Raw genomic sequence first — 70,276 nt, 5'->3', positions numbered from 1 at the left:
GGCAAGAGGTCTCTGATCTGTGTGCAGGTGCATGAACCAGAGTGTGAGGTCTCTGACCTATTTGAGGGTGTATGTCCCAAAATTTGTGGTCTCTGGGATGTTTGTTGGTGTACGTCCCAGAATGTGAGGTCTCTGATCTGTTTGTGTGTGCGTGAAGTCTCTGAGCTGATTTGGGGTGTACGTCCAGTATGTGAGGTCTTTATGATATTTGTGGGTTGCATCCTAAGTTATTAGGTCTCTGATGTGTTTCAGATATATTTCTGATGGTGATGAACTTTCTGCTTTCAATGGTGGTATGTATGCCAGAATCTGAGGTCTTTATTTTCTTAAATATTGTGTTTTTTTAATGTTTATTTATTTCTAAGAGAGAACATGAGCAGGGGAGGGGAAGAGAGAGAAGGAGACAGAGGATATGAAGTGGGCTCTGTGCTGACAGCAGATAGCCTGATGCGGGGCTCGAACTCACAAACTGCAAGATCATGACCTGAGCTGAAGTCAGACGTTTCACCCACAGAGCCACCCAGGCGCCTCCAGAATCTGAGGTCTTTAATGTGTTTAGTTATGAATGTCCAGGGTATGAAGTTTGAAAGAGCTTGTTGTGAGTGTATGTCCCTTGGCCTGAATCCTTTGATCTCTTGTGAGTATATGTCTCTGTATATGAACTCTCTTATCTCTTCATGGATATATGTCAGAAGAGATTAGTCCTGTGATCTGTTTCTGGCTCTTTTTTCTTTGCTTTGCTTTGCTTTGCTTTCTTTTTCTTTTTTTCTGGCTCTTTTTTTCATAACGTGTCTTGTCTCTGATGTACCTTGCAAGCTTATGTTGCAGGATTTGAGATCGCTGATCTGTTTGTGGGCATCTGTTTGTATATAGTCTGTGATGTGTTTTGGAGTCTATCCCAAGATGTGAACCCCCCGATCTGTTTGTTGGCATATTTCTCAGAGCGTGAAGTGTCTGATCTCTCTGTGGGTATATGTTGTGGGGTTTGAGGTCTGTGGTCTCTGGGTTACATGTTTGAGGTCTGTGGTCTCCTGGTTACATGTCCAGGTTGTGAGGTCTCTAATATGTTTGTTGAAGTGTATCCCAGGATGTGAACCCTCTGATCATTTGTGTGGGGGAGGGCATATAATGCAAGACGCTGATCTGTTCTTCTGGTAAGTGAACCAGGCTGAAAGGACTCTGGCATGTTTGTGGATGTCTTCCAAGATGTGAATTCTCTGCTCTGTTTCTGAATCCACGTCTGAGGATGTGAGGTTTTTAGAGCTATTTGTGGATGTATATTAGGCATGAGTTCCCTGAGCCGTTTGAGGGTCTCTATCTCAGCTTGTGAGGCCTCTGATGCTTTTGGCTTTATTTGCGAGTATATGAGATTTCTGATTGTATCCTTGAACATGTAACGGGATGCAATATTATTTGTTAAAGTTTGTGTATCCAGGGTATGAGGTTTCTGAGCTCTTTGTGGGTACCCATCTCAGGGGTGAGGCTTCTGATCTGTTTGCAAGTATGTGCCTCAGGATTTGAGCTCTCTCATCTCCTTGTGGCTGTGTGCCCCAAGATGTCAAGCATCTTTAATTACCCTGGGTCTATTTCCCAGGATATGAGGTTGTCTCTAATGTATTGTGGGTTACTGTTGCAGGGTTTGGGGTCTCCAAGCCATTAAAAAAATTTTTTTTAATTAATTTTTTACATTTATTTATTTTTGAGAGACAGAGCACAAGTGGGGGAGGGGCAGAGAGAGAAGGAGACACAGAATCCAAAGCAGTCTCCAGGCTCCTAGCTGTCAGTACAGAGCCTGATGCGGGGCTTGAACCCACAAACCGTGAGATCGTGACGTGAGCCAAAGTCAGACGCCCAACTGACTGAACCACCCGGGCGCCCCTAATTTATTTATTTTTGAGAGAGAGAGAGAGAGAGAGAGCAGGGGGGAGGGAGAGAGAGAGAATCCCAAGCAGGCTCCATGCTGTCAGCACAGAACCGAACGTGGGGCTGGAACTCACGAGCTGTGAAATCATGACCTGAGCCAAAACCAAGAGTCGGACGCTTAACTGACTGAGCCACTCAGGAGCCCCTCTGAGCCATTTTTGCTTGTATTTCTCAGATAAGGTCTCTGATCCGTTTGCGTGTGTATATCACAATATACAAGTGGGTTTTTTTTTTGGTGTGGGGGGGACTTTTGCTTGTTGGTCAATGGTATGAGGTCTGTTCTGTTTGTGTGTATGTGTCCCAATTTTTGAGGTCTCAGACCTGTTTATGGGCATATGTCCCAGAATGTGTGTCTCTCTATTCTCCTTAGACTCACGTCTGAGAGAAGGAGGTCTCTGGTCACTTTCTAGATGTATGACTCCAGCTGAGGGGTGTGAACTATTTCTAGTGCATGGCCTAGGATTTTGGGTCCCTGAGCTCTTTTGGAGGTGTGTGTTTTGTGATTGGAGGCCTCTTACTATTTGTGCATGTGTGTGTCTCTCCTCTGCTGACTTAAGGCCTCCTAAAGATGCCCATGTCCTAATCCTTGGACCCTGTGAAGATGAGACCTTACATGTTAAAAGTTTCTTTGAAGCTGTGATTAAATTAGGCATTTTGCGATGGGAAGGTGTTCTTAGATTTTCTGGGTGGGCCCACTGTAGTCACAAGGGTCCCGAAATGAGGGGGACAGGACGGTTATTGTCACTGAGTGCAAAGTAATGACACAAGCCAGGTTAGACACGGTGATCTGATGATGGAGAATTTGTGGGTGTGCATCCCGGCTTGTGAGATCCTTGAGATGTTCATGGGGGTATATTCTGGGATGTGTAATTTGGTACAGTGTGTATATGTCTGTACTCGGCCAAATAATAGGACTCCAGAGATGTCCAGTAAAGGACATGTGACCAGGAAGCCCTAGTTAGGGAGGAGATTGATGATGGGGGCAGAAATCAGAGAGATTTGAAGATGAGCACTGAGGGCTTTGCAGGTAGAGGAAGGGGCCAGGGGCCAAGAATACAGGCAGCTCTGGAAACTAGAAAAGGCAAGGAAGTGAATTCTCCCCTAGAGTCTCCAGAAGGAACACAGCTCTGTTCACACTTGAGTTTAATACTCTGAGACCCATTTTCGGGTTTCTAACCTCCACAAATATAATATAATAAATAAATTTGTGTTTTTCCCCGACACTAAATTGTGGTGATCTCTCACAACAGCAATAAGAAGCAAATACAGTGTCCTGGGTTGTGAATTTTCTGTCTGGTTGTCTGGACACATCCTAGAAATGGGTGTGTGAGGGTGTCTGCTGGTGGAGGCCTCTGATCTCTATGTGGGTGTATGAACCAGGGCAAGAGGTCTCTGGCCTGTTTGTGAGTATGTGTCCTCAGATGTGAGGTCTCTGTGCTGATTTTGTGTTTATATGTTAGGTCTCTGGAGGTGTTTGTGAGTTATGTCTAGGCTGTTAGGTCTCTGATATTTTATGGATATTTCCAAGATTTCTGCTTTGTTTGGTTATATATGTCCCAGGATGAGAGGTCTCTGATCTACTCAAATGTATATATCTAGGTGTGAGACTTGCAGCTCGTTGTGAGTATCTTTCATTTGGCTCGAGTCTCTGATCTTTTCGTGGGTTTGTGTCCCCACAATATGAACTCTCTGAACTCCTTGTGGGCATTTTCTGGTGTCCAGTACATAATCAGACTCGAGGTATTTGTCCTAGACTGTGAGGTCTCATACTTGATCGTAGGTATACATTGCAAGACTGTGGGTATGTGTCTCGGGCTGTGAGGTCTCTCATCTGTTTGTGGGAACATTTCTCAGATGAGGTCTCCATTCAGTTTTTGCCTTTCTATCACAGTATTTGAGTTTCTGATCTCTTTGCCTGTGTAAAGGTGTGAGGTGTCTTCTGTTTGTGGTTACATGTCCCAGGGTGAGAGGTCCCCACCCTGTGTGTGGGTATATGACACAGAATGTGTGCCTCACTCTTTTTCTGGATGTATGTCCAAGGGTGGGAGGTCTCTGATCTCTTTGGAATCATGTGATATGGGTGTGTATATCTCAGGATGGGATGCTTTTTTTTTTAAATTTTTTAAGTAAATTCTATGCCCACTGTGGGGCTCGAACTCACGACCCTGAGATCAAGAGTCGCATGCTCCAACAACTGAGCCAGCCAGGCACCCCAGGATGGGATGTTTTTAATTGCTTGTGTATGTACATCTAAGGTTGGTAGAGTAAAGGTCACTGAAAGATGTCCATGTTCTAATCTTTGGAACATGTGATTATGTGACCTTACATGTCAAAAAGGTCTTTTGCAGGGACACCTGGGTGGCTCAGTCGGTTAAGCATCCGACTTTGGCTCAGGCCATCATCTCGCGATTTTGTGAGTTCGAGCCCCGCGTTGGGCTCTGTGCTGACAGCTCAGAGCCTGGAGCCTGCTTCCGATTCTGTGTCTCCCTCTCTCTCTGCCCTTCCCCCACTCACACACACATATTCTCTCTTTCAAAAATAAATAGACGTTTTAAAAAATTTAAAGAAAAGGTCCTTTGCAAATGTGATAAAACAATTATCTTGAGATGGGGGATAGTAGCCTGGATTTTCCAGGCGAGTCTAATATAATCACAAGGGTCCTTACAGGAGAGAGGCAGGACATTCAGCCTGAGAAGCAGATGTGGCGACAGAAATAGAAATCAGGGGCGCCTGGCTGGCTCAGTTGGCTAAGCGTCTTGCTCTTGCTTTTGGCTTGGGTCATGCCTAATCTCTTGGTTCATGAGTTCGAGCCCCACGTTGGGCTCCACGCTGACAGTGTGGAGCCTGCTTGGGATGCTCTCTCTCCCTCTCTCTCTGCCCTGTACCTCTCTCTCTGTCTCTCACAGTAAATAAGTAAACTTTAAAAAAAAGAAATAGAAATCAAAGAGGATGAGAGAGAGAGAGAGAGAGAGAGAGAGAGAGCATTCTGAGAATAAAACACTGCTTTGAAGTTTGAGGATGGGGCCATGAGCCAAAAAATGCAGGCAGCTCGAGAAACTAGAAAAGGCAAGGAAATGGATTCTGTCCCTAGAGCCTCCAGGAGCAATGAAATTCTGTCAACAACTTGATTTTAGCCCTTTGAAACCCGTTGTCGGGTTCTGACCTGTGGAAAGGTAAGATAGTAAATTTGTGTTGTTTCATGACACTAAAATTGTAACGTGTTACAGCAGCGGTAGAAAATGACTACAGTGTCCCAGGTTTTGAGGTCTCTATCTGGTTGTCAGTGCACATCCCAGGATGTGAACTCCACCATCCGTTCGTGAGTGTGCATTTGGTGGTAGGAGGTCTCTGATCTGTGTGTGGGCGTATGAACCACAATGAGAGGTTTCAGAATGGTTGAGGGGGTGTGTCCCAGACCTCGTGGTCTCATAGCTGTTTGTGGGAATATGTCTTACAATGTGAGGTTTCCAATCAGGTTGTGTGCACATGTCCTAGGATGTCAGGTGTCTGAGCTGATTTGGGGAATGTGTTCTATTATGTGAGGGTTCTCAGATGTTTGTGGGGTATGTTCCAGTTGTTAGGTCTCCGTTCTGTTTGGGGGGTATTTCCAGTGGTAGGAGGTTTCTGATTTGATCACGTGTATATACCAGCATGTTAGATCTCTGCTTTATTTAGATTCCTATGTCCAGAGCACACGAGGTCTCTGAACTCTGTGGGTATCTATCCCTTGACTTGAGGCCTCTGATTTGTTTGCTGATAAATGTCCCAGCACATGAGCTCTCTGATATGTTTGTGGATCTGTGTTATAAGATTTCAGGTCTATAATCTGTTTCTGGTGTTTCCTTAGCCTGTGAGGTCTCTGACTTGATTATGGTTGTGTGTTACAGGATTTAAGGTCTCTGATCCGTCTGTGGGTCTGTGCCTCGGGTACAGATGGCCTCTGCGTTGTTGGGGGATTATATCCCGGAATGTGAACTTTATGATCTATTTTTTATGTATGACTCAAGGCTTAAGGTTTCTGATCTGTCTGTGGGTACATGTTGCAGATTCTGAACTCTGTGGTTTCTTTGTGGTTACATGTCCAGGTTGTAAGGTCTCTAATCTGTTTGTGGGTACATATCTCAGGATTTCAGCTCCCCGATCTGTTTGATGGTACATGTCACATGGTGTGAGGGCTTTGGGCTCTTTGTGGCATTTGAAGTCTCTGATCTGTTTGCGGCTCTGTGTCCAAGTTGTGAGGTCTGGAATCTCTTTGTTGGTGTATGTCCAAGATGTGCATTCCCTGATGTGTTTGTGGGTAGTCTGATGGTCCGAAATGTCTCATGTGTTCACTGGTCAGTGAACCAGAATGTGAATCTCCTGACCTGTTTGAGGGTGCTCTCCTAGGATCTGAGTTCTCTTATCTGTTTGCTTTCAGCATGCCCTAGGAAATGTTTGGTCTCTGAGCTCTTTTTTTCTTAGTTTATTTATTTATTTTGACAGGGACAGAGAGAGAGTGCAAGCAGCGTAGGGGCAGAGAGAGTGGGAGACAGAAGATCCAGAGCAAGCTCCGTGCTCACAGCAGAAAGCACCATGCGGGGCTCAAAATCACAAACCTCAGATCACGACCTGAGCTGAAGTCGGACGCTTAACCGACTAAGTCACCCAGGCGCCCCTATATGTTGATATACATGTATCTGATCTGAAGGTGTATGTCCAGGCTGTGAGGGTATTGAGCTCTTAGTGGGTCATTTTCCTTGGTTTGAAACCTCTGACCTATTTGAGAGCATGTCCCAGAATACAACCCCTCCGATCCTTTTATGGGCATATGTTGCAAAATCTCAGGTCTGTGATGGGTTTCTGGCTCTTTTTCTTAACATTGAGGCCTCCAACTTGATTGTGGGTGTATGCTGTAGGATTTGAGACCTCTGGTTTGTCTGTGGGCAGCTATCTCGGGTTGTGAGGCTTCTCGTCTTTTGGTGCGTGTACATCTCCAGGTCTCTGCACTTATTCTGGCTGTATGCCCTGCATGTAAGGCCTCTAACCTGTTTGTAGTTTCAGGTGGCAAGATTTGTGGGCTGTGATCTCTTTTTAGTAGTATTTCTCACATGAGGTCTTCTGATCTGTTTGTGAGTGTATATCACAGTATGTGAGTGTCTAGTCTCTGTGCGGGTTTATCAAGGGTGTGAGGCCTATTCAGTTTGCTGTTACATGTCCAAATTTGTGAGGTATGACCTGTTTGTGGGTTTATGTCTAAGAATCTGTTTCTCTTTGCAGTTTGTGTGCGTATGACCTGGGTGGCAGGTTCTCTTATGTTTGTGAGTTTCATTCCAAGTGCTTAAGGACTCTGAGCATTTTTTTTTGTATTCGCCCCCAAATGTGTGTGTGTCTGTTCTTTTTGGGTGTGTGTTAGAGGGAGGAAAGCGTCTCCCTTATGTGGAAGTGTATGGCTCCAGATGCGAGGTCTGTGAGCTGTTTGTGCATACATGTCTCTTGTCTGAAAAGCAATACCCCAAAGATGTCCACTTCCTAATCCCTGGAACCTCTAATTATGTTAATCTACATGGAAAAGGGGACTTTGCTGATATGATTAAGTTAAGCATCCTGAGATGGGGAAATTATTCTAGATTATCTGGGTATGCCCAGTGTAATCACATGTGTCCTTATATGAGGGACACATGAAGGCAAGAGTCTGAGAACACAATGTAGGAAGAGAAGCAGAATCAGAAAAAGTGACATGAGGGGTGCCTAGGTGGCTCAGTCAGTGAAGCGTCCGACTTCGGCTCAGGTCATGATCTCACGGTTCCTGGGTTCAAGCCCTGCATCGGGCTCTGTGCTGACAACTCAGAGCCTGGAGCCTGCTTTGGATTCTGTGTCTCCCTCTCTCTCTGCCCCTCCCCTGCTCACACTCTGTCTCTCTCAAAAATAAATAAACATTAAAAAAATAAACAAAAAAAGAAAAAGTGGCATGATGAGGGGTGCCTGGATGGTTCAGTCGGTTGAGCATCTGACTCTTGGTTTTGGCTCAGGTCATGATCTTGTAGTTCATGGGTTCAAGCTGAAAGCGTGGAGCCTGCTTGGGATTTCTCTCTCCCTTTCTCTCTGCCCCTCCCTGGCTTGCGCTCGCTCTCGCTCTCTCTCTCTCTCTCTCAATAAATAAATAAATAAACATTAAAATATAAAAAAAGAAAAGAAAAAGTGATATGATGACATAAGCGGAGATCAAGAGAAATAAAGGTGGAGATAGATGGATACAGAGAGAGAGAGAGATTTAAAGATGAAATACTGCTGACTTTGAAGGTGGAGGAAAGAGCCACGAGCTCAGGAAGGCAAGTGTCCTGTAGGAACTGGATTCTCCCCTAGAACTCCAGAAGGAAGTCAGCTCTACTGACACCTTGGCTTTTACCCTGTAAGACCCCTTGTCAGTCTTCTGAGCTGCAGAAATAGAAGATAATAAATTTGTGTTGTTTTACAACAATAAGATTTGGTGATTTGTTATAGCAGCAAGTCCAGAGCCCTGACGAGATTAAGACCTGCACCTTCAAGAAACAGCAGGGGGAGGGGCACCTGGGTGGCTTGGTTGGCTAAGCGTTTGACTCGATCTAGGCTCAGGTTGTGATCTCACTGTTCCTGGGATCAAGCCCTGCATCCAGCTCTCCGCTGATGGTGAGGAGCCTGCTTGGGATTCTCTCTCTCCCTCTCTCTCTGCCCCTCCTCAGCTGGCACTGTGTCTCTCTCTCCCAAAAAATAAATAAACTTACAAAAAAAGAAATGGGGTAAATGTGGCCTTCTTTTCTTTTTTTTTCTTTAGTAGGCTCCAGCCCAACATGGGGTTCAAACTTATGACCCCAAGATCAAGAGTTGCATGCTCTACCAACTAAACCAGCCAGGTGCCCTGTGGCACCTTTTCTTAAAAACAATAAGAACAAAAAAAGCCAAACCAAAACAACAACAACAACAAAACCAGGCTGAGAGAGAAACAACTATAGTGTCCCAGGTTATGAGGTCTCTATCTGGCTGTCAGTGCACATCCCAGGATGTGAACACCTCTGTTTGTGAGTGTGTGTCTGATGGCAGGGAGTCTCTGATCCATGTGTGCACTTATGAACCAGGGTGTGAGGTCTCTGATCTCTGTAATGGTGTGTGTCCCAGAATTTATGGGTCCAGCTGTTTTGGGGTGTATGTCCTAGGAGGGGAGAATCTGATTTTGCATACAGTTCCCAGTATGTGAATTCTCTGAATTGTTGAGATATGTGTGTTCACGGTGTAAGGATTCTGACCTCTTGGTCTTTTTGCTCAAAATGCCTGATCTGTTTCTGGGTTTATGTCCCAGCATGTGAGACTTCCTGATCTGTTTGTCTCTGTCTCGTGGTGGGAAGCCTCTTGTATGTTTGCTGGTGACTGAAGCAGGAATGAAACAGAGTGTGTAGCCCATAACAGAAATTCCCTCATCTTTTTGTAGGTATTTGTCTGATAGCGTGAAGTGGCTGATCTTTTCACTGGTGAATGAACAAGGGTATGAGGTCTCTGACTTGTTTAATGTTTTAGCTGTGTTTTTCCAGGTGAGTTCTTTGATCTGTTTCTCAATGCATGTCCTAGGATGTGAGATCTGTGATATTTTGTGAATGCACATCCCAGAGTGTTAGGTCTCTGAACTGTTTGTGGGGGTTATGTTCCAGGTCATCAGATGATGTTTTATGGGGGTATTTGCAAGCATTTCTGATTTGTTTGTTGGTTTATATACCATGAAGTGAAATTCTTATGTTAAGGTCTACATATCCAAGGTGTGAGATTTCTGAGCTCATCCTGGGTGTATGTTTCAGATGTGAGACCTCTGATCTGTTGCTGGGTACATGTCCCCCGTTGCCAGCTCCCTGAAATGATGTTTCTGGGTGTATTTCTATGCATGGGAGGACTTTCACCTCTTTATGGGAGGATCTGTTTGTGGGCATGTATCCCAGGATCTGAGCTCCCTGATATCCTTGAGACAGTATGCTCCAAGATTTCTGGTGTCCAAATTTATCTGGATGCACTTATCAGCACGTGAGGTCTGCAACCTGTTTGTTGGTTCATCCCGCAGGATTGAAGGTGCCTGGTGTGGTTTTGGTTGTATTTCTGGGATCAGGTCTTTGATCTGATTGTGCATGTATGTCACATATGCGAGAGTGTAATCTCCTTGGGTGTGTTGGTAAAGGGCATGAGGTCTGATATGCATGTGTTTCTGTGTCCCAGTTTGTGAGGTCCCTGGTGTGTGTGTGTGTGTGTGTGTGTGTGTGTGTGTGTGAGTGTCAGAGAATGTGGGCCACTTTTCTGTTCTTTTTGTGTATTTGTCTCAGAGTCAGAGGTCTGGTCTGTTTGGAGGTCCTAGAATGTGTAGCCCCTGATCTTTGTGTTGGTGTATATCCCACAGTATCAGGTTCCTGTTCTCTCTGGGTGTGTATGTCCCAAAGAGTGGGTTCTCTTATATCTTTGTAGGTTTAATTCCCAGAGTGTGAGGGATTTAGAGCCCTTTTGGAGCATTAGCTAGTAAATGTCTCAGAATGTGGCTCTCTCATCTTCTGCATGCCTGTCCCAGGGTGGAAGGTCTCTGATCTCTTTGGAAGTATGTAACTCCGGGTATGAAGTCTTCCAGTACATTATGTCCGAGGATGTGAGGTTTCTCTTTGTTTGTGCATGTATGTTCTGTTTGATCAAATGATGGCTGACCAAATATGTGCCCACCCCATTCCTGGAACTTATAAATATGTTGTTTTACCTGGAGAAAGGGACTTTGCAGATATGTATTAAGTAAGCACTGTGAGATGGAGCAGTTATCCTGGGTTACCCAGGAGGACTGATTCTAATCACGAGGGTCTTTACGTGAGGGAGGTAGGACCTTTGGGGTCACAGAAAACTAAGTGACAATGTACACTGAGACAGGGGGCCATGTGACGATGGAAGTAGAGTCACAGAAAGCAATGATATGGCAGGAGCAGAGGTCAGAGGGAGAGAGAAAGAGATTTGAAGCTAAAACAGTGAACCCTCTGATCTCTTTGTGGGTCTTGCCCCAAGATGTCACGTCTACCATCTGGGGTATTTTCCGGGTGTATTTTTCAGCACATGGAGTGTCTGACTTGATCGTGGGTTTGAGGTCTCTGGTCTGCCTTTTTGTTTTGTATGCTCCAGCACGTGGGCTTTCTGAGCTGTTTGTCCATGTATGTTACTGGATTGGAGGTCTCTGACCCATGTGTGGGTGCGTGTTCAGGCTGTGAAGTCTCTCTAGAATCTTTCGTCCGTGGACATCCCAGGACATGAGCCCTTTGATGTTTTTGGGTGTATTCCCTGATGTGTGAGGACTGATCTGCTTCCAGGTGTGATTGGTAGGTTTTGAGGTATCTGCTCTGTTGGTATATGTCCAAAGATGTGAAGTCTCCAAGGTGTTCATGGCTGTATTTCCCAATGTGTGATTTTTCTGAGCTGTTTGTGGGCGTGTGTTTCAGAATGTGTGTCTCTCTCCACTTTATGTGTGTATTTTGCTGGTGGGAGGTCTCTGATCTGCTTGTGGCTGTCTTCCCAGGATTTCATGTCACTGATATGTTTCTTTCTTTTAATGTTTATTTGTTTATCTTTGAGAGAGTGAGAGAGAGAGAGCATAAGCAGGGCAGGGGCAGAGAGAGAGGGAAACACAGAATCCAAAGCAGGCTCCAGGCTCTGAGCTGTCAGCACAGAGCCCCCGACATGATGCTCAAATCTACAAACCGCAAGATCATGACCTGAGCTGAAGTTGGACACTTAACTGACTGAGCCACCCAGGCATGCCCCCACTGATATGTTTCTGAGTGTGTGTCTCAGGATCTGTTATCTGTATTCTCTTGGTAGGTATAGTCCTGGATGTGAGGTCTCTGATTTGTTGCGTGTGTTGCAGGATATAAGGTTTGTGAATGGTCTGTGAGTGAATTTTGCAGGACTTTATGTCTGTGAACTATTTGAGGGTGTGTGTCCTAGGATGTGAGGTTTCTAATCTGTTTTTGTGCCGATTTCCCACCATATGAGGTCTGTGAACATTTTATCACTCTATGTCCTGGGATGTGGTATCTCTGATCTCTTTAGGTGTACTGTCAAACATTTGAGGTCTCTAGTCTTTTTGTGGATGCATTTCCCAGGATATCTTAGTGTATTTCCTAGAATGTACACCTCTCTGCTCTTTTTCCATGCATGCCCCAGCGGGTAGTATTTGGTCTGTTTGTGGGTGTACATCCCACGGTGTATGCTCTCTGATGTTTTGCGGGCACGTCTTAGGATCTGAAGTCTCTGTTATGACGGAGTATATGTCCTAAGACATGATTTCTCTGACCACTTTTTGGATTTAAGTCACAGGATGAGCAGTCTTTCGTCTAGTTCTGTGTGTATGTCCAACTTGCAAAGTTTATTACCTATCTGTGGGTATCTGTCCGAGGGTGTGAAGACCCTGAGGGTCCGTGTCACAAGATGTCAGATTTGTTTGTGGGTGTACATCAAGATAAGAGTTGTCTGATCCCAGGGCGCCTGGATGGCTCAGTCAGTTAAGCGTCCAACTTTGGCTCAGGTCATGATCTCACGGTTCGTGAGTTTGAGCCTCGTGTCAGGCCCTATGGTGACAGCTCAGAGGCTGGAGCCTACTTCCGATTCTGTGTCTCCCTCTCTCTCTACTCCTCCCCTGCTCATGCTCTGTCTCTCTCTCTCTCAAAAATAAAATAAACATTAAAAAAAAAGAGTTGTCTGATCCCTTTATGGTTCTATGTCTCAGGATGTGAGGGTCTGTTCTTGGTATGTGTGTCAAAAGTGTGTGGTCTCTGTTTGGGGCTCTGTGTCCCAGATCGTAGGTTTTGACTTTTCTTTGTCCCAGCATGTAAGGCCTCTGAGGTGTTTTGGGTTTATGTCCCAGGATTTGAGTCTCTGGTCTCTATGTGGGTGTAGGTCCCAATATGTGAGGTCCCTGATCAATTCTTTGGTTTATTTCTCAGGATACAAGTGCTCCGAACTGTTTGTGGGTGTATATCCTGGCATGTGAGGTATCTGATATTTTTATGTGCATATGTCACATAGATTGAAGTCTATGTGGGTCCCTGGACATGGCCCTGAAATAATCATGGGTATCTATCTCCACTTCTGTGGTTTTTATCTTCCTGTATGTCACAGGATGTGAGGTCTGTTCTTTTGAGGTGTGTATTTCCTAGAATTTAAATTTTCTGAGCTGTTTTGTGTGTACATCCAGGGTGTGAGGTCCTTGATCTGTCTACATGTATGTGTCCCACAATTTGAGGTCTCTGAATGCTTTGATGCTCTGCATCTAGCATATTCTCTGAATTCTATTTTGGTGTCTATATCCTAAGTCTTGGAAGGATTTCTGAATCCTAGATCCAAGGGTTCTGAGCTTTTTCTGGTCTACATTCCAGGGGTGAGTTCACTGAGACGTTTGGGTGACTATGTCTACACTGTATGATCTCTGAGATGTCTGGCCCCTGTGTTCTAGAGTATGTGGTCTCTGAGCTTTTTCTGCTTGAGAGTTTGACATGTTTGGGGGATATTTTCAGGTGTAAAGTCTCCTCCTTTTGGGACATCTCAGTCCCAGAGTGTGATACATCTGACTCATTAAGCATTTGTTCCAGGGTCACGGTCTCTGAGCTTTCAACTGGAGGGAGAGGGGTGCCAGTTAGTTTTCTGCGCTGTTTGGAGGTCTTTATTCGGTGTGTGAAATCTCTCAACTCTGACGGTCTGTGCAGAGTATGGTGTCTCTGAGCTACTTAGAAGTCCCTCCTTTCAGGTATGAGGTGGCTGAGCTGTTTGGGGTCTGTGACCCTCATATGAGGACTCGGGTGTGTTTGAGTGTCTTGGCTCAGGGTGTTTCTCCCCCCTCCTGTCTTGAGCCCATGTCCCAGGGGATTAGTTCTTTATGATGCGGGTTTGTCCCCGGATTATGATTTTTTTTTAGAGCAGTTTCAGGGTCTGTGTCAAGTTTCAGGTCTTTCTACTAATGTCTTTATACTTTCTTGGGCCTCAGAGGTGCTTTACCCTCTGTGCCCCAGAGTGTGAGATCTCTGATCTCTGCATTCCTGGGTGTTGAGTTCCCTGTTCCCAGGGGTGAGGTTGCTCCTGTTGGGAGAGTCTCAGTCCCAGGGTATGAGGTCTCTGACTTACCAGGGGTCTGTTTCCAGGGTTTGAGGTCTCTTGAGTGGTTTGGGGTTCTGTTACTAATGACATCTCTTGGGTGGTTTTTTTTTTTTTTTTTTGGTGGGGAGGGTCTTTGTCCAGGATGTTATACTTCTGAGCTGGGTGTGGGGGTGCATTCGTGTCCTAGAGTGTAATGTTTGTTAACTCTGAGCATTTTGGCATTGTATGTCTGATAGGTGAGGTCTCTGGCCTGTTTGTGGGTCTGCTTTCCAGATTGTGAGGTTAATGAACTCTTTGAGGGTTTCTGTCCCATTATGGGAGGTGTCAAGCTGTGTGGGCATACATCGCCAGGATGTGCTGTCTCTGAGCTCTTTTTGTGTCTGCCTTCTGGGTTAGAAGTTCACTGGGTTGAGAGCCTGTGTCCACAATGTGACATCCCTAAGCTGTTGTGGGTCTGTGCCCCAGTCTCCTCTGTTTGTGGCAGACTTTGAATAGAATGTGAGGTTTCTTGGCTCTTTGGTGATGTGTCCATTGAGCGTCAGGTATCTGAAATCTTTCTGGATAGGAGTACAAAATGGGAGTTCCATAAATGGTTTAGGGGTCTGAGTTCAGGGTATATTTCTGAATCATTTGGAGGTCTGTTGAGAGTGTGAAGATTCTGAGCTGCTCGGGGATGTAACCCTAGGATAGGTTTCTAAGCCGTTTCGTGTCTGCGTCCAGGATATGTGATCCCAGAGCCGTTGGGGGTCTGTATTACACGGTGTGAAGTCTCTGAGCTATGTAGAGGATTTGTATCCCCATTTTCAGGTCTCTGAGCTTTTCTGGGAACCACAATGGAAGGCCTCTGAGTGGTTTGGGGATTGGTCTCTGTGTATGAAGGCTCTGAGCTATTTTGGGGAAATCTGCGTCCAGTACGACAGGACATCTGTGAACAGGAATCTGTATCAAAGGTGCGAGAACTCTGAGCTGGTTTAGGGCCTGTGTTTCAGTGTGTATGATTTCGGGGCTCTCTTGTGTTCAGAGTAGGTCTAAGCGGTCTGGTGGTCTGAGAAGAGGGTGTAAGGTCTCTGAACTATCTGTCCATCCTTATCCCAGTTTGGAAGTTCTTTTGAGAAATTGGTGGGTCTTTCTTGATCCCTAATTGTGAAGCTTTGTGGAGGTCTGTAATCAGATTTTCAGGTCTTTGAGCTCTTGGGGAATGTGGGTTACAAAGTGTGAGGTCTCTGGGGTTTGGTAGTCTTTCCTAGGATGTCCTTAGTGAACCGTCTAGGGGGTCTGTGTCAGAAGGTGTGGGGTCACTGAGCTGTATGTATATAGAGGTTTCCCAGGGCTGGAATTCTTTTTTTTTTTTTAATGTTTATTTTTGAGAGAGAGAGAGAGAGAGAGAGAGCACGAGCAGGGGAGGGGCAGAAAGAGAGAAGACACAGAATATGAAGCAGCCTCCAGGTACTGAGCTGTCAGCACAGAGCCCTGACAGGGGGCTCGAACTCACAAACCATGAGATCATGACCTAAGCCAAAGTCAAATGCTTAACCAACGTAGCCACCCAGGCATCCCAGGATTGAAATTAACAAGGATCTGTTTCTGGGCTGTGAGACCTCTGTGCTCCTTGGGGTCTGTGTCTAAGGCTTGAGCCTCTGAGTTATTTGTGGTGCTCTGTTCTAGGTAGAGGTCTCTGGGATATTTAGTGCTCTCTTTTCCAGGGTGTCCCTGAGCAATTTGGGGGGGGGTCTGTGTCCAAGGTTTCAGAATCATTTAGGGATCTGTGCTCTGAGCATGAGGTGTTTGGGCCATCTATGTCCAGGGTGTCACATCTCCACTTTGGGAGCACTGCCCCAGGATGTGAGGTCTCCAACAAAACAGTTTGGGAATTGATCAGGGTGTGAAGTTTCCGAGTGGCTTGGACAGCAGTATCCCAAGTTGTGAGGTCTGGGAAATGTTTGTGCATCTCTATCCCAGAAAGTTGTTCTCTGACGTGTATGGGGTCTGAATCCTAGTGTGCAAGGTGGCATTCGAGGTCCTGGAGCTCTGTGGGAGTCAGTGTCCCAGTTTCAGTGCAGTCTGAGTTACCTGGGGTGTCTAGATGCGAGCTCTCTGAGCTATTTGGAGATAGATAATCCAGGGTGTGAGGTCTCAGAGGTCTAGGGTCAATATCTGGGTATAAGGTCTATGAGCTGTTTGGAGGCGTTGTGTCCTAGTTGCCCTGTGAGGTCTTGGACCCATTTAGGATTCTGTCACCTGTGTGCACAGTCTTCAAAATAGGTATCTGTGTCACAGCATGTGAGGTCTGTGAACAAACCAAAGGGCACTGGCTCACATTCCCGACTGAGGGGTGATGAAAAGTTTATCAGGAATGTCATCTCTGTTCTCGGTTTTCTACCCTGGCACCTATAGGTACTCAATAAGTATTTGCAGAAAGTTTCCCCCGGCATGCGTAGACTTTTCTCTTTGAATGCAGTAGGTAGGCTCTGGGTTCAAAGCCTGTAAGAGCAAGGGAGGGTCCAGCTCAAATTATATCCTATTTCTGTATTTCCACTGTCTTTATTTCTCTTAGTGATTTTTGTTTATGGTAAATGATAATAGTCCATTTAAACAACAGTGGATTTACTTCACTTTCACAGTATATTTGAAAAATTAAAAGGCAAGCTTATTTTAGGTCACACATTACATGGGTGATGGTGCAAGTGGTACCCTGTAGGGAGCATTGTACCAAATGGCTGCAGTCTGAGGAAAATGTTCCCAGGCACCCCAGCACCCAGCCTCTTGTGCCCCCCACCCCCACCTACACAAGGCCTTCAATCCCCACACCTTGCTTTGTTCAGTCAACGATTTGTTTTATTGATGCCCACCCCAGGCTGGGTAGGGCCAAGGGATATACAACAGGAGAATCAGATTCAGTCCATGCCTGAAGGTCAGTCTGGGGGGCAGGAAGCACGGACACAGACAGACACACAGACACACAGACCTGGCATCTGGTGGCAGGGCACACAGTCTCACGTAGGGGCACTCTGAGCACAGGTAGTCAGGGAAGGCTTCCTAGAGAAGACCTCATGGGGGAAGCAAGGGGGCAAGGCAGCCATCAGAGCCTTTGCCTTCTGTACGTTTGCGGGCAGGTCACTTTTGAGGCCAGCGGACCGAAGGGGAGTGCAGAGGGCTGGGGCTGGCAGAGGCTTCCCTCTCACCTCATCGTACCCTCATGGGTAAACCATGCCCGCCCCACCCCCATTCTTGGCCTGCACTTTGCCTTCTGCCACATGCACCCTTTCCTGGGGTCCACCTCCATAGTTTCCAAGGCTTCCCTGAGACAATCCATGTGGAGCAGGTGCTCTGCTCAGTGCCTGGCACCTCATCAACACCCCATCAATGCACATTTTTGTCCTAAGTGCTATCTACAGCCTAGCTAGGTCTTGGTTCCAGCTCTAAGTAGTCCCAGCAGTCATCACGCCCCAGGTCAGGGCTCCCATTACCCTCCACACTTTCAAGAGCCCCGGGTGCCTTTCTATATGCACTCCCAAGGCGAGTTCAGACCCAGCCCACCTTAAGCACTGGCAAAATCTGGACTGCCTTCCTCTTACTGGTCAGTGGGCCGTGAGCACCCACTTCTCTTCCAGTGGCATAAGAACGTCCATTTCTCAGCTGTGCAACCCTGAAAAAGACCCTAGGACTCTTGGGCACGACACGACCCGGTACAGGAGCATAAGCAGAAACCAGCCGCAGCCCCAGCCCTGGAGATCCCCTTTCTTTCACTAGTACAAAGTTTCTGTGGTAGGGGAAACATCTGGGCTGGGAACTCCAGGCTCCGATGTCCGCCTGCCCTGGGACTGCTTCCCCACACCCTTGGGGCAGTAGGGAGAGAGCCTGCAACAGACCCAAGTTCCAGGCAGAAGCAGGTGCAAAAACAGTTCTATTCTGGGGCTGGGCTGGGGCTCATCCCTTGGACTTCCTGGATAGGCCATGATTCTCAGCTGCAAAAAGTCCTGGTGTTCTGAAATTACTTCTGAAGGTGGGTGGGGGTTTGTAAGTGCAACCCACAGATGGGGCTGGGACAGGGAAAAGGGGCTCCTAGAGTCAGTCAGTCCTCACCGCAAGCCCACAGGCCCAAGCACGGGGCAGGTGGGGGCAGGTAGAGGCAGGCAGGAGGCCCAGGCAGTCATTCCTCAACAGGAGGGCAGCGGTGGGTAGGTGGGGCAGGCGGCTTTAGGCCCCCACTGTCAGTCTGGTCTCAGACTTCAAAGGGCTAGAAGAGGTATTTGCGGCAGGATTCAGTCCCACACTTGCATTCAATACGGACCCGCTTCTTGGGGGAGCCGGGGAGCCCGGCCAGGCCAAAGTTGGAGTCCATGCGGGTGCTCTCCATGTCCACGGGGTCCACTGTGGAGTCACAGCCAGGGAAGGCAGGGGGGAGGGGACTTGTTAGAAGGCCAAGGTGAAGTGTCCCGCTGCCCTTTTCACCATAAGACCCAGGAATCTTGGGTGCTGGGAGCACATCTGGGATTTGGGTCAGGTGGGGGTTGTGGGGTTGGTGGTCTGGGCTCAGCACTGGTGGTGGATGGGGTGTTCAGGTGTTAGGAAGATGGCTGGAGGTAGGGGTTTTGGAGGGAGGCAGGGGGCTGTCAGGGGGAGGGCCATGTCAGACAGAAGTCAGGAATGGTCACCTAGACGTCCAGAGGGACATCTGAACTCTCCTGTCAAAGATCTCCCCCCACCCCTTGAGTGTCTCCGAGGTGGCTAGCTTGTCAAGAAGGGGACTGGTTGGAGACCCCAAGAGTGTCCAGATGCTTGGAATGAGCAAGGCCAAGGGGGTTAGGAGTGGGGAGGGTTGGGTGACTGGGGAAATTCAGATGAGTCAGGAGGAATATCTGAACTCTCAAGCCAAACATCCTCCCCAGGAGTCTTTAGGAAAAGTCTGTATGAGTGTCTCAGGGTTGGGGTCCAGGGATTGGAAATGAGGGGACCCCCGAAAGGTAGGCAGAGGTCCAGGAATCCAGATGGGAGGCTGGGAGTCAGGAAGAGCATCTTAAAGCTCCTTGGGGAAGGGTCCTTGTGTCCCATGTCATTGTATGCCCCTGCCCCCAGTCCCTTGCCACCCCCACCTTGCATGTTGTAATCAAAGGTGAGCTCCTCGCCTGCCCGGATGGTTCTTGTGGCAAAGAAAGCGATGCGGGGCAGTCGCTCATCAAGGTTGTCTATGAAGACGTTGTACACCTGGAGGTTGGGGTCACACTAGGCGAAAAAGAACAGCGGGAGGGTGAGGAGGGGCCCCAGCCTGCTCCTCCCGACCCCCGCCCGCCTGCGGGGTACCCACACTGTGGTTGACAAAGTGGGAGATGTTGCCATAATAGGCTGCATCCACGGTGTACACATCCTCCACGTAGTCCAGGTCGAAGAGGTAGGTGGCGCCCTGGCGGTCGTAGATCTGGCCCCGCCGCTCCGCCTCCTCTGAGGTAATGATCTGGGGAGAGGGCCGTGGGGGAGGGGAGAATGGCCAAGAAGGCTCAGGAAAACCAGCACAGCTCCTGACCCCCAGCCTGGCCCCCCCTGGGCCAGGAGAACAAGTGAGCAGAGCTGTGGCTGGCTCAGCAGGGGTAGCAGGTATGGACACATGGGGGGGGGGGGCTGTGATGCAGAGGGTCTGTGAGCCCCCCTGAGAAGGGAGCTGGGCCTCAGCTGCCCACCACCCATCCCTCCTCAGGCCTCTGGATGGCATGGTGTCTCTCAATGGTGGACAGAGGCTGGCCACAAGGTCCAGGAGTGAGACAAAGAGACCCATAGTGAGATACGCTAAGCAGATAAAAGGCAAGAAAAGGACCCAGGGCTCACAGAGAGGTGTGGGCGAGTGGGAGAGAAAGAGAGAGGCTGCAAGAGAAGAGAGCCTGAGGTGCTGTGAGACCCAGCACAAGAGAAGGCACCAGCACTGGGCTGCGAACAAGGAGGAGCGGAGGACACGGAAAGGAAAAAGTGGCCTGGACCAGTGGGAAAGGGAGATGGAATGAATGGAAAGGAGACTCAGACAAGAGAGCTCAAGGCAGAGACTTAGACAGAATCTTAACACTAAAGACCCTGGTCCAGAGAGAAGATCAAGACCCCTGTTGAGAGTCTAAGATAAGATCGCAAGAAAGAAGCAGAGGCCAGAATCTCAGAGGCAGAAGGTGTAAGAAAGGAGGCAAGAACACGGGAAAGAGACCCTCCTTCAGCCCTGATGCTGCACAGTGCCAGCAGCCAGGATCTAAGACAGCAGTGGGCATTTCCTCCTCCCCAGATGGGTCCCTGGATGTCCTGGAAAGCCCCCGCCTCTCTGCCCCTCGTGTTCCCTCCTCCACCCCCAGCCAACCACAGCCTTGCCTTCTGGTAATTCCCAGGCACAGTCAACCATGCCTGACTCTGGGTGAGGGTCTTGTGGACCCCAAGACTTCCTTCTCCTCAGCCTAGGTTGCCTCCAGACTGGGGCAGATCTCATTCTCCACCCCTGGGCTTCCAGCTACCTCTGCGAACCCCTCAGAGACAAGTGCCCACACAGCACAAAGCAGAAACACCATGAGTACCCTTTATTTTTACTCTGCTTTCTAGCCCAGTACCCTATCTTCAGTTCTGCGGAGGTCCTAAAAGCAACTCTAACACTCTCTTCCCCCCACACCCTTTCTTCCCCCCTCCCTTCATCAGAGACCCACTAGCCACCACCACCCCTGCCACTCGACACAAACCCAAAGCTGCCCTGGCTTCCTTCCTTGCTCGCCCTCATGCCAGCCGTGACCATCCCCTTCCTACTTCCAGTCCTCACCACCCTCCACTTTTGCCAGCCAGGATGGCTGCACTGGTGTCCAGTCTCCTCCCTGCCTCTTACACCAGCACCTCCAGCCTCTGCTCTGATCCAATTCCTAATCAACACCTTGAGAAGACCAGGGTCTACCCCTCGGGCCACAGTGCTCACTGCCCTGCACTCAAGCTCCATTCTGAGGAACCTGCCTCCCTGACACTCCCAATTTGTGCTGGTTTGTTCGCTCATTCATTCGGTGCATTTTTTTATGAGGCCTATCCCATGCCTGGTCCCAGTGCTCAGGGGCCAGTGTCTGCAGGGAGAGAGACAGGGACCAGGCTGGGCCCCTGTTGGGAGTCACAGTTGGGTCAGGGGAGACACAGGAACCAGGCTTGGTCCTGGCCCTCAGGGGTCACAGTCTGGTAAAAGAGAAATGGATTTGGATACCTGCAGTGCATGATGCTGATCGGAAAACACGGTGCTTAGGATTCCCAGGGCAGTAAAAAAGCAATACACCATCTAAAGCAAGCTACAGGTCAGAAAAGGGCTTTGACACCAGGTTGAAGAGCGGGGACTCTCTCCTAAGGGATGCAGTAGGAGCCACAGAAGTGTTCTGAGGAGGAGTTCATCAGGGTCAGTCTCCCTTCACCTCCTGAGAACACATACTCTTTCCTTGTGGAGTCAGCACAACAGACGTGACTTCTCTGCAGTATTCTTGAACCTCCTGATCCCCAGTCGCTGTGAGGAAGCTGCTGCCTCCCCGAAGCTCTCTGAAGCCCTGGGACTGAAGGGCAGCCTCTGCTGGCTCACAAGCATGCTGGGTGGTGTCCGAGCCAGCTATTTCCATTCCACATCCTCCCTGGTCTCCATCTTCCCGCCTGTTCTGCCTCTACCTGCTCCCCGAGTCTCACCAAGAGTGAGTCACAGGGTGAGCCCTCCAGGGCACAAACGGCTCCTTCTTGGTCTTCTTTCTTTCCAATCCCACTCTGTAAGGGCGGGTGTGCCCTGAAAATTCGGAAACAGAGCAGGCCATGTCCCTGCTCCCTAGCAGCTCTCCAGAATGACTGGGGAAGACAGATGGGCTATAAGCTAGCAGCCTGGAAAGGGTGTTGACGGTGAACAGTAACCAGAAGACTTAGAGTCTGGTCACTGCTCTGCCCCCATCTGGATATGGGATCCTGAATGTTCTCTCCTTCTGCCTGTTTCCTCAGCCAAAACAAACAAGCAACAACAACATCAACAAACCCACAACCCTTCACCAGGTCTGGCAGCACACCAACTTTAGACACTTGGACTTTCTTTTTTACCTATTAGCCTGATGACTCTGAGCACGTTACTATACCTCTCTGGGCCTCAGTTCTCATCTGTAGAATGGGGGTGACAATGACAATAATCCCAACTGGCAGGAGCTATTACTGTAAATATCCAACGCAATCAGGGTCGTGAAAGAGGTTTCACTTTTTGCTTTAGTTAGGACACGGAGCAATGTTAGGAATGGCTAAGTAGTGATTTTGTCCGAATCTAACATGCTCCCTTATTTTATGTGCCCTTTCCCAAGAAAGGAAAAACAGCTAATTAAATGATGCGCCATCATTTAATTAAAATAATTGAGACTCATCTTCATTTCAGCGTCGTTAAAATATGAAGAGAATTCAGGTTTCAGAATGGATAAAACGGGCTGTTGTTCTCTTCTGGGTGAGGGTGGGGATGTTCGGACAGAATGTGGAAGGGTGTGAAGGCAAGGAAGGGCAGCTCACGTATGTGGAGGGGCTGTTGGTGCAGAGACAGGAGACTGAATGTTATGTCCAGAGCGTAGAAGGATAGCGTGGTGAACAGGTATGGGGTGCGTGCCCTCCATTAAAGGACATCAGGTAGGGTCTGGGACAGCACCATGGAACAGAGTAAGTTAATAGGTCTACAATGAAATTCACGAATATTCACCCCAAGTGGGATAAATAAACTACAAATAGGCCCCTATCAGGTCTGGTTGGGTTTTATAGCCAGATGGGTTACAAAAAACTTTGGGGTTTCTGAGCATTTGGGATTTTCTGGATTTTGGACTGTAATGGCTAACACATTGAAGGCTTACTGTTAGAGGGCTTCCTCCAAGCGCTGCACACATCATAACTCATTTCAATCTTATAACAAGTGAATGATGTGGCTGCTACTATCACCCCCATTCTACAGACTGGGAAACAAACACAAAGAGGGTAAGTGACTGCTGCTGAGTGGTGGAGCTAGGCTCCAACCTCAGGCAGTCGGGCTCCAGGGCCCTGCCCCCCACCTCCCAACCATTTGGCTGTGCTGCCTCCTTACAGGGGACGCACAAAGAGGAGTTTGGCAGTGTTTGGGGGCCTATAGTGCCATCAGGAAGCCCCACAGCTCTGAGAGGTCAGAAGGGGGCCTGGAAGTCACAGAATGTGGCAGGAAGGAGGCCAAGAAATAGCTTGAGGAGAGTGTGTGGAGTGGGAAGAGTGGGGACTGAGGTGAGAAGCCCCGGAAGCCCCAGTGTTTATAGCATGGAACAGTAGACATGAAGAAAGAGCAGCCAGAACAGCATCCTGACCAGGGGACTCTGGGGTGCCTGGGGACTGTGGACTCTCCCTCCTCTTCACTTGTCAGGATCCTCTGTTATAAAGAACTTTTCCTCAAGATTGTCAGTACAGCGAGGCTGGAGACACTCCCTTCTCTGAACTGTCAGGTTCCTGTGGGGGCTGGATACCTCCTCCTCCAGACTGTCAGGGGCTCTGGAGTGTACACACATATTTCTTCAGACTGGTGACATCCCTCTAGGCTGTTAACATCTCCTCTACACTGTAGCATCCCTCTGAGGTCTGGACATCTCCTCCAGAGTGTAAGGACACTGAGGATGTGGACATTTCTTCCAGGCTGCCAGAGTTCTCTTACGTATAAACCTGACCTCCTTTAGGCTGTCCTGATCCCTCTGGGGTGAGGACACTTCTTTTTCCTGACTGTCAGGACAGTATGGGTGTGGACACTTCCTAAGTTGGACCACCAGGGTTCTCGGGAGTGTGGAGAGCTTGCTCTCTTCCTCCTGGTCACTCTGGGACATAGACCTCTCTTCCTGCAAATTGTCAGGACCTCCACCCCAGACTGTCAGGAACTCTCTAGGGTGTGGCCACCTCCTCCTCCCCCAAGACTGTTAGGTCCTTTGATGTGTGGACATTTCTTTCACCAGACCATCAGGATTATCTGGGTGTGGACTTCCTGTCTAGACTATCAGGGTCCTCTCTGCAGTGTAGACTGCTCTGCCTCTAGGTCATCTCTGCCCCCTGGAGCTATGACTCTATAGTTCATCATTGGAAGCCTCTCCCCTCCACCAGTGTCATTACTATAGTGTGGACACCCTTAGGTGTGTGTCCCTTCCCAACCATATCACACCCCTAAGAGACCTGTGTAAACAAGAAGATATTTGGGTTGTCACCATGACAGCACACACATGGATTTAAATGGTCAAAACCCAGGGATGTTAAATGTTCCCCAATGCAGGAGATGGTCCTACATAAAAAGAACGGCTCCACCCCCAAATGCCCACCACATTTCACCTTAGAACATGACACCTGCTGTTATAGACCCTTGCCGGTTACTGGAACTCCTTTTGTTTTCCACCTGGGTACATAGCTAAATCACACTTCCCAGCCTCCCTTGCGCCGAGGTTGAAGCCAGTGACTCAGTTCCAGGCAGTGGGTGTGGGCAGAAGTGATGGGTACCGTGTCCAAGCCTGGACCATTAGCAACCTCTCCTTCCACCCTCTCAGCCCACTTGCCAGCAATGCTGAGTGAGGATCAGGGGTGGCTCCAAGGCTTGAAGGCACAGCAAAAACACAAGAGGGAAGGAGCCTAGGTGGCCACACCACTGTATAGAAAGATACTACCCAAATACCCATGATGGACTGTTATAGGAGCAAACAGACTTCTAGTGTGTAAAGCCACTAAGATCTGAGGGTTGTTTGGTGTATCGGTTAGCCTGCCTAATACAGCTGACCCTTGAATAACACAGGTTTGAACCCTGTGGGTCCACTTACATGCAGATTCTGACAAATACAGTGTAGTACCGTAAAGGTTACTTCTCCCGTTGTAAGAATACAGTATATAATACACGTAACTTATAAAATATGTATTAGTCAACTGTTTATGTTATAGGTGAGGTCAACAGTAGGCTGGCTATTAGTAGTGAAGTTTCTGGGGAGTAAAAGTCACATGCAAATTTGACTACATGTGCTGGGCGCCCCTAACCTCCCCCTCGCCCCCCCTCCCGTGTTGTTCCAGGGTCAACTGTATACACAGGCTTTCCCCAGTGTCCCGCAAGTCTGGAGAAAGAGGCAGCCAACATAAGGCATGTCTACATCCTACTCCAGAGTGATCGTGTTCCTTTGGGCAGATTAGTCAAAGGTGCTCCTCCTGGTTAGACACTGCTTGGCGGTAAGCTGGACCCTTGTGAAATGAGAAATAGTGCCTTTTTGGGTGACGCAACCTTGTGCAGACCACAATGCCTGTTAAAAGGAACACTGCTTGGATTTCAGTTCCCACTTTCCTCGTTGCTAGGTACCCTTAGGAGGTTAAACCCAGTCCAGAAGTACTTCAATATGCTTTCAACTACCAGCTTGAAATACGTGCCCCTGCCAGGGTGTCCCTATCACACTCAGGTTAAACACCTCCACCTTTCCCTGGACAGGAAAAGCAGGGAAGTCACAGGCACACAGTGAGGCGAGCTGGGCACACACAATGGGAACACATGGTGGGAAGAGCTACACACGCGCGCACACCACACCAGGTCCCGTCTCCCTACCTCTCCCACGTACTCCATGACGAAGCTGTTCTTGCGGATCTTCTCCAGCGTGCGGACACCCCAGCCACGCCCATCATCCGTGCGGAAGATGCAGAGGTCATAGCGGATGCCTTTCTGTACCACGCGGTTGGGGCAGTCATAGCCGCAGCGGCAGCGGGAGTTGCACTCGTAGATGGGCAGCCCGGCGCGCAGCCGCACCTGACCCTGGTCATTATAGGCAAACTTGTGCAGTGATGCCCCAGGGCAGCAGCCTCCAGCGGGTGCCCACAGACAGTCCTGGCACTCACAACCCACTGCCACCTGGTTGAGGGTGATGCCCTCACCCACACGGTACTCGTTGATGTATACGAAAGCCCGCGGGGGGCCGTCCAGGTCCACCTCGTTCTCCACCGTGATGCGTCCCAGGTGGCTGCGTTTGGCATTGAGCTCCTGCTCCCAGCGCCGGAGCGCCCGCCTCTGCTTGGCCTTCTGTACCAGGTAGTTGGCCAAGCTTGGGTCCAGGTGCCGAGGTGGCTTTGACCGTTGGTGCCGCCGGACCAGCTCCCTTTCTAAGTCCTTGTGGAACTGCTTGAGAATGCGCACACACTTGAGATTCTGCCGTGGCTCCCAGGTGCTCTCTGAGTCTGGGTATCCACGCCATTTTACCAGGTAATACTCTTGTTCCTGTTGGGGGACCAGGGGATGGAGGGGGGCACCATAAGTGGCAAAACCCTTGGACCAGCACTCCTGGGACTGACATCCCAAAACCAGTGGAGAGCACCCAAACCATCCCCTCATCTCTTCTGGAATGATTCCATGCAGTGGTTAAAAAGCATGGGCTCTAAGGGTGCCTGGGTGGCTCAGTTGAGCAGCTGACTCTTGATTTCGGCTCAGGTCACGATCCCAGGGTCAAGGGATTGAGCCCTCTGTCAGGCTGCGCCAGGAGCATGGCACTTGCTTGAGATTCTCTCTGTCTTGGTCTCTGTCTCTCTCTCTCTCCTCTACACCCCACCCCGCCATATAAAGAAAAAAACACGGGCTCTAGACTGAGTATCCCTAGGTTCAAATCCCATTCTCCCCCTTATTATTGCCCAAATTCCAAGTTTTAATTTAACCTGCTTCCTCCTCTCTCTTTCCTCTCATCAGCTCCCTCCCTCTAGCTGTTCAGGCCCCAACTCTTGGGAGTCATGACTGACTTCTCACTCCCACATCCACCCTCAGTAAACCCTGTCAGCTCACCTTCACACTACATCCAGAATCCGACCACTTCAAACCATCGTCACTGCCACCAGTGTCAACCCTTGCCTGGATTGCGGTAGTATCCTCCTCACTGGCCCCCCCCAGGTCTACCCTGGCCCCTACAGTCCATTCCCCACTCAGCAGCCAGAGGGATCTTTTCTTGCAGAGAGGCAGCTATACGATACTGTTTAACTACACAGATTCTACAGTCAGACCCTCAATCTGCTGCTCCCTGGCTGTGTGGCCTTAGGCAAGTTATTTAACTGTGCTGGGCCTCAGTTTCCTCATCTATAAATAAGAAAAAAAGCTAACATTTTTACAGTATTCAGTATGTAGTAGGTACTGTTCTAACCACTTTAATCCTCATAACTCTATAGGAGCTAGACATGGATAGTCATCATCTCCACTTTACAGATGAGGAAAATGAACCACAGAGAATCTGTGTAAGTATCCCGGGGTTACAGGGCCAAAACCTGAACCCAAGCATGCTGGCTCCACTCTTTATCCTGCCATTACCTCCTCTGGCACTGGTAATAGTTCCCATTTTGCATTGTTGTTGGGAGGATTAAAGCAGTTTCTGAGAGGAAGTGCCCAGCCCACTCAAAGTGCTCAATAACTGCTAGCTATCATCATCTCTAGTCCTGGACTCAGCATCTCAATCTTTGGTCTGTATTCCTGTGGAGGTGGCAAGAGAGACTTATTTTATTTGGGGATTCATTCTGGCTCCTGCCTCCCTGAGGAAGCCACTTAGTTTCCTCACCTGTAAAACAAGGATGATCTAAGAAGGCCTACTAATCCTAATTTTTTAAGATCAGAGGAGAAAACTCCCTTTGGAAACAGATGCAGGCAGTGGGGAGCAAGGGGGCAGTAAGCCAGCTTCCTTGACACACCCCTGCCCTAGCCATGGTCACCCCAGACTCACGCGGATCTTTTTGTAATCACACAGGTACTCGACTTCAAAGTCATAGAGATTCCTCTTGGAGATGCCGAGGGCAGGGCAGGAGAGCTTGGCCAGGCGACACAGGTCCTGTAGCTGATTCCAAGAAGACTTGCAACACACACTGCAGCCTAGAACAAGGAGGCCAGAAAGAACTTACTGGGCATCCTGGTGAAGCCAGGGATCAAAGGGGACCTCAAATCCTCTTTGGAACTTCTGAGTGAGATTTCATCCACAGGCTTTACCAATGCTAAGACCCTTCTACCACGAAATTGTGCCACTTCCTTCAAACCCCAGTGCTCATTCCAAAGCTACCCCTAGTACAGCAGACCTCAAAGCAGACCTGCTGCAGGGATTGTTCCGTACTGTTCCTAAAACTGCCCGCAAACCTGCCTTGGGTTCAGGACCTAATCATCCCTCTCCCCACTTAGCAAAATAAAGAGAACAATCCCCCACCTCAGTAGGGTGCATTGCCCCAAGGGAATGGGTGGGGATGGGATTACAACCTCTAGGCACCAAAAAGCTTAACTGGAAAGACTGGTCGGGGATCCCTTATCTGAAACTCCTGGGGCTAGAGGTGTTTCGGAATTCAGATTTTTTTGGATTTTTACAAACGTAGTTTTAGGTATACCCCATACATTACCTAACACCCTCTGTGTGGTCAGGGACATCAATCCACAAACATATTAATAGTTCTGCAGCAATAATCAGAATTTTCACATTAAATAGAAGAAATAAAGAGGCAAGACAGTCCCACTTTACAATCCAGTTTTGCCACCAAATTTAAGTTTTCAGGGCTTTTTTAGATTTCAGGATTATGAATAAGAGATTGCGAAGTGGTATTAGATTTCAGGAAGCTTCCTTGAATGATTAGTCTGGGTGCCTTAAACCTACAAGGTACATTTTTTTCCCACGGCATTTTGATGGTCTGTCTCATCTACATTTCTCTGAAGGGTAAAGCTCACCCAAAGGAGTATGCTCTGAATTCAGGAACCAGCAGAACAGTACAGGTTACTGACAATTCTTTTAAATATAACTGGAATGTTTCTGGGGTTGCCAGAAATTTTCAAGACATGGATTAAAAAAAAAAAAAGGGCTTCTGATTCAAGGCACAATGTGCTTTAGAAGCCATTTTATCAAATCGTTTCACAGGAACATTTATTCTAAATGCAGTCAGCCCTCGTCCTATTATTCTCTACCTCCCATTACGAAAACCAAACATTTGAAGTCATAACGAAATACTATAGACGTCACCCTGAAAATGTACAAGAGCTTTGCAAAATTATTTCGTGTGCACATCCCCCCCCCTCCACTTAGGCAGGCCTAGTGGAGACTCAAGCCTGTGCCCACGCTTTCCTCTCCTCCCTATGATGACTCTCCCTTTCAACCCCCTTAACTTGCATTTGAAACCCCACTGAAGCGGTCCCAAGTAACATCTCCAGCAGCTGGCTCCGCACAGACCACAGGTGGATTCCTACCCCTCAGACGTCTCCCTCACACTGTGGACCCCATCCTCCCCGCAGCTCTCCTCACCCAGAGGAGCCCACCCTCCCCAACATACTGGAAAAGTCACCCCTCTTTCCCTGCACACGAGGGAGTCCAGCTCTTCTATTAGAGAAGCCCCCTTCCCCTCTTCCTGGGGGAGTCTTCGCTACAGCAAACCCTTCCCCCATCACGCTGAAAAAAGATACCCTCTCCCTGAAGAGTCCCCTGTCCCCTCACTCTGAAAAGGAGGTCCGTCCCCTTCCCTTCCCTCCCCTTCCGGCGTCTCGCGTGGACACCAACCGGGTAACGGTCACCGGCGGCCGATTTTCCCGCGCGCGGGCGCGGCCTCCCCGACAAGCCCCCGCGCGTGCGCGCGCCGACTGGTCGCGATCAGAGGCGCGCGCCCCCCTCCCGCGTCCCCACTTAGCCCCGCGCCCGCCGCGTTCCGAGGCACGCGCCCCCTCCCCTCAGCCCCGCCCAGCCCCGCGCGCCAGGCCCGGGCTCCCTGAGCCCCATCCTTTCCGCGCCAGGCTTCCGGCTCCCGGCTCCGTGGCCTCGGACGCCGGGGCCCCGAGCCCGCGACGCCACCCCTCCAGCCCACCCGGCCCGGCCAGCAGGCCCGCGCCGCTGCCGCCACTGCTTCACCTTTTAAATTTTCCGCCATCTTTCCCCACGGCTAACGACATTCGGGCCTAACCGGCCTCGCGAGAAGAGAGCTCGCGCGGGCGTGGCCGAGAACACGCAGCCTATTGGCCGCGCGGCGCCGCGAGCAGCGCCCGCGCGGACCAACCGGCGAGCCGTGACCGGACCCCTCCCCGCCACCCCGCTCGGTCCCGGAGGCGGGTGCTCGCCAGAGCTTTCCCAGAGTGCGTCTGGGCGGTGGCGGCGGCGGCGGCAACTGAGTTCGCCGGAGGCCCTGCCCGTACGCAGGCCTATTACGTCGTCAGCCAATCACGTTGTCAGCCCGCCGTACGGGGGATTCTCTGTCCTGTCAGACCCCCAATTACCACCGTCAAGTCAGTCGTCACCACATTTTAACCCAAAGCAGGCCGTGACTCTCAAGATGGACTGTCGCCACGGACAGTCCCCAGACTCGAATCAGACAATGGGCCCATCACCGCAGAGAACTGTTTAGACTCCGCCACCACCCCCCCCCCCCTTCACGCTACCAGTCAACAGCAGCAGCATCCATTCCTGCCTCCAGGCAGACACACGGCGCTAACAACTACCCTGTCAGCCAACCTGTCATTCCCTCTCTCTCTCTTTCATACAGTCCAGCAGCCGCTCTCTCCATTTACTCTTGCTCTAGGGGCAGCTCTGAATCCCCCTGGGGAAACTATCTCAGAGCCACCAGCCATGCCCTCAGGCAGGCCGTGATTATTACTTCAGGACAGTCTGTCACTGTCAGCATCTTCTGTCGCCCTCTCAGGCAGTCACGCATCCAATGCTAGTTGGTCACTCTCTAATTCCCTCGGGTTACTCCTCATTCACACCATGATCAGGCAGTTATTCCCTCAAAGCAGTCACAGCAACTAAAGCCTCCACGCCACCTGACAGTGGCTCAGCAGCCTGTCCCTTCTCAGGCAAGGTATGCCCAACATTGGTCAGTCATTCAATCAGTCTCCTCTGACCCAGGGGGCTGCCTCAAGGCGGCTTTGATTCCAGCCTGGCACAGCCATTGAATCCAGCAGCTACACTGATCTTTCAATTGGTCAGCTGGCCTGTGACTCATTCGCTGCCCTTCCATCATATTGTCAATCAGCCAGGCAGCCATTCTCAGCATCTGACTACAGGGTCTGTCAAGCATGCCGTGATTTGGCCAGGGTGGACAGTCACCAGATACAGCTACCTATCAGGCAGTCACAGATCTCTCCATCAGGCAGCATGAAATTCCCTCTTACGCTTCATCAGGCAGTATAACATCCAGACACTCCCTCAGGCCAGATGTGACTCCTAGCAATAGTCAGGCCATTCACAACATCCTGCCACCCAGGCAGGCAGCCTGGCAGTCTTTCAGGAGGCTGCCCATCCTTTACACTATCTGACCACCAACCAGCCCCAGACAGCCCCAGGCTGGTGTAATTTAGTTACACATTGAGTACCCCATAGCATCAGGAAATTGCACTGTCAGTTCCTCAAACTGCCCCTCTCCCTGTTGGTCCATGAGTTATGTAGTCAACCAAACAGTTATACAGTTAAGCAAATGGCCTGCTAAGTCTAGCTAGAGCTAGTTGGAGAAAAGGCTGGTCAGTCTTAGTTGCATGTCAGCCCCTGCTTACCACGAGTGGAACAGTCAACAGCGCACGTCCCACCACGCATCTTCTTGCATTCATTATTCCTTCTAGAACACATGCTGGTCTTCGCATGTCCCCCGGTCTCCCTGGACGGGCAGAGCTTTCCCATCCCAGGAGTCCAGGACTCCTGTCCAACCCACAAGGATGATTTAAAGCATGACTGAGCCTGGGGGTGGGTCATGTAGGGGGTCCGTGGGTGTGGGGAAACATTCCTTTGTTAAGGTTAAAAACTGCCAGTTATTTAAGGAGCAACAGCTGCATTTATTCAGGAATAGCTGAGAATTGCAATGCAAGACTAGCAAGGTGTGGCAAAACCATATGCCAGTTCAATAAACAAAGGAGAAGAACGTTACATTCTGGAGAAGGAGGAATTTGGGAGGGGTTGTTTGGAACCAAAGTCTATTGGATAAAAGTAAGAGTTCCTAGTGATGATGGGTTGTCATTGGCAAGTTGCAGGACTAGTCTGTTTCTTGTAGGAGATACAATGTACATCTTTCCCTGCAAGGGGCCTGTAATTGATCATTCTTGCCTTTTGACATACTTCTCTTGGGGGGGGGGTAATTGACAACCTTTCTTGTAATTGATATTGAGTGGTAAGCTTCTTCTACCAGCCTCCCCTTCTAGCATCCCGAGTCCATTTTAGAAAGGTTTCCCTCTATTAATTTTTTATACCTCGGTCCTCCCCAAACATTGTATATAGTGTAGTGGATCCTGGAGCCTAGCTATCTGGTTCAAATACTAGCTCCATCATTGTGTGACCTTAGGCAGTTTCTTCATCTGTAAAACCTCAAATGAGTGACCTTGGGGTGGGGGCATCTCTAGCTCATGTGGAAATGAATCTTTCTCGACTAGCATCTGTTCAGATATCAAAAGTAAGATGCCACCTTGTTATTACTGTGTCCCACTCCCAGCCACTTGTCTGTTCATTCAGCATTAATTTAGTGCCAACTGTGTATATTGCCTTACCTAGTGCTGGGGCCAGTATAAAGTCTTTTCCATTACAAGCTGTACAGGTTTGATCTGTTTTTAATGTAAACCTCATATTTGATTGTACTACACATACATGAGTGCACAGACCATGGGTGACCAGTATCATGAGTTCTCACAAGCAAACATCCATGTGGAACCAGAACACAGGTTAAGGAACATCCCCAGCCAGCGTTCCAGGAGCATGTCATTTTTAACATCTCTGAAATCAGGCTGCATCTCTCAAGCACTGGTGAGTCATAATTCAATCCGCAGTTTTTTGTCTTTCTTAGTGATACATAAAATAATGGGGCATTTTATAATCAGCGGTGACTCAGGATCAGTGACAACCGGTAAGAACAAGAACAGTAGCAGCAGCAGCATCTAATGTTTACAGATGACTCAAGGAGCCAGGCACTCTGCAGACGCCATCTACTTTAATTCTCTCCACAACCCTGGGAAGTAAGCATTTTTAGTCTCCATGGAAAGACTGAGGAAACTGAGGTCCAGAAAGGTTCAAGCAACTTGTCCACAGTGGATACTTTTAAGCCAAGTCTGTGCCTGCTCCAGGCAGCGCTCCTGGGGATTCAGAGGTTGTGTGATGGAAGTTTCTTCCCCAGGACAAAGCCTGCTGAGGGGGTCCCAGAACACTGGATTTCTAGGGTTTCCTAGCAGGGGGTGGGGAGGCAGGTAAGTGATACTGACAGGCCCTTCCTAGACTCAGCTTGCTCCTGGGACCTGGCCGAGGTGCCGTGGGGAGGGGAGTGAAAGGTGAAGAACAATGAAAGAATTAAAAAGAACCTGAGACTCCCTCCTTCTTCAGCTTCTGAGGCTGCAGGCAAATTCTTAAGGAGCAAAACCAACTCCCACCTCCCACACTTCCACCCTCACCCTGGCTCTCCTTCGTTCCCTCCCCTAAGCCCCTGCCTGCACCTTGGATGGTTCAGAAATTCTTCCACTAGTCTTGCAGATGGATGAGGCCTTTCCTCTCTGGATTCCTCCTCACTGTTATCTTTCTCCCCACTCCCCTCATTCTCTAAAAGGTAGGATACTTGAGATCTTGAATCCACCAGATGTTTGAAATGGGAAGGAGTAGGCACCTCTTCTAAGGCTCTGGTGAGCAAGAGGTACTAATCACTCCCTTGGAAACAGCTTTAAACACCAAGGACAGTTTTGACTTGCTCCTTTTTTCTTTCTGGTGAGTAATTCCTAGAGGAGGAAGGGTGTCTCAGTGCGATCTCAGTTGGGAATCGGTTACATATTGTAAACCTCCATTGTATAGATGAAGAAACTGAGGCTCAGAGGTGGGGCATCTTGCCTGGGTTCTAGAGCAGATCTATCTGATTACTAAGTCTTTGCCTCTTTCATTGCCATCGGCCAGGACTTGGTTTGCACTGAGAACTGGGCAGAACCAAATTTAAAAATTGAGAGGGGGTCCTGCCCATCAGGATCCTGGTGTGTGAGTTGTGGGCATGGAGAGTAAGTCTGACCACTGAGTAGTCTCTTGATCTAATATAATGCTGATTTAATGTTTTGGGTTTTTTTTAATTACTAAATAAGTAAATTAATAATAAATAACTCCTGCTCATTCACCACACTCACCCTCACACCAAGCACCTCAGGGCCCTTGCATTGGCTGTTCCCTCCAACTAGAGTGCCCTCACACTGGCTGTTCCCTCCACCTGCAGTGCCCTCCCCCCAAATATTTATTGGTTGACTCCTCTCTCTTTAGGTTCTGCACAACTGTCACCTCCTCCAGGTGACTTTCCATGAAGTTTCCATCTGAATGTCATTCCCCCTCAGCATATCACAGCACTTAACCATGATCTGTATCTTTTGTTTCTATTTGATTCCTTGTTTTAGAGCTGTCTCCTCCCCTAGAATGTTGGCCTCACTAGGTTTTTTTCCCACTGCCTTATCCCCAGCCCCTAAAGTAGTGCCTGGCAGTAAATGTGGAAAGAAAGAAGGGCAAAAGGAAGCAAAGAAATCAATGAGGAAACAAATGAGTGAATATATACATGTAAGGCTAAATAAATGAAATGGTATAGATGAATAAAAGAGACTATATGGAAAAAGGACCCCAACTTTCCATATTTGGAATATAAACAGATTGAGAGAAACAAAAAGACAGTTATTTTATTTCTGTTTAAAAATCCTTATGTGAGGAGAACTAGAAATTTTATATAAAAAGGGGCCCTGGCAATTTGCTAGGGTGAATGTTGGGGATCAGTCAGAGATGACAGCATTGGAAGGGTTGGTGGGGGAGAAATGGGGCTTGAGGGCCTGGAGGCCAGGAGTGGAGGGCAGGAAACAGCGGCTGCCAGGGGAGGAGGCGCAGAACAGGTGGGCAGGGTGACTCAGTCATCCCACTCATCGTCCTCATCCTCATCACCGGCCTGGTCCTCCCCTTCGTCTGGAGGGAAAGAGAAAGCAGGTCTCAGGATGAGCATAAGGGTTCAAGGGACCTGAGTGGGGTGAGGTTCCTGGGGTCTGAGAGTCAGGACTCAGGGTCCTGGGGGACTGAGGTCTCCTGCTGGAAATCACATCCAGGGCCTGTGCAGTTGGATGAGGAAGGGGCCCCCTCAGAGGAACAAGAGTTAGGGTATGGGTTGGAGTTGGAGTTGAAGTTAATGTCATTGTCAAAAATATGGTTAATTGGGATATTACTGTCGCTCACACAAGGGTTAACGTTAACGGGTTTGTTACTTAATTGGGTGGATTTAAATATTATTAGCAAAGATGGAGTATATTACAATATTACTATTTCATACCAGGTTAATGTTAATATTGTTGATACATAAATTTTTTTTTTCAACGTTTATTTATTTTTGGGACAGAGAGAGACAGAGTATGAACGGGGGAGGGGCAGAGAGAGAGGGAGACACAGAATCGGAAACAGGCTCCAGGCTCTGAGCCATCAGCCCAGAGCCCGACGCGGGGCTCGAACTCACGGACCGCGAGATCGTGACCTGGCTGAAGTCGGACGCTTAACCGACTGCGCCACCCAGGCGCCCCAATATTGTTGATACATAATGGGTTATTGACAATATCACTATCAAAGATGAGATTCATTACAATATTGTCATAATGGATTCATAGTAATCTTGTGGATGTACTCTGGGATACATGTTAATACTGCCAATAATAGGTTGAGGTCCATATTACCCTCATATAATTGTCATATAATGACAATATCATTGACACATCAGGGGATTAATGTTAACATTATTATATAAAGATTTGACTAGTTATATAATTATCACATAATGAGCTAATGTTCACCTATTGACACATGGAGTTAGAGTTAATATTATTGTCCAAGGTGAGGTTCTTTATAATATCATCACATGTGGACTAATGTTAACACTACTGAACATACAGGATTAATATTAATACTGTGGACATGCCTTGGCATTAATGATAATATTATCATCAAAGATAGAGTGAAACAGGTACGCCTGGGTGGCTCAGTCAGTTAAGCCTCCAGCTCTTGATTTCGGCTCAGGTCACGATCTCACAGGTTTGTGAGTTCAAGCCGGTCATCAGGCTTTGCACTACTAGTGCAGAGCCTGCCTGGGATTCTCTCTCTCCCTCTCTCTCTCTGCCCCTCCCCCTCCTGCATATGCCTGTGCCCTCGCTCTCTCTCTCTCTCTCTCAAAACAAATAAACTTTAAAAAAAGATAGAGTGAATTACATTATTGTTCCATAATACAATGTTAACATTGTCAAAAAGGAGATTGATACAAGAGTCATGTATGGATACTATTACTATTGATGGTAACCGTTGGGGTTATTTTTAGACCAACACTAGCCTTGGGAACCAGGCTCTGTCCTGGCAAAGGGCAGGCTCTCACCTGAGGAGTGGATGGCTCTGCTTCTCTTCTGCATCACGTGCATCAGGGCTCCCACCAACCCTTCCGATCTTGGAGGTGGAGGCTGCAGCGCTGAGCTCTCTGGGGCCCCAGGGGTCTGCAGCAAGCAGGGTTCAGCACAGAGGGTTCAAAGCCCGTGACTGGAGCACTCCTCCCTGCCCTTTCATTACTTCCCCTCCCATACACTCCAGTCCCCTTCAAGGTTCCCAGCCTACCTCGCCCCACCAACCTCCCAGCCCTGTTACTGAAACCCCAAAGACTGGGACCTCCATTAATTTCAGCCCTGGCCCCCTAATATCCTGGCTTGCCCAGCACACCCGAGCCCCAGACCCCCAACCCTCAATCCTGCCCATCTTCACCTTGTTCAGCTGAATTCCCTGCCGGATTTGATCCAAAAGTGCCCCCCGACCTCCACTGGGGGCCAGGCCCCCCACAGGCCCCAGAGCAGGAGGAGGGGGAGGGACTGGCCCATCATCAGAGCTGGGTGGTGGTGGTGGTGGTGGTGGTGGTGGTGGAGGCACAGGAGTCCCTCCAGGTCCAGAGGGCGGAGGGGGCGGTGGTCCAGAACGTCCAGTGGCTGGAGGGGGTGGTGGTGGAGGGCCCCCGCGGCCTGGGGGTGGGGGTCCCCGGGGAGTTGGCGGGGGTGGAGCACCTCCCAAAGGTACAGGGGGCAGTGGACCAGAACGACCCTTGTTGCTCCCAATAGTAGGGGGCCGGGGGGGCTGGTTTCCTCCTCGGGATGGCGGTGGGGGCGGTGGAAGTGGCTCTGAGGGGGGAAAATAACACATAGCTATTGTTATAGTTTTCTTCAGAGCCTCAGTTTTGCTCATTTATAAAATGGGTACCCCAACTGATCAACTCCTCACTCAAGCAGTATAAGGGTTTCCATGAGGACTGAGTGACTATATCTCTTATAAACCAGCTACTAGGGCTGGAGAAGAAGGGGGGGGACTCACCCTGGCGCCTCATCTCCTGCCGCACAGCCTCCAGCCCACCCTGGTCCTCAATGAAATCGTAGATAAGCTTGGAGGTCTCGGCATCTGTGAGCTGGGCCTCACTGATTCCTGCCCTGGAGAACAGACTCCGCAGATCCGGGTCCAGGTTGTTTACCTGCCCAGGAGGAAAAAGGCCAGGGCAGGGGTGGGGGAATAAAGTGGATAGGGAAGGGGCACAGGTTATCAATAGGTCCATCCCCGAGAGGGATCTTCTGAGAGAGGTGTAGAAAGGGTGGGGTCTAGGGGTAGGTCTGAGCCAGTGGACTACAGAAGGGCAGGTGGGTAGTTAAGTGGGTCAAGGGGTCTTTGGAATTACTCACGTCAAATCCATTCTGGGGGTCCCACCCCACGTGGCTGACATGTCTGGGGGAGGTGAGAAGATCCCAGTGAAACCCCACTGCGCTTCCTTCCCTCCCTTCCTAGTGAAGCCCTCTTGCCTTCTGCCCAGAGAGACTCCGAGGAGCCAGAATTAATGAATGAGTCACAAGTGAATGACTGAGTGACTGAATGAGAGCAACAGTTATAGAATTAGAAGGGGTCCATAGTTTGTGGTGCCCATCTGTCTACCCATCCTTTTTTCTACCATCCATCCACCCATCCATTTGCCCACCTGGCCATTTGCATCCACCTGTCAGACCACTGATCTATTGTACATTTGTTTCTCTACTCATCTTCCTATATACATCTGTTTACCCATTTGTCCACCAATCTATCTTCACACATACTTGATCATCCACCCAACCACTTACCCATGTGCTCACCTTTCAATCCATCTACTCTTTTGTCCACCCATTCAACCACATACTTTTGTCTGTCTACTTATCCATTGAACTGTCCATTCATCCACATATCTGGCCACCTGTCCATCCCCATCCACCTTGTTTGTGAACCAACCAGATATCCATCCATCTGTCCACACACTCATCCACTCACCCATCCATCTGCCTACCCACTTCCCATTTACCCATTCACCCATCCATCCACCCACCTATCCATTCATTCCCCAACTCACTCACTCTTTCATCTATCCATTCATCCATCCATCCATTTAGCCATCTACCCACCCATCCATTCACCCACCAGCCCACCCAGGGTGGGACTAAGGTGAAGCAAGTGAGGTGCCTAAGGCGTAAAATTTAATGGGGCCCTCACTCTCAGAGTCATTAGTTACAGTTGCATGACCCTTAGAGTAACTACCTCTATAAATTTTGCAACCTTGGCACCTCACTTGCCTCTCCCTAGTCGTGGCCTTGCATCCACCCACCTATCCACGCATCTACCTACCCACCCACCCATGTGCCCATCCTTCCATCTACTCAGCTCTCTTCCTGTCCAACTTTTCATTCACCCCCCCAGAGGGATCTGTGGGACCAGTGGGGAGAGGTTCTCACTTGAATCCACTGGGTGCACCAATATCAGCTTTGCTGATCTTTTTCTTCCCTGAGCGTTTCTTATCAGCTGGGCCAGGCCCAGGTGCTGGGAGCCCACGGTATCGTGAACTTGTGATGTCTGGGTTTTGGATGTCCACTGTTACTAGCCCCAGGGACAGGGGGCCAGCTGCTGGGCCTGTGGGGAAAATAGTGTGATTGAGCCATTGACCTACTTACCTACCAACCAAAGCATAGGGGCAAGAGACAGGAAGAGTGTTGAGGGAATCTGTGTGTGTGTGTTTGATGGTCACAGAGGGAGTGGGTAAGGGGTCCAAGTAGGGTTTATGGAGAAGTGGATGAGTGGATTCTACAAGCCATTCTTACATTCACCAATTCATTTATTTATTCATTCACTCATGCTTATCACTTAAGTATTGATTCATTCATTCATGGCTCATTGACCAAATTATTTGTTAAATTATTCATTCAGTCAGTCGTTCATTCAATCATTGCTTTATTCACTGATTGAAATGTTATGTCAATTATTCATTTATTTGCTGTTCAATTCATTCAGTTATTCATTGATTTACTCAATCATCCATCCATCTATTCATCCATATATCCACATACTCATTCTCCTAAACATCTATGTTTTCATCTTCCCATCAATTCATCCCCCACTCAACCATCTATCCACCACCAATCCATCTACCCACCCATTCGCCCACTTATCTCTACACCCACCCAACTACTCATCCATCCACCCACTCCCCACCCATCTATCCATCCACTCCCCCACCCACCTGTCCACTCAGAGACACAGGAAAGAATCAGCACTCACCCCCTTGGTCTCCACCTGGGTGCGGAGGCAGGGGTGGGGGCCCTCTTCTCTCTGGAGAGATGGAACGGATAGAGAGCTATTACAACCCTGCCACAGGTTCCTGGGCTAGCCCTTTATTACCTTCCTTGAACTTGAGGACTGACCTTCATTGGCTGGTGCTGGTGGTGGGGGTAGCTGGCGTCTATCTGTGGAGAGACGGATGGACTGGGAACCAGAACCATAAGAGGAGCTTTTCCAGCTCCCTACCCTTGCATGTACTCCTGCCCAACCTCGTTTTCTCCCCCAAGGCCTCCTCACCTCCACTTTGCCTCTGATTCCTTTTTTGTATCTTCTCCTGCACCAGGGCCCGGAAGGCCTGGGCCTCGCCCTCGTCTGCAAAGTTCAGCCCTGCTTGGCAGTCCTGCACATATCTTGGGTTCAATAGCCTTCCAGGCCCCCCACACCTTTCCCATCTCCTCCCCACATCCCAACTGAGGCCCAGGGGTTGAGTGGCCACTTACATCTCCAGCAAAAGTGTGGAAGTAGGGGGTGGGAGTGGAGTAGACCAACTGTGAGTACAGTTCCTGTTCCCAGAGCAGCTGGCCAGCCTGGAGAGGTGGGAAACACACTGGCACTGAGGTCTGCCCGGGGTGGCAGGCCTCTGTTATCTGGGCAAGGAGAATGATATCATAATTTGGGGCCCCAGGATCGCATTAGAGATTTCCAGCTTAGCATCAGGGAGTTGGGGGTCTAGATGTCAGATGTGGAGGGTTGAGGTACAGTATGGGAGTTGGACACTGCAGTCAGAGATTTGGATTTGGGGTTCAGGGCCCTAGATGTGGGACTTGGGGGCTTGAATAGGAGGATTTAGGACTCTAGTCCTAGGAAACAGACTCCATCTTACATCCTTCCTTTATGGGGGCCTTCATTTGGACAGGTAGGGCTCCAGTCCTGGGAGTTGGGGTTGATATTTGAGGTTCAGACATATAGACTTGAAAGCTTTGGGGGTGGGGGATTCAGCCAAGGTGTATGTGCGATTTGAGGTTTGTGGAGCAGAGCTATGGCTTAGGAGCTAGGCAAACATTTAGGGTTCAGGAGTTATGATAGGGAATTTATGGGACCCAAAATGTTAAGTTTAGAACAGATTTGAAGTTAAGGTAAAAATACAGGGCTCTTTTTGTTTGGAGTTCATGAAACAGAACTATACTGTTAGATTTAGGAGTTATACTAATATTTGGGGTTTTATAGATCTTGACATGGAGATTCTGGGTCAATTATCAAAAACAAAGAAAGGCAAACCAGAGTTTGACATCTGGATGAAGTCTTTGGTCCTGGGGCTCAGGTTTACTGATCTGTCCAAGGCCTTGGGGCTATGGACACAGGTATGGGTTTGCAGGGTTGAAAACTGGTTTGCATGTCCAGTGCGGGGAGGTGGGAGTCACCTGAAGGCCATAAAGACGGATGAAGTAGGACTTCTGGGGGTTATCCTTCACGAAGCACACAGCCCCACAATGCTCCTTGGTCCAGTGCTCTGCTCCGGGAGGCAGTGCCAGGTAGAGCTGAACAACAGCGGTGGCCAGTGTCTGGGAGGGAAGAGAAGGGCTCATTGGAATCTGGTCAGCCAGAGGGTCCAGTTCTCCCATGTCCATGGCTGTTAGGGCTCCAAAGGAAGAGCCACGGCCAGAGGGAGAGTTGACAGACTTGGAAATCAAGATCTTCCTGGGATCAGTGAATGGGGCTAAGTGGATTCTAAGAGAGGAGATGATGGAGAAGGGAAGGAGGAGAGGAAGAGGGGAAGGAAGAAGAGGAAAGGAGAAGGATGGGGAAGATGAGGAGGCAGAGAGGAGTAGAGGAAGAGGAGGAAAGGGAGGGAGACAGAGAGGGCTAGGAGATCCCCAGCTCACCCAGCATTTCCGACCCAGCATCTCGAAGAGTCGCTGGTTCTCGTGGTCCTGGAGGAGCGTGGAGGGTACGTTCTGCTGAACCCCTGGTCCTCCGCGACCCCCAGACCTGCCTCCCACAGGGCCCCCACTCATGGTGCCTCCTGCCCTTGTCCTCTCCGGCTAGGCTCTGGGTGCAGGGTAAGAAGAGGAACTTCCGCAGTGAGCAGGGGAACAGGAAGTGCAAAAAACCACAAGGGAAACAAGTCCTCCAGGGGCCCCTGGGTGGGCCTGGCCTCCTCCTCCCTCCCTAGAACAGGCTTGGACCCTCCTCCCTCAGACTGGGGCCCTCTTCCATTCAACTGGTTAAGACCCATCTTTTGGACCAGCTCAGGTCCTCTTCTTCTATTCTTACTCCCTGAGGCCCATCTCCCTCTGACTGGCTCAGATCCTCTTCCCTCTGATTGGATGACAGCAAGAGCTAGGCCACTGCTGCACTTCTGCCGGGGGACACTATGGCAGGGAGCAGTCATGGAGCTGGGCAGTCTCCTTCCTCCCCAAAACATCCAGTTGGTCTGGGCCTGAGGCCCAAGGCCCCTCATGCTGAAGAATTACTGTGTTTAAACCTTCCTTCTAATGACACTGGGAGTGCCTGGGATCCCACCCCTCTCCTGAAACCCCAACAATGTGTATGCACCCAGCTCACTTCCCCATCCCTTACTCTTGCCTCCCCACAGTTCCCAAATGATTTTCTGCTTATCATCCCTTTATAGCATATATGAATGCCTAGTCAACATCTTGTTTAGTTTTCATTGCTTTTGAACTTTTAAAAGTCAGTCATCTTCAGAGTCTTGCTTTTTCCCCACACAACATTCTATTTTTATCCAACGTTTATGTAGCACTGAACATGTATGCCACACTGTTCTGCCCTCTTTGTAAATATCGACTCATCTAAATCCTCATAACAGCCTATGGGGCATACACTCTTACCATGTCCATTTGATAGTGGGAAATGAGGGAACTGAGGCACACGGCGGTTCCATGATTTTTCCCAGTAGCTCCCAGCTCGCAAGTGGTAGTTCAGTCCTCACTTCTCCGTGGGCCTCAATTTACCATTTGGGGACATGAAGCTCTCAGGCACATACAGCAGTCTGGGGGAGCTGAGCAGGTCTGGGGTGTAACTGACATTCTCTGGTACCTGCAGGGAAACAGCACATCTCAAGGTGGGACCCACACTCGTGCCTGGAAACCTTCAAGCAAGTACAGAGCTTCTCTCCCAAGCCGAAACTCCAAGTTCCTTCTGATGGGGCAATTCCAGCCTCCCTCCCTCCCCTCCTCACAACTCAGCCTTGGGCACCTACAACTCACCAGACAATTTAGGCAATTTCGTACCTCTGCCTGGAGCGCCTTCTGGCTTGTCCATAGGGCAAAGCTCTGCTTTGTTGCTCAAAGAGCCATTGTATTCATTCATTTTAATACTGCTCATCATGCTCTTGCCCTGTGCCATGCGTATCTCCAGTATCTGGCACAAACTAGACACCAAATAAATGTTTACTGAAGGAATCAATAAGGGATTAGTGTCGGATTTAGGTTTTCTTTTTTTAATTTTTTAATTTTTTGTGGGGGAGGGGCAGACAGAATCCCAAGCAGGCTCCACACTATCAGTGTGGAGCCCAATGTGGGGCTCAGACTCACGAAACATGAGACCACGGCCTGAGCCAAAATCAAAAGTCGGATGCTTATGTATGTTAACTACCTTGAATTTATTTATTTATTTATTTATTTATTTATTTATTTATTTATTTATTTTGAGAGAGAGAGAGAGAGAGAGAGAGGGAAGGGCACAATGAGTGAGGGGCAGAGTGAGAGAGAATCCAAGGAGGAGCAGAGGGAGGGAGAGAGAGAGAGAAAAGAGGGGCTCACCCAATGCGGGGCTCAAGATCACCCAAAGCAAGGCTCAAGCTCACCCGATGGGGGATTCAAACCCACGAACTGTGAGATCATGACCTGAGTCGAAGTCCTGAGCCACCCAGGCACCCACTAACTTGAATTTAAATAAATAAATTAATTAATTATTTAAAAAAAAAAAGTCTGATGCTTAACTGACTGAACCACCCAGGTGCCCCTGATTTAATGTTCTCGAGCTTTTTCTAAGTGCCTTACATTTATTAACTGGTTTCACTTTCACAAATGACCCCACGAGGGAAGCACTGCTCTTATCCCCATTTTACCCATAGGGAAGCTGAGGCCCAGAAAAGTTAGCTAACTTGCCCAAGATCACCCAGCTTGTGAACGGTGGAGCTGAGGCCAAATACATGAGAAATGATTCCTAATCTGTCAAGTGCCACGTGGGAACAGAGAGAAAATTCTTCTGCTCCTTCTCGGCCTTGTGTTCTCAACCTTCCACCTCCTTCTTTCTCTGCCACTAGATCTGTCTCCCTTGAGTCTACATCAGAAGGCCTTAAACCTCTACCACATTTGCTGGTTGTTTTTTAAATTAACATTTTTTTTAAATGTTTATTTATTCATTTTTGAGAGACAGAAAGAAGAGTGCGCAGGGGAGGGGCAGAAAGAAAGAGAGAATCCCAAGCAGGCTCAATGCTGTCAGCACAGAGCCTGATGCGGGGCTGGAACCCACAAACCGTGAGATCATGACCTGAGCCGAAATCAAGAGTCGGACGCTTAACCAACTGAACCACCAAGGCACCCCTAAATTAATATTTAAAAGTTATATACTTCCAGTTCTAAGTAGCAGACAAGTTTAAAATTTATATTTTTTTTCAAAAATAAATAAATAAATAAATTTTATATGTTTCTCTAAATAAAAAACCTAGAGTTTTATTTTAGTCCTTCATAGAATGAGTGTCCCCACCCTGGTATATAGTGACTTAGAAATCATTTTTCCCATTATCCAGATTATTGAATTACTTTGTTGACCTGCATTAATAATTTGGAGCTGGTTTATTTTACTTTTATGTATTCCCATTGATGCAGTGCTTTTCTGCACTGGATGACAGTACTTGAAGTGAGGACCTCAAAGGTAATTTGCTCTCCAGGACCTTCAAAAAGACTTAAAAGAACAAAAACCTCAATTTAGCTTTTATGGTTTGCAGCAGGAGGGTGGGTCCAATACCAGTCCACCACAGCTGGGAGCAGTGGTTCAAACTCACTTCTTAGCAATCCAGTGAATACCCAGGAACCCCCCCAGAACCAGGATATAACCAATAACTTAGACCATCCTGATGTCCCTCCACCCCCCCCCGCCGGGGTCACCAGATGGAGAACCATTTCCTGTTTATATCCTGTGCTTATTTTGCTTTATTCTGAGAGGATCTTGCCTACAAGATCCTGATTGCCACACCTCAAGCCCTGAGTAGGAAATAAGACACAGTCAGTGATAAGACATGGGGTGTCTTCCCCACTTTGGTCCTACCACATGACTGAGTCCATGGAGGAGAAGTAGGCACAGGTAGGGCCCTACTGGGGGGCCCTACTGCTGTCCCATAAGACCAAACTGAGGCCAAGATGGCAAAATGTCCTTTGCCATGCCATCCTTCTCCCCTTCCTTCCCTGCCTCTCCTGGTCCTCTGTACCCCTGACTGAGGGGTGCTTCCTAGGGACAGGCCTAAGGAAACGGCAGTTCCCAACCATCTGACCCTGGAATGACATTCAGGTACATTACAAGGGTTGGTGGTGTGGGACTGTCCCCCAGCATCCTAGCCACCCCCCCATTCAATGCCAAAGCACCCCCATCATTGTGACAACTGAAGTCTGCCTACCAGGAATTCCCAAAACACACCCCCAGGTCAGGAAGGAACATGACCCTTGTCTGTCTGGTTCTTTGCCAGTATCCCCACCACCCTAGCACAAGACCCTGCATGCAGCTCAGTCAGCATTTGTTGAGTAATCATCGTACAGTCCAGCTATCTATGCTGTGATTTACTGCCCGCTGTCCACAAGGCTCCCCTGTCCTCTCTTCACCCCTCCTGCCTAGGGAAAGGGGGAAGAAAGAACTCAAGAGTGTGCAGGGGCCAGCCTCTCCCACAAAGGTGTCTAAACTGTTCATGGATGTTATGGGCAAATGGGTACTTTAGGGGTTCTCAGGAGAGGGGCTGATTTCTAGTCCTGATGGGGATGGAGTAAGGACAGGGGGTGCACAGAAAAGCAGAGATACCTGAAAAGATAAGAATGGTTCAGTGGTGGGGTGCCTGGCTGGCTCAGTCAGTAGAGAGTAGGTGACTCTTGACCTCAGGGTCATGAGTTCAAACCCCATGTTGGACTTAGAGCTAACATTAAAAAAGAAAAAGAAGAAAAAAAATTGAGAGAAGAATTGCTCAGTGGTTAGAACCACAGATTCTGGGGCCTTACAGCCTAGCTCCGGCTCTGGCTCTGGCTGTGCCACTTACCAGCTGTTAAAAGTCTGGGAACCTCTCAGTGCCTCCCTTGTCTCCTCCGTAAAGTGAAGATAATAGCAGTTAATGTTGTTTTGAAGGCTAAATGAGATAATTCATGCAAAGTGATTAGGACAGGGCTTAACATGTTATAATCATGCATAGTTGTTTTTATGAAACAGCAGTGACTTGGATAACCGAACTATCATCTCTTCAGCCTAGCATTCTCCCACCCTCTCCCCCTTCCTTTCCTCACCCTCCTCCTTTGCACTTTAATTGGTGGACGGTCAGAGACCCAGGGTACACGACCACCTTCCCACTGCCCTTTTTCAACTTTCCCTTGCATCCCTGAGATGCAAAGACCATCTCAGAGAGCCATTCCGTGGGCCCTGGCCAGACTCCTCCAGGGCTGTGACATGTTCCTGGCGCCCTCCCGGCCAACCTGGGAGGTGCCACCCACCACTTGTTTCCTGCCCTACTCCCCCAGGCCCAGCACAGGAAAACACCGCCAGGCAAGCCCTCCTACCCCCTTCTAGGTTTGTGTCCCCTCCAAGTCCCTACCCTGTCCACAACCTCAAAATCACAACTCTCCCTAGATAGGTGCCCGCTACCTCCGTGCACCCCAATGTGTGTGTCCATTCCCTAGTCTGTGACACCAGACCTGTACACACCCGAGTGTGTGTGACCCCTTGCGTGTCCAAACCCCTGTGTGTGTGACTCTAGGAACATCCACTTGTGCTGACACCCTTGACTGTGAGCCCCAAACAGCCATAACGCTGCAGCCTGGAAAGCACCACTGCTGGTGTGGGGAGGAACGCAAAATGGAGCAGTCCGCCCAGGATCATACCACTAGAAAGGGGATGGCCACCTTACAACATACCATTTGTTTGTGGGGGAGGATTGCGACAGCTGCCTCACCCCTAATGGAGAGGGGAATGTCGCAATCTTGCTTGTCCCAAGATTCCCGTCCCGTCCTCCCGACTCCCACCCGCCTCAGGCATGCCTTGCGCTCTGGTCGCGCCCTCAACCTCTCTCGCATCCGCCATCTTAACCACTCTCACCCCCCTCGATTCCTTAGAAGCCTCTGTCATTGTACCGGAACCTCCAATTGGCTCAGGGCTGGGGAATCAGAGACTGCCGTGGGCTCTTATTGGTCGATGGTAGAATTCCGCTTGGGTCTCAGAGCCTAACAGCCCGCCTCCGCTCGCGCGCGCCGGTCTCCCATTGGTCACGGGCTCGGGCATGTGCAGTGGATGCCAGACCCGGGTGCCCAGCCACTGAAGCGAGGCTTTGGAGATTTCGGATGGCGGGTTCGAATACCATCTCGGGAGGGTCAGTTGGTTCACCTGTAAAAAGGTGGTGCTTCCTGTTGGGGGTTAGTGAGATGACATACCGGGCCATGATGCCCTGTGTAAAGGCTAAATTGTAAACTCTAACAAAGCCAGTAGGGTTTTCCTGCCCGTACCCAGTTGTTCTTGGGTGCATTTATTCTCTAGTTAACGCGGAATAGAAAGTATTCTCTGAGTTTGGGTTCTAGGAAATACTCTAAGTTACTTTAATAAAATAAAATTAAGCCGCAGTAGGACGGGCACAGGTTGGTTGTCTGGCTCTCCCAATACCATAAATTGCAGAGTGAACATCTGTGGTCTTTGGGTTCAGTGTGCTAAAATCATTAATTTTACTCCTCTGACAGATGGGTACAAAATTGACAACATCCCTCATGGCGAGGACTTTGACAAAATATGTTTAAGAGAATAAATATTTTCCCCAGTTTTCGAACCAGAGGGGGCAGGATCATTGCGATTGACATGTGTTATTTAATATACGTAGGTGGCTCAGTCTGTTAAGCGCCGACTTAGGCTCAGGTCATGATCTCACATCCGTGAGTTCGAGCCCTGCCTCGGGCTCTGTGCTGACAGCTCAGAACCTGGAACCTGCTTTGGATTCTGTCTCTCTCTCTCTCTCTCTCTCTCTCTCTGCCCCACCCCTGCTTGCTCTCTCACTCTCTCTGTCTCTCAAAAATGAATAAATGTTAAAAAAATTTAATATACATCGTAGGTGATCTAGCCAGTTACCTGTCTTAAAGTTTGCAATTTTTACATTATATATGTATGTAAATTAAAATTTAAGCATATATATGTGCATTATAAAATACATACAAATAATAAATACATGATTCATAGGGATGTAGATGATGTAGATGGAGGAGTGGGGCTTCGGTTCACTGTCCTGGGTCAGTTACATGCTGAAAGGCAAGTAACTGTTGATAATTTCACATGGTGATCTCAATTTTAGGAAGCCTGAGCCCTGAGCCCCCTGCCTTCACCAGGTGGGGCACATTTCCCTTAATTTGCTTGGAAACTCCAAATCTATGGCCAGCGCTGCCTCCACTGCTGAAAACACAAGCTGACCTCTGCGTCAGCTCTGATCCTGGGAAGATTGTTATTTTAAGTGTGTATATGGGTGTGTGGCGTACTGGGTCGGGGTACTTTGTCATCACTGGATGTTTCTGATGGTGGCTGGGTTTATAACATTATATACTTCAGTTTAGTGTCTTTCCCCCTGGGGGCCATTGTTGGTGAGAGGTGAATTGCTTTCATTTGGGATCTTGCCCTAATTATTATACTATGGTATAGCCCAACAGGCAATAAATACACCCCAAAGTGATACAATTGAAGAGGACTTGAGGGGAACTAAAGACAATCTTTAGCCTCTGAATAAAAGAATGAGCCTATCTAAAATAAAGTGCTTAAAGGAAACCTCCAAGAGGGGCACCTGGGTGGCTCAGTCAGTTAAGTGTCCAACTTAGGCTCAGGTCATGATCTTACGGTTCATGAATTTGAGTCCTGCTTTGGGCTCTGTGCTGACAGCTCAGAGCCTGGAGCCTGCTTCTGATTCTGGGTCTCCCTCTCTCTCTGGCCCTCCCCCACTCATGCTCTGTCTCTCTTTCTCTCTCCCAAAAATAAATAAATATTAAAAAATATTAAAAAAGAAAACCTGCAAGAAATGTAGTTTTCGTTGTTCATCTGTAGCCCTTTAAATTACACAGATTTCATCATCAACCCCAGTTTAGACCTTGATTACAAGCAACTTGAAAAAAAATTGGTTTTTGTTTATTTGCTAGGTTTGGCAGCTATGGGAAAACACAGTGTGTGCGTTTATAATTTTATGATCAATGGAGCTTTTAGGAAATGGGGTGATAGATATGCACATATGCTTGCTTGAGTCCTGCAAGTTAGTCAAGAAGTTTTAATGTCTATTTCTTTCTTTTTTTCTTTTTCTTTTTTTTTTTTTTTGCCAACGATGGTCTTTTAAAGTCGAAGCAAAACCTTCTCAAGCTTTTTTTTTTTCTCTTGATTTTCTTTGATTTGTGACTGAAAGATACTTTGTCAATGTTTGCAAATAGGAGTCTGGGTCTGGGGTCTAGCTCCACAGCAGGGAGGGATGGGACATTTGGGAGGGCAGGGATTTAGTGGGGTTTTTTCTGATTAATTAGTCATAGTCTTATCAGAGATAGATGAACTCCTATGTAAAATTTGAATTATAAAAGAATTATAGTGGTGTGGGGTATCTGGCAATGAGTGAGGCCAGGTACCAAACAGAATCTCTCCTCCCTCCTGAATCAGGCTGTGAATATCTGCTTGTGAAATCCCTGAACGCCCTAGCAGTTTGGGTTCCACAAAGAGTAAAAATAGGTGCCAGGTAGGGTGCAGTGAGTGGCCAGGCGGCTTCTGAGCCTCATCCCAGATTTATTTTCCCAGATGAAGGAAACCACGTGTTGAAATCAAACAACCAATTGGAGTAAAATATCTTGTAATTGGTTTGTAACCAAGTGCACTTGGGTAGGTTGTTTGCAAAGATGAGCGTTATGGACTGAATTGTGTCCTTTGAAAATTCATATGTTGAGGCCCTAACCCCTAATGTGACTGTATTTGCAGATGGGGACTTTTAAGAGATATCTACGGTTGAATGAGGTCACAAAGGCGGGACCCTTATCCAATAGGGCTGGTGTCCTTAGAAAAAGAAGAAGAGAGGGATGCCTGGGTGGCTCAGTTGGTTAGAGTTAGGCATCTGATTTCAGCTCAGGTCATGATCTCACCATTCGTGGGTTGAGGCCCATGTTGTGCTCTGTGCTGACAGCTCAGAGCCTGGAGCCTGCTTCAGACTCTGTGTCTCCCTCTCTCTCTGCCCCCCCCCCTCAAAAATGAATAAACATTAAAAAAAGGGGAGGAAGAGGCACCAGAGGTTTGTGTACAGAGAAAAGGCCACGTGAGGACACAGTGAGAAGGTGGCCATCTGCAAGCCAAGGAGAGAGACTTCAAGAGAAACCAGACTTGCCAACACCTTTGATGAGGGAGCGCTGAGCAAGCTGAGGGCGAAGTATAGGCTAACAGCACCCTCCCCCTCAAGGTGGGATATGTGTGATATTCCTCAGACACTCCGGCTGCCCAAGAACAGGGGAAAGGAAAGAAAGCAAATGGTTGACTGATAGAGATCACAGTCGTGCAGGACAGGAGTCTCCTTCAGTTTATGGACAACTTAGTAAAGTCACAGTATACTGCAAATAAAAGGCAATCTAATCCATAGCCTAATCTCCAGACACCTATAGACTCCATTTCCTGGAGCCCTAATATCACGCTCATCAAGATGTAAGGGAGTTTAAGTGCTTGCCATGGTGATGTGGGAAACAAAGGCAAATGAAAAATTATATTCCCTTACTGCCTACAGCCCATTGATGAGTCTTTCAAACAGGCAGAGTGACCTTCTTCTAGGAACTCAACTGCCTCGATGATGACACTTTGCTAGGGGCAAAAGGAATCTTGGCTTAACATTATCCCGACCCCCCAGGATCCTGTGAGTCTCCTCAAACACAGAAAACTTCCTTTGCAAACCTCCTTTATGTTTAACCCCCAAGTATATGTTGGCAATTATACTCTAAACATATGGCCCCTGATATACATGTCTGAAGGCTCTCATGACTGAGGTTTTACTAAACAGTATTAAATGACGTTTTCCTAACAACAGCTAGCCCCTCAAGGTCCTGGAAACCTGGCTCCTAAAATTCCTTAGAGACTTATGCTGTCCCTAACCCCCTCCCAACCTGAAGGTATATAATCAGTCACTCTTCCCAACCCCAATGCAGCTCTTTCTGCCCACGGGTCCTGTCCCCGTGCTTTAATAAAATCACCTTTCTGCACCAAAGACGTCTTCAAGAATGCTTTCTTGGCCATTGGCTCTGAACCCCACCATCACCCCAAAACTCCATCACCTTGATCTTGGACTTCCACCCTCCAGAGCTGTGAGAAAAATATATTTCTCTTGTTTAAGCCAACCAGTCTGTGGTATTCTGTAATGGCAGCCCTGGCAGATGAACAGAGACGGCCACAAACATTCCCCCGTATCTGCAGTCCTGCCCCTTAGCAATGTGATTTTGCAGCTACCATATCCAGAGCTGGAGTCTGTTTCCTCACCCCTTGAAACTAGGCTGGCCTTGTGACTTGCTGTGACCAACAGCATACAGCAGAAGTGCCATTATGTGAGATCCAGAGACTAGTCCTCAAGAAGGATGCAGCCTTGGCCATAGTGGAGCAGGGCTCTGAGCCCTCCTGGTGAGGAAGCCGACCTGGCTTCTTGAGAGGAGGTGTGGCAGAGAACCAAGACACCCCTGATGACAGCCAGCACCAACCACCAGACTTGTGAGCCAACCCTCCAGTTGACAACAGCCAAGAGAGAGCAGAGGAAACTCTAAGAGAGGAACCACCAGCTGATCCCAGCTCACCATACACAGTTGTAATTCAAAGCCACTATGTTCTGTAGTTACATTGCAACAGCAACTGAACTGACACAGTTCTTCTCTCCCTGACCAGGGCTGAGTGGACCTGGCAGTGTTCCTCAAGAGCAAATTTTTTTTTGGTGGCCAAAGGCCCGATCCTTGGGAGGCCTGGAACTACCACAAGGAGACGGACCCTCCAGTCCCCCAGGGCTGGGAGTCCCAGTGTGACACTCAACACTTGTCGGCTTCAATTCTCTTTCCCCAGATTAAAAGTCAGTAGTAGCCTTTGCTGTCTTGGAAATTGTGGTGATAACTACTGGAAAATCCAAAAACAAAGAAAGGCCTCTTTAAGCAATTATGAGGCTTCGCTAGAGAAATGGCGCTACAAGGTATATTATGGACAAGTGATGGTATATAATTTGAATACCTAGTTATTATTGTGAATAACCAAGATGAAGGTGCTGTATATGTTTGTTTGTTTGTTTGTTTGTTTATTGAGAGAGAGTACAAGCAGGGAATGGGCAGAGGGAGAGGGAGAAAGAGAATACCAACCAGGCTCCAAGCCCAGCGCAGAGCCTGACACAGGGCTTGATCCCACAACCTTGAGACCATAACCTGAGCCAAACTTAAGAGTCAGACACTCAGCCCACTGAATCACCTAGGCGCCCCTAGTGCTGTAGGTTTTTTTAAGTTTATTTATTTATTTTGAGAGAGAGAGAGAGAGAGAGAGAGAGAGAAAGCACAAGCAGGGGAGGGGCAGAGAGAGAGGGAGTGAGAGAGAATCCCAAGCAGGCTCCATGCTGTCAGCACAGAGCCAGACATGGGGCTCAAACTCATGAACCGTGAGATCATAACCTGAGCCCAAATCAAGAGTCGGATGCTTAACTGACCGAGCCACCCAGGTGCCCTCAGTAATGTATAAGTTTAAATGTAGAAAGGGACACCTGGCTGGTTCAGTCCAAAGAGCACTGACTCTTGATCTTGGGGTTGTGATTTCGAGCCCCATGTTGGATATAGAGTACTTAAATAAACATTAACAAAAAATAAGTGTAGAAACAGCATTTTTCAAAATCAGAGAGAAAAGTGCTAAAATTGCCTGATTATTTTAATACATTCACTCAGCATGTTACAGAGTGCTTTACATTGTCAAAGAGTATTTGGAATTTTTTCTTGATTTCAAGTTAATTCCACAATGTTAAAACACATTGTGGGGCACCTGGGTGGCTCAGTTGGTTGAGCATCTGACTTTGGCTCAGGTCATGATCTCACAGTTTATGAGTTCAAGCCCCACATCAGGCTCACTGCTATCAGCCTGTCAGCTCAGAGCCTGCTTCAGATCCTCTGTCCCTCTCTCTGTGCCCCTCCCCCGCTTATACTCTGTGGGGGAGGGGCAAATATAAAATAACAATAAATAAATAAAAATAAATAATAAATAATAAAAATATTTTTAAAAACACACATTGTAATTTCCATCAGTAACTTGTTGGCATTGGGTGAGAGGAAACCCCTCCTCTTCCAAAGGTGTGATTTCTGCTGAAGACTTTCAAAGACATTCTCTAATGCAGTGTCATTAAGAAGGTCTTTTAGGGGCACCTGGGTGTCTCAGTTAAGCATCTGACTTCATCTCAGGTCATGATCTCACCGTTTGTGGGTTCGAGCCCCGCATTGGGCTCTGTGCCAACAGCTCAGAGCCTGGAGCCTGTTTCAGATTCTGTGTCTCCCTCTCTGACCACCCCCCCACACTCTGTCTCCCTCTGTCTCAAAAATAAATAAACATTAAAAAAAAAATTTTTTTTTAAAGAAGGTCTTTTATTTCTCTGCCCACATGAGCACTGACTTTCGGGCTGAGACTTTCCATTTCATATTTTGATTAAGCAGTGAGTAGGTTTGTGTCCAACACTGATTGAAATAGGAAACTGAGGGGCACCTGGGTGGCTCAATCAGTTAAGCATCCGACTTTGGCTCAGCTCATTGTCTCACACACAGTGCAGAGCCTGCTTCAGATCCTCTGTCTCCCTCTCTCTCAACCCCTCTCCCGCTCTTTCTCTCTCAAAAATACATAAACATAAAAAAGGTAACTGAAATACATCCCCAGGTTGCAGAGGGAAAGGTGAGCCACATGGCTGAGAGATCTCCAGAAGCTCTGGCAAACGAATGTATGTATATACTTCACATGCATACTCACACACAGACAGGAGCATGCGTGTTTGTGTGGCTCATAGAGCCGCGGATTGGTCAGGGACCTCAAGGGGGAAAAACCTAATATTGTCACTGAAGTGATTTGGTAGGTGACACCACCATCCTCAGTACCTAATTATTTTCCTCAAATAGTTCAGTGAGTAACTGCACAAGAGTTCAGGATTCAATCTTAGGCATGAGAGGAACACCTATAAAATTTGTAGAATGCATTAGATCCGCCGAACCAAAATGTATTCATTCAACAAATATTTTTGAGTGCCAGCTCTGTCCCAGGCACTGCGTTCAGCCTAGTGGTTAAAAACCTGAGCAGAGCTGCTGCCCTTACAGGGCTTCCATCCAGAGGTGAAAATGGACAGGTCAGCAGGCAAGAATTGATTGCTTGGCTCCAAAACAAGAGATTCATGATAAAAGTTTATAAACTATCTCATTCTTTTTTCTTTCCAGCTTTACTGAGAGAGAATTGACAAATAAAAGCGGTATATATTTAGGGTGTACAAAGTGATGGTTTGATAGATGATACATTGTGGAATGAGGACCACAATCAAGTTACTAACACATCCCATCACCTCATAGAGCTACTGTGTGTGTGTGTGTGTGTGTGTAGAGAACACTTCATTTCTATTCTCTTAGCAAACGTCAAGTATACGATATAGTATTGTTAACTATAATCACCATGCTGTGCCTCGGATCTCCAGAATTTACTCATCTTATAATTGGAAGTTTGTACCCTTTGACCAACGTCTCCCCATTCCCTTCACCTCTCTCCTCCTGCCAGGCCCTGGCAGCCACTATCAAATTCTAAAGACATCATTACAGGGCACCTGGGTGGCTAAATAGGTGGAGCATACAACTCTCCATCTTGGGGACCCCGAGCCCCACATTAGATGTGGAGATTACTTAAAAATCAAATCTTCTAGGGGTGCCTGGGTGGCTCAGTCTGTGGACTGTCCGACTCTTGATTTCAGCTCAGATCATGATCTCATGGTTTGTGAGTTTGAGCCCCATGTGTGGCTCTCTGGTGGCAGGGGGGAGCCTGCTTGGGGTTCTCTCTCTCCCTCTCTTTCTGCCTCTTCCCTTCTCTCTCTCATGCTCTCTCTCTCTCTCTCTCTCTCAAGGTAAATCAACTTTAAAAAAATAAAATAAAATCTGTTTTAAAAAGGATATCATATGGGGCTCCTGGGTGGCTCACTGGGTTAAGTGTCTGACATCGGCTGAGGTCATGACCTCATGTTTCATAGGCTCGAGCCCCGTGTCAGGCTCTGTGTTGACAGCTCAGAGCCTGGAGTCTGCTTCAGACTCTGTCTCCCTCTCTCTCTTCCCCTCGCCTAGTCATGCTCTGTCTCTCTCAGTCTCTCAAAAATGAATAAATGTTAAAAAAAAAAAGGACATCATACAGCATTGTGTCTTTTAAAATACAGTTAACTATGCTTCCTGAATTTGGCAAACTCCACAATAATGTGGGATTTTTCAGTCTCCATAATTTTGATTCTATTTTAGGCACAGAATTGAGCATTGAGCATTTCCCTGCTTGGGTAAATCTGATCTGCTCACTTCCAGGGAAATTTGGGACCCTAAACACCAAATCTTCCCTCTTATTATAGAATGTGAAGCTGCTGCCAGTGGCAAGAGGTGGTAACTAAACCGACCAGAGCACCATCAGTGGTCCCTTCCCCAAACTCAGGGTGCAGATTGGCCCGTCTCCGCATCCACAGGTTGAAACTTTCAGGATCAATTTCCCTTTTGGCAGACTGTATAACTTGCAAAATACGGTCTGATGGCCTGCAATCGTGGATTGCAATCCAGATTGCAGATGCTGGTTCGGTCAGCTGTCCTCGATGCCTTCGCACACAAGAGATCTGTCCCTGCTTAGGACAGGGGGATTGACCTGATGAATTACTGAGGTATCTCTACGCCATCAGATGCCTGTTGCACATCTGCTACATGCTGCACGTTCTGCTGGATGCTTTATCTATATCCTCTGCTCTAAACCTTCATGACAAACCCACAAGATAGCTATTTTGTCCCCATTTTACTAGCAAGGAAACTGAGATTCAGAGAGATCTGAATCGCAATAGTACATAAACTTAAAAACAAACAAACAAACAAATATAAATAAATAAATAACACTAAGGCATAAACCACAAAACTGGGGGGGAAAAACCTGAAATGGCTATTGCATGAGTGAATAAATGAACGTGTGAATGATGCACTCCCCCAGTCTCCAGTACCCCACAGTCCACCCCCTTACATAGGCCTGCCAGTGCTGAGCCCCCTGGGGTGGGGGACAGAGTACAAAAACAAATGAGACCCACATTTTCTAGTTCATTGCTAGTTAGGGAGACATTCCAGAAAATAATGGTAATGTAGAGTGCCCGAGCTGGAGGAGAGGATGGGGTGGAGGGAGGGCAGCTGAGGGAAGGAAAATCAACTGACATCACTAGAGATGAAACACATAGTTTGTTTCACCCAAATAATTTTCTCAATTCAAATATGAGAACAATCATCTGAATATAAATTGCGGACTAGAGAATTGAACCTCACGCCTTCCTTAACAGTCAGATGCTGATGCATAGACGAAGTGAGCACATTTTTACCTGTGAGTGATTTATTATTTACAAGGGGGTATTATTGCAAGTGACCTATTATTTGCCAGTAGTTCTAAGGCATTTTGCATGTCACTCGTCCCCTAGTCCCTGCTTGCTCAGTCACACATTGCCCTCCTCCTGATTCCCAGCTCTGGCCCTCACTCCCTCACTAGGCTAGTTCTCTCTTTGGACAGTACGGGGATGAGTCCCCTGCCTCCCGGAAGGCTGAAAGCAATATGAGGACAGGAACAAAGAGTGACTCATATTTCTGTGTTCCCTCCACAGCATTTGGGGCAGGTCAGACCAAAAGATGGAGGAAGGTATATGGTATGTGCCTGATGGATAATGTACTGCTTTCCTGTAAATGTGGAGGGCACCCCGTTTGTCTCTCAGACCCTAATTCAGATTTCCCTGGTCTAATAGTTTTGGATTTCACTCCAGTAGGCATGGGCGGTTTGCCTCTGCCCAAGGCACCATGAACTTCAGGCCCAGGCCAAACAGCACACAGTTCCCATCACAGACTGAGAAGCCTCTGTCTCTTTTGCTATTTGTTTGACACCATTAATTCTTGTCATTCAACGTGCCTTTTTCTTTGGTTCTGGCATGGGAAATGAGGTGGAACAAAGGGAACCCTGGCCTGGTCCTGTGAGTCTTCTGCCTTCTGATAAATCACTGGCTTTCTAATTGGGTGACAACTGGGAGGAGCCTCCCCACTGCTCCCCCTGCTCCCCCTACTCCCCCTACTCCCCAGGCTCCCCCTACTCTCCGCTGCTCCCCTGATCCCCTTTGTTCCCCCTGCTCCCCGCTGCTACCCCTGCTTGTTCTGGTCTTTCTGCTTAGCTTCTTCCCAGCTGCTGCCTGCTGCTTCCCACTGGGGCTGCTTACACTGCTTACCCTGCTTCCCCTGCTCCCACTACTCCAGGCTGTTCTACTGTTCCCCCTGCTCTCAGTACTCCCTGCTGCTCCCCCTGCTCCCCACCGTTCTCCGTTCTCCTCCTCCCGCTCCCACTGCTCCCCACTGCTCCCCCTGCTCCTCCTGCTCCCCCTTCTCCCCACAGTTGTCCTCTGCTCCCAGAGGCGCCACCCTTCACCCTCCTGTAAGAGAGAAGGAATCAGTGCCTCTGGAACTGAGGTTGAGGCTCTTCAACCAGAAACTGCGTCTGCTACCTCCTTTCACAGAGTGACCTGAAGGCCACCTTTCGGCAGTGCCTGCGCCTAGAAGGGATTCCTGCTGCCACGCTCAGGGAGGATGAATAACCAAAGTCAAGGTTCCACTGGAATCACAGGGGAAAACATATTGGGATCTTGCTGAAGATTCATTTTTTTTAAATTATTTTCTTTACTAACCAGTTGACACGTGTTTGAAATGTTCATGGTGGAAATTGTCCATGTTTGGGGCGCCTGGGTGGCTCAGTCGGTTAAGCCTCCTGTTCTTGATCTCGGCTTATGTCATGATCTCAAGGTTCATGGGTTTGAGCTCTGAGTAGGGCTCTGTGCTGATGGTGCTGATGGAGAAGGCGCAGAGCCTACTTGGGATTCTGTATCTCCCTTCTGCCCCTCCCCGGCTTGTACTCTCTCTTGCTCTCTCAAAATAAAAAAATAAACGAAAAAGAAATTGCTCATGTTTTAGGCCTTAATCAGCCACTGGATTCTACCAGTGTTTGTTTGGTTGCAGTTCTGCGATGATTCCAAAGAGGTTAGAAATTGTTTTTCAAAAAACGTTTATTAAATACCTTCCTGCACATGGCAGTTTGCCAGGCAATGCGTAAGGATAATAAAATGCCTGGCCTCTCCTCTCCAGAAAATCATCACTGGGAAAGGGCACAGGCATGCAAGATAAAGAGCAGAATCAGGGCTAAACCCATGCAGGCGGGGAAAGCTATTCCCCTTATCGTATTCAGACCAGAGACACATACATTCTGGAAACAGTTTTAAAAAGGTAGAAAGCAAAGAACAGGGCCACCAGAGAACAAAATTTTAACATTAGCAGTTGGGATTAGATCCCATACAGTTGAATAAACAAGACCTCCATAGCCAAGAGTCCAAGTTTTTCTACATTGTATTTTTCTGCCATCATCAGTATCATCATCAGCAGCAGCAGCAGCAGCAGCATCACTGTTACATTACATGTTATTTACATCTTGGCAGCTACCGCTTAGATAGTACCTCCTTGTGGTCACCTCTGCCTCGAATCCCACTGCATGCAGAATTGTTGTTCTTTTCTCTATTGCTGTGTGTTTGTGGGGCCACAGGAGAAGGACGATAGCCCTGAGCCACACAGCAGAAAACGTAAAATCAAATACAGGACATCCACTTTCTTAGAAGTGCTCTCAGCGCTGAAAGGCAGGGATTCCTGCTCCCCAGCTTGCCCTGGTGTGCTGGGCACCTTCAACTTTTGAAGTTTTATTTTAGAGAGATTGAAAGAGAGCACAAGCAGGGGAGAAGGGCAGAGGGGGAGAGAGAGAATCTCAAGCAGGCTTCACGCTCAGACCCCGACACGAAGCTTGATCCCATGAAACATGATTGACCTGAGCTGAAATCAAGAGTGGGACGCCACCCAGGCGCCCCTACTTCTCTATTTCATTCATCCAAGATTGCCTCTGGCCATTTCCTTGAGGCGATGCCTGGCACAGGACCCAACTTGTAGCTATAATTATGTTTTTTCCTATTGTTCCTTTAGCAGATCCACCCTTCTGCAAAGGTTGCCTTTCTTAGAGATGATATGGAGAATATGGGTGACTTTGTTATAAATTACTTTATGATAAATACTACATAAATTTCTACAGTGTAAGAAATTTTAGATATATAATGTGGATACTAGTCAAATGAACTATGGACTAATGAATCTCCCCCCCCCAAAAAAAAAACAGGTGTAGCCATGTATGTGAATATGTGGGAGGGGGCAGAGGTTGGCCAATTTTCAATTTCCCCAAGTTAAGACATTCAAAAAGTAAGAAAGCTTCAACTTCTAACTATTCCCACCATAATTTTATGAAAGAAAGGACATTTTTCACATAAAAAAAAAAGCAGGAAGGACATAATCTCAGAATATAGCCATGTCATCCTCCGGGACTCCAGAGGTCCAGAGAAGAAAGCAAGAATGGGTATGAAGAACAGACATATGAAAAGACACTCAACATCACTCATCATCAGGGAAGTGCAAATCAAAACTACAATGAGAGAGCACCTCACATCTGGTGGAATGGCTACTATCAAAAAGGCAAGAAACAACAGGTGTTGGGGTGCCTGGGTGGCTCAGTCAGCTGGGTGTCTGACTTCGGCTCAGGTCATGATCTTGCAGTTGGTGAGTTGGGGCCCTGCGTTGGGCTCTGTGCTGAAAGCTCAGAGCTTGGAGCCTGCTTCGGATTCTGTTGTCTCCCTCTCTCTCTGCCCCTCCCCTGCTTGTGCTCTCTCTCTGTTTCTCAAAAAATAAATAAACATTAAAAAATTTTTTTTAAAGAAACAACAGGTGTTGGCGAGGGTGTGGAGAAAAAGGAACCCTCATGTACTGTTGGTGGCAATGTAAATTGGTGCAGCCACTGTGGAAAACAGTATGGAGGTTCCTCAAAAAATTAAAAATAGAAAAACCATGTGATCCAGTAATTGCACTGCTGGTATTTACCCAGAGAAACCTAAAACAGTAGCTCGAAAATATATATATATATACTCCCATATTTACTGCAGCATTATTTGCAATAGCCAAGATACGGAAGCAACTCAAGTGTCCATCTATAGATGAATGGATAACAAAGATGTGGTATATTACAATGGAATATTACTAAGCCATAAAAAGAATGAAATCTTGCCATTTGCAACAACATAGATGGACCTAGAGGGTATTATGCTAAGTGACATAAGTCAGATAGAGAAAGACAGATACCATATGATTTCACTTTTTTGTGGAATCTAAAAAACAAAACAGAAACAGAACAGACTCATAGAGAACAAACTGGTGGTTGCCAGAGGAGAGGAGCATAGAGGGATGGGTGAAATAGGTGAAGAAGATTAAGAGAAACAAACTTCTAGTTTAGAGAAAAAAAGAATGAGGGATGCCTCGGTGGCTCAGATGGTTAAGTGTCAGATTCTTAATTTCATCTCAGATCATGATCTAATGGTCGTGGGAGCAACCCCCAGTCGGGCTCTGTGATGGGCAGGGAGCCTGCTTGGGATTCTCTCTCTCTCTCTCTCTCTCTCTTTCTCTTTCTCTCTCCCTCTCTGCCTCTCCCTTGCTCGCCTGTGCTCTTGCTCTCTCTCTCAAAAAAAAAAAACATTAAAAAAAAGAAATTGGTGCAACCATATCCCACTTGTCAGTGGTAATGATTTGGGGGGAAATAAGGAGATAGCACAGAAACCATGGTCTATTTGTGGAAGCCTGGAAATGTCTGATTTCAAGCTAAGAAAAAGAAATATTTTGTTGTGAAGACTTCTGGAAAAAGTTTCTCACGTTTCTAATGGCAGGTCCTTGGGGAAGTCAACAGTCTCTGGTCAGGGGAATGGTGGGTGGTGGCTGTAGCATTCCCCAGCTCGCTCTCTCTCTCTCTCTCTCTGTCTCATCTATGGCACCAGGGTGAACCCTGGTCTTGGCTTCCAGGCACACACTGATTGGTGTTGCTGTGGCTGCTGGGGCAAGATAAAACCTGTCCATCTTTCCTGGCGCTGGGCACATTTTCATAGTTTTATTAAGGTATAGTCTACATACCATAACACACCCATTGTTAGTGTACAATTCGCTGAGTTTTAGTACATTTATAGACTCGTGCAAACATCATCACAAGCCAAAATTTCTATCACCTCCAAAATTTCTCTAGAGCCCACTAGTAGTCACTGCCCACTCTGAAACTCCAGTCCCAGGCAACCACTCACCTTTCTGTCTCTATGGATTTGCTTTGTATGGACATTTCATATAAATGGAATCATACAACATATGGAACTCTGTATCTAGCTTCTTTCACTTAGTGTAATGTTTTTGAGGTCCATCCATGTTGCCAGTATTTTGTTCCTTTTTATTGCTGACAATAATCCATTGTGTATCAGATACACCACATTTGGTTTATCTGTTCATCATTAACGGACATATGGATAGTTTCTGGATTTTTGTTATTATGAATAATGCTGCTATAAATATTGGCATACGAGTTTTTCTGCGCACATGTTTTTATTCTCTTGAACAGATTCCTACGTGAAATTGCTAGGTCACCTGGTTAGTTTATGAGTAAATTATCAAGAAACCTGTCAAACTCCTTTCCAAAATGGCTATGCCATTTTTAATTCCTACCAACAATGTATGAAGGTTCCAGTTTCTCCATAGCCTCACCAATGCTTGGTATTATCTGTCTTTTTGGTTATTGTCTTTCTAAATGGCATGTTGTGGCATCTTATTTTGGTTTTAATTTTCATTTCCTTAATGTCTAATGATGCTATGTTTTCATGTGCTTCTTAGCCATTCCTATATCTTTTTTTGGTGAAATATCTATTCAAATCTTTTGCCCATTTTTATTAATTAATTAATTAATTAATTGATTAATTTTATTTTTTAAAAAGTTTATTTATTTTTGAGAGAGAGAGAGAGAGCGTGAGTGGGAGAGGGGCAGAGAGAGAAGGAGACACAGAATCTAAAGCAGGCTCCAGGCTCCAAGCTGTCAGCACAGAGCCTGACACGGGGCTTGAACTCACAAACTGACAGATCATGACCTGAGCCAAAGTCAGGTTATTAACTGACTGAGCCACCCAGGCGCCCCTCTTTTGCCCATTTTTAAATTGAGTTGTTTGTCTTCTTATTGACTTTTTTTTGTTTGTTTTTTCAATATATGAAATTTATTGTCAAATTGGTTTCCATTCAACACCCAGTGCTCATCCCAAAAGGTGCCCTCCTCAATACCCATCACCCACCCTCCCCTCCCTCCCACCCCCCATCAACCCTCAGTTTGTTCTCAGTTTTTAACAGTCTCTTATGCTTTGGCTCTCTCCCACTCTAACCTCTTTTTTTTTTTTTCCTTCCCCTCCCCCATGGGTTTCTGTTAAGTTTCTCAGGATCCACATAAGAGTGAAACCATATGCTATCTGTCTTTCTTTGTTCTTATTGACTTTTAAGAGTTCTTTGTATTTTCTGGATATGAGTCTTTTATCAGATATGTGGTTTGAAAATGGTCTGTGGCTTGTCTTTTCATTTTCTTTCTTTTTTCTGAGAAACAATATTTATCTTACAATATTCATTGAAATAAATACTGGACAGGTATATATCAAGTCTGCAGTATGGTTATCCTAAGATGATAGAAATTTTAGGTCGTGAACTTTTTATTTTTCGTATTAAATATTTCTGTATTTTTTCCATTTTTTCGTTTTTTCAAAGATTCTATTCTTATTTTTTAAAATGTATTTATTTATTTTGAGAGAGAATGCAAGCAGATGAGCAGGGGAGGGGCAGAGACAGAGGGAGAGAGAGAGAGAATTCCAAGCAGGCTCCACACTGTTAGCACGCAGCCCAATGCAGGGCTCAATTCCATGAACTGCAAGATGACCTGAGTTGAAATCAAGAATCAGATGCTCAACCGACTGAGCCACCCAGGTGCCCCATAAAGATTTTATTTTTTTAAGTCATCTTGACACCCAACGTGGGGCTCAAACTCACCACCCTGAGATGAAGAGTTGCACGCTCTACCAACTGAACCAGCCAGGTGGCCCTAATTTATTCATTTCATTTCATTTCATTTCATTTCATTTCATTTCATTTCATTTCATTATTTCATTTCATTTCATTTATTTTAAAACATTTTTTAATGTTTATTTTTCTAAGAGAGAGAGACACACACACACAGTGTGAGCCGGGGAGAGGCAGAAAGAGACCGAGTCACGGATTCTGAAGCAGGCTCCAGGCTCTGAGCTGTCAGCACAGAGCCCAATGCGGGGCTCGAATTCACGAACCATGAGATCATGACCTGAGTGGAAGTTGGACCCCTAACCAACTGAGCCACCCAGGTGCCCCCGTTTCATTTCATTTCGGGGGGGAGCAAGGAGGGGAAAAGGGCAGAGAAAGTAAGAGAGAATCTCAAGCAGGCTCCACTTTCAGTGTAGAGCTCCTCACGGGGCAATGATCCCTGGGATCATGACCTGAGCTAAATCAAGATACTCAACTGACTGAGCCACCCTAATGTTTTCATTTTAATGGGTATTACTTTTTTCTGGAAAAATATGAAACACCTCATGAGCACTGCTTATTTTCTTTTTTTATTAAAAATTTTTTAATGTTTACTTATTTTTGAGAGAAAGAGACAAAACACGAGCAGGGGAGGGGCAGAGAGAGACACACACACAGAATCTGAAGCAGGTTCCAGGCTCTGAGCTGTCAGCACAGAGCCAGACGTGGAGCTTGAACTCACAAACTGTGAGATCATGACCTGAGCTGAAGTCGGACACTCAACCGCCTGAGCCACCCAGGTACCCCTGTCTTTTTGGTTTCTTAGAGGTGTCTTTTTTTTAGTTTAGCTTAGTTTTTTTTTTTTTTTTTTTTTTTTTTCGTGCCCAGCGTGGAGTCAGATTCGGGGCTTGAACTCAAGACCCTAAGATCAAGACCTCAGATGAGATAAGGAGTCAGAAGACTGAGCCACCCAGGCACTCCTCTTAGTGGTGTCTTTTGAAGCACAAACACTTTTAATTTTAATGAAGTCCAACTCATCAACTTTTTTTCTTTTATAGGCTCTTGTGGTGTCTTTATTTATTTTGAGAGAGAGAGAGATTGTGTGGGCAAGAGCAGGAGAAGGGCAGAGAGAGACAGAGAAAGAGAATCTTAATCAGGCTCCACACCATCAGTGCAGAGCCCGATGCAGGGCTTGAACCCACAAACCACAAGATCATGACCTGAGCTGAAATCAGGAGTTGGATACTCAACCGACTGAGCCCCTATTTTTTTTTTACTTTATTTGAGAGAGAGAGAGAGGGTGCAAGTAAGTGAGGGGCAGAGACAGAGAGGGAGAGAGAGAGAGAGAATCCCACAAGGGGCAGAGAGAGAAGTAGGGCTCACCCAAAGTGGGGCTTGTGTTCACCTGAAGTGGGCTGGAGCTCACCAAGTGCTGGACTCGGACTCACAAGCTGTGAGATCATGACCTGAGCTGAAGTCAAATGCTTAATCAACTGAGCCACCCAGGTGCCCTGTGGTGTCTTTTTATTTTTAAGTTTTCATTTGCTTATTTTTTTAGTAATCTCTACACCCAGCATGGGACTCGAACTCACCGCCCAAGATCAAGAGTCTCATACTCTTCTGACTGAGCCAGCCAGGCACTTCTCTTCTGAGTGTCTTTTTAAAGAACTCTTTGCCTCTAGGTTGCAAAGATTTTCTCCTATGCTTTCTTCTAAACATTTTATAGGTTTACATATAGGTCTATGACCCATTTGAGTTAATTTTTCTGTATGGTGTGAGCTAACAGTCTAAATTGACAGTTTGCATATGAATAGTCAATTGTCCTGGCACCATTTGTTGAAAAGACTGTCTTTCCTCCCACTGAATTCTCTTAGTAGCTTTGTAAAAATCAGTTAGCCATAAATGTAGGGGTTCTTTCTAGACTCTCAATACTATTCTATCAATCTATATGCCTTTGTCAATACTACACTGTCTTGATTACTGTAGGTTTTTGGAAAGTTCTGAAATTAGGTAGTAGAAGTTCTCCACCTTTGTTCTTTATTTTTGAGAGAGTGAGAGACAGAGCACAAATGGGGGAGGGACAGAGAGAGAGGGTGACACAGAATCCGAAGCAGGCTCCAGGCTCTGAGCTGTCAGCACAGAACTGGACTCCATGAACCATGAGATCAAGACCTGAGCCAAAGTCAGATGCTTAACCAACTGAGCCATCCAGGTGCCCCAGGCTTCTCAATTTCTACAAAGCCCTCTGGGATTTTCTTAGGGATTTCTCTGGATCTGTAGATCAATTTGGGGACAACTGGCATCTTACCAATATATTGAGTCTTTCCCATTAGCATAAAAAGTTTCTCCATTTATTTAGATCTTTAATTCCTCTCAGCAAAGTTTTTAGTGCACATATCTTGAGTTGCTTTTGTTAAATTTATTCCTAAGTATTTTATTCTTTTGGATACAATTGTCAATGCAATTGTTTTCTTAATTTTACTTTTGGATTGTTCATTGCTAGTATATAGAACTGCAATGGATTTTGTTTGTTGATTTTGTATCCTGAAACCTTGCTAAACTCACTAGTTTTAGTAGTTATTTTGTAATGGATTCCTTAGGATAGGATTCTCTACATAAAGGATCATGTTGTTTGTGAATAAATGTTTGGGGGCGCCTGGGTGTATCAGTCAGTTAAGTGTCAGACTTTAGATTTCCCCTCAGGTCATGATCTCATGGTCGTTGGATTTGAGCCAGGTGCCGGGCTCTGCGCTAACATCTCGGAGCCTGCTTGGGATTCTGTCTCTCCTTCTTCCTCTGCCCCTCCCTCCCTCTCTCTTTCTCTCTCTCTTAAAAATGAATAAACTTAAAAAAAAGTTTCTCTCTCTCGCTCTCTGTCCCTCTCCCCTGCTCACACACTATCTCTTTCTCTCTAAAAAAATTTTTTTAAAAGACAGTTTCAACTTGTTCCTCTCCAATGTGCATGCTTTTAATCCCCACTCCATTTCTTTTTCTTTTTTTTTTTTTTTTGGCTGATTGCACAGGCTAGAACCTCCATTACAGTGTAGATTAGAAATGGCAAGAGCACACCTCTCACCTTGTTCCTGAAACTGGTGAAATAAACTTTTCCTTCACTTCAAATAAGAAGCTCGGGGCACCTGGGTGTCTTGGTTAGGCGTCCGACTTCAGCTCAGGTCATAATCTCACAGTTGGTGAGTTCGAGCCCCACATTGGGCTCCCTGCTGACTGTGTGGAGCCTGCTTAGGATTCTCTCTCTCTCCCTCTCTCTCTGCCCCTCTCCCACTTGTGCTCTCTCTCTCTCTCTCTCTCTCTCAAAAATGAATAAACATTAAAAAAAAATTTTTTTAGGGGCGCCTGGGTGGCTCAGTTGGTTAAATGTCAGACTTCGGCTCAGGTCATGATCTCGCGGTCCGTGGGTTCGAGCCCCGCGCCGGGCTCTGTGCTGACTGCTCAGCCTGTTTCAGATTCTGTGTCTCCCTCTTTCTCTGACCCTCCCCTGTTCATGCTCTCTCTCTCTCTCTGTCTCAAAAATAAATCAATGTTAAAAAAAATTTTTTTTTTAATTTTTTTAAAAACCCAGGATGCTCAACGCTGGGGCGCCTGGGTGGCTCAGTCAGTCAAGCGTTCCGCTCAGGTCATGATCTCACGGTTCCTGAGTTCGAGCCCCACACCGGCTCTGCACTATCAGTGCTTCAGATTCTCTGTCTCCCTCTCTCTCTCTCTGCCCCTCCCCCACTTTCTCTCTCTCTCTCTCTCAAAAATAAATAAACATTAAAAAATAAGCTTGATGCAAAGATATTTTTTGATGACGTTTGAACAACAGCAAGGGGTTACTTAAAAATGCCCTTTTCCAATTTTATGTTAGTGTTATATATAAATCTTTCTAAGAATTGTCTATTAGCTGACTTTGCTGCATAACAAACAGTCCCCAAACTTAATGACTTAAAACAATAAACATTAAATTATTTCTCGTGATTCTGTGGGTTAGCTGAGTGGTTCTGGTGTGGGCCAGCTCCATTGGGGCTGGAGGGTAGAGGATGGCCTTGCTCATGTATCTGGCAATTGGCAGGCTGTTCAGTCTAAGAGGAGCATCTATTGGCTTGGCACAACTCTGCTCCGGCAGGCTAGTCTGGGCTCAGGGTTCCCAAGAGCAGCATTCATAAGCATGTCTCAAGCCTCTGCTTGCATCACGTTTGCTACTGTCTTATAGGCCAAAGTAAGTCTTAAGGCCAGCTTACATTCAAGGGTGAAGAAATAGATTCTACCTCTTGGTGGGAGAAGCTATAAAGTCGCAGGGCACAGGGGCGTGGAAACAGGGAAGAGTGGAGATTTGGGGCCATTTCTACGATCTATCACAAATAGGTTTGATCTCTAACCATTGAATACTTACAGGCCTCTGGATGTTACTTACGTTGATTATGAATTTTATGTATGTCAACCCCGAGTGTGCAGAGATAAAGCCTATAATTTAACTAAAGCTTCCTTGGTTATGTTTGGCACAAATTAATTTTTCTCCAAATCATCTGATCTTCAGTGTGATGCTGAATTGGAGCATAGGAAAGAAACTGCTTGGTGCGTCTGGTTGGCTTCTAAAGTCATATTCAGATTAGAAGCAATCAAGGACCATTAGGGAACTCCTTGGGAAAACAAAGGCCTTGACTTCAGAGGCAAAACCTTAGGTTGATTGGGGCAACTGGATGAGGCTGAAACTGCCTGTAACTTCCCCCCAAGGCTCACCTGGGTGTTGGCCTGGACTCTCCTAAGATGCTCTGCATACAGTTCTGTTAACAGAAATATTTCTACTCTGCAATGAGCAATGAAGTTACAGGAATTAGCTTTGTAGCCCAGCTGGATATTATATAATCATTTTTAAAGGATTTTGTTTTTTATTTCTTTTAATTATTTTTTTTTAATTTTTTTGTTTATTTTTGGAGAGAGCGAGAGTGGGGGAGGGCCAGAGAGGGGTCCAAGACAGAGGAACCAAAGTGGGCTCTGTGCTGATAGGGTGACAGCAGTGAGCCCAATGCAGGGCTCCAACTCACGAACAGTGAGGTCACAATCTGAGCTGAAGTTGGATGCTCAACGGACTGAGCCACCCAGGCGCCCCTGTTGTTGTTTTTTTTTAAATAGGATCTGCACTCAACATGGGGCTTGAACTTATGACCCTGAGATCAAGAGTCACATACTCTACTTGACTGAGCCAGCCGGGCTCCCCTTTCACAATCATTTTAAGAATTATGTAGTAGCTTGTCAATGGGTTCAGGCAGCTTGGTGTGATTGAAGAAACTGGGGTTGGAAGGATTAAAGAAGCAAACTGCAGCCTGATCCACCCAGTCTGTCTGTTTTGCCTTCCCATCAGCATCTCCAGTCTGACCAGGGCTTGTATAAACCCTCTTTGCATAAACAAAATCATTGAAATGGTTGGGCTTTCTCCAACGTGTAACAAAACATGTTAGAAGAATAAAGGACAGGAAAACCACATGGTCAGGGTGCCCGGCTGGCTCAGTTGGTGGAGTGTGCAACACTTGTTCTTGGGGTTGTGAGTTCAGGCCCCATGTTGGGTGTAGAAAGATTACTTAAAAAAATTTTTTTAAGGGGCGCCTAGGTGGCTCAGCCCATTAAGTGCCTGACTCTTGATTACAGCTCAGGTCATGAGCTCATGGTTCGTAAGCCTCACATTGGTCTCTGCACTGTAAGCTTGGAGCCTGCTTGTGATTCTCTCTCTGCCTGTCCTGCACACGCACACACACACACACACACACACACACACACTCTCTCTCTCTCTCAAAATAAATAAATAATTAAAAAAAGAAAAAGAAAACCTAATTTCTTTAAATGGGGGAAAGATTTGAATAGATATGCTACCAAAGGGGTTATAAGGATGGCAAATAAGCTCTTAAAAAAATATTCAGGGGCGCCGAGGTGGTTCAGTCGGTTAAGCATCCGACTCTTGATTTCAGCTCAAGTCATGATTTCGCAGTTGGTGGGTTCGAGCCCCAAGTAGAGCTCTGCACTCACAGTGTAGAGCCTGCCTGGGATTCTCTCTCTACGCACCTCCACTGCTCTCTCTCTCTCTCTCTCAAAATTAATAAATGAAACTTAAAATTTTTTTCAAGTCTTAAATAAAAGAAAATCACATGACCATCTCAATAGATACAGAAAAGACATTTGACAAAATCCAACACCCTTTCATGACAAAAACAGTCAACAAACTAGGAATAGAAATGATTTTCCTCAACCTGATAAGGGCATTTACCAAAAAATATACAGCTTACATCATAATGGTGAAAGACTGAATGGTTTCATCCTAAGATTGGGAGGAAGGCCAGGATGTCCACTCTAACCATTCTATCGGACATAGTAATACATTATTAAGTAGTGCAATTAAGAAAAAAAAAGTAAAAGGCATACAGATTGGAAAGGAAGAAATTAAACTGCTTCTATTCACAGACAACAGAATTGTCTATGTACAAAGTCTCAAGGAGTCTACAAAAGATAAACAAACAAAAAAACCCCTCCTATAACTAATAAGTAAGCTTAGCATGGTCTTAGTGTACAAGGTCAACAAACAAAAATCAATCACATTGGAAACCAATGTGGAATTGGAAACCAAAGAAATGTACAACAGCTCCAACAAAAATGAAATACGGTAAACCGTGGTTTGCGGGCATAATTTGTTCTGGAAACATGGTTGTAATCCAAAGCACTTGTATATAAAAATGAATTTCCCATTGGCCCAGTATGTGAAATTTAGCATCACATACTACTCATATTGTAAGACATCACTCGCTTATCAAGTTAAAATTTATTAGAAGTGTTTGTTTGTCTTGTGGAACACTTGCAGAACAAGTTACTCACAATCTAAGGTTTTACCGTACTTAGTTATAAACCTAATAAAACATGTACAGGGAATGTATGGTGTAAACTACAAAATGTTGGTGAAAGAAATCAAGAACAGCTCAATAAATGGAGAGGCATGTTGTGTTCAGTGACTGGAAGACTTAACACAGTAAAGATGTCAGCTCTCAGGGGCGCCTGGGTGGCGCAGTCGGTTAAGCGTCCGACTTCAACCAGGTCTCGATCTCGCGGTCCGTGAGTTCGAGCCCCGCGTCGGGCTCTGGGCTAATGGCTCAGAGCCTGGAGCCTGCTTCAGATTCTGTGCCTCCCTCTCTCTCATGCTCTGTCTCTCTCTCTCTCTCTGTCTCAAAAATAAATAAACGTTAAAAAAAATCCCAGCAGGAGTTTGTGTAAATATAGACAAAC

General features: G+C 47.3%; 2 protein-coding genes across 3 annotated transcripts; both read right to left on the bottom strand.

Annotated features, from left to right (window-relative positions):
- Positions 1–16,844: 16,844 nt before the first annotated feature.
- Positions 16,845–29,998, bottom strand: SUV39H1 (SUV39H1 histone lysine methyltransferase). Of its 2 annotated transcripts, XM_047076193.1 has the most exons (7): positions 29,311–29,425; positions 28,715–28,729; positions 27,735–27,880; positions 25,595–26,257; positions 19,337–19,483; positions 19,125–19,254; positions 16,845–18,402 (listed from the first exon to the last, which is right to left on the bottom strand). In XM_047076193.1, exons 1-7 carry the CDS (start codon positions 29,420–29,422, stop codon positions 18,269–18,271), a joined length of 1,347 nt encoding a protein of 448 aa, XP_046932149.1. In that variant the 5' UTR covers positions 29,423–29,425; the 3' UTR covers positions 16,845–18,268. The 2 variants fall into 2 exon arrangements, with proteins under 2 accessions (XP_046932149.1, XP_046932148.1); XM_047076192.1 differs by lacking the exons at positions 28,715–28,729; positions 29,311–29,425 and adding an exon at positions 29,880–29,998.
- A 4,612-nt stretch (positions 29,999–34,610) lies between these two features.
- WAS (WASP actin nucleation promoting factor) lies at positions 34,611–41,633 on the bottom strand. The gene is made up of 12 exons (XM_047076191.1): positions 41,456–41,633; positions 40,994–41,134; positions 40,073–40,159; positions 39,870–39,972; positions 39,716–39,757; positions 39,573–39,623; positions 38,753–38,927; positions 37,682–37,724; positions 37,323–37,476; positions 36,726–37,132; positions 36,349–36,463; positions 34,611–34,907 (listed from the first exon to the last, which is right to left on the bottom strand). Exons 1-12 carry the CDS (start codon positions 41,585–41,587, stop codon positions 34,852–34,854), a joined length of 1,506 nt encoding a protein of 501 aa, XP_046932147.1. The 5' UTR covers positions 41,588–41,633; the 3' UTR covers positions 34,611–34,851.
- Positions 41,634–70,276: the final 28,643 nt, after the last annotated feature.

This window comes from Lynx rufus, unplaced genomic scaffold (genome assembly GCF_022079265.1).
Source record: "Lynx rufus isolate CCGP_SWC_20201006 ecotype Redwood Valley unplaced genomic scaffold, mLynRuf1.p SCAF_14, whole genome shotgun sequence".
NCBI lineage: Eukaryota > Metazoa > Chordata > Mammalia > Carnivora > Felidae > Lynx > Lynx rufus.
Note: the sequence above shows the minus strand (reverse complement) of the source record. Positions and strands in the feature narration are given on the sequence as shown.

Bases quoted from the DNA above. Each gene is read 5' to 3' on its own strand.
- WAS (XM_047076191.1), bottom strand. From the start codon at position 41,587: ATGAGTGGGGGCCCTGTGGGAGGCAGGTCTGGGGGTCGCGGAGGACCA. The intron at 40,160-40,993 runs GTGACTCCCACC...CCACCTCTCCAG, and splicing joins TCCGTCTTTATGGCCTTCAG to GCTGGCCAGCTGCTCTGGGA. The intron at 39,758-39,869 runs GTGAGGAGGCCT...GTCTCTCCACAG, and splicing joins GAATCAGAGGCAAAGTGGAG to ATAGACGCCAGCTACCCCCA.
- SUV39H1 (XM_047076193.1), bottom strand. From the start codon at position 29,422: ATGGGGGAAGGGTTTGCTGTAGCGAAGACTCCCCCAGGAAGAGGGGAA. The intron at 26,258-27,734 runs GTGAGTCTGGGG...GTCCCCCAACAG, and splicing joins GTGATTACAAAAAGATCCGC to GAACAAGAGTATTACCTGGT. The intron at 18,403-19,124 runs GTGGGGGTGGCA...GTGACTCCACAG, and splicing joins CTTTGATTACAACATGCAAG to TGGACCCCGTGGACATGGAG.